At 33.7% G+C, this 67,240-nt stretch overlaps 3 protein-coding genes across 10 annotated transcripts; 2 read left to right on the top strand and 1 right to left on the bottom strand.

Moving 5' to 3' along the window:
- Positions 1-22,431: 22,431 nt before the first annotated feature.
- On the top strand, positions 22,432-25,005 carry LOC18426709 (protein JINGUBANG). Its single transcript, XM_020662632.2, has 2 exons — positions 22,432-23,413; positions 24,289-25,005. The coding sequence occupies exons 1-2, from the start codon at positions 22,735-22,737 to the stop codon at positions 24,888-24,890; spliced, it is 1,281 nt and encodes a 426-aa protein (XP_020518291.1). The 5' UTR covers positions 22,432-22,734; the 3' UTR covers positions 24,891-25,005.
- Positions 25,006-44,136: 19,131 nt separating this feature from the next.
- On the top strand, positions 44,137-46,097 carry LOC18426708 (protein JINGUBANG). Its single transcript, XM_020662691.2, has 2 exons — positions 44,137-44,935; positions 45,391-46,097. The coding sequence occupies exons 1-2, from the start codon at positions 44,254-44,256 to the stop codon at positions 45,996-45,998; spliced, it is 1,290 nt and encodes a 429-aa protein (XP_020518350.1). The 5' UTR covers positions 44,137-44,253; the 3' UTR covers positions 45,999-46,097.
- A 7,988-nt stretch (positions 46,098-54,085) lies between these two features.
- On the bottom strand, positions 54,086-66,284 carry CKL4 (casein kinase I-like 4). 8 transcript variants are annotated; one of them, XR_016055572.1, is made up of 20 exons: positions 66,170-66,284; positions 66,019-66,059; positions 64,763-64,832; positions 64,123-64,271; positions 63,880-63,975; positions 63,724-63,794; positions 63,544-63,605; positions 63,394-63,457; positions 62,682-62,766; positions 62,450-62,576; positions 61,725-61,807; positions 61,417-61,474; positions 60,831-60,970; positions 60,257-60,457; positions 59,777-59,905; positions 59,362-59,430; positions 59,207-59,235; positions 58,687-58,836; positions 55,288-55,334; positions 54,086-54,514 (listed from the first exon to the last, which is right to left on the bottom strand). XR_016055572.1 is itself a non-coding variant. In XM_006833349.4 (15 exons), exons 1-15 carry the CDS (start codon positions 66,243-66,245, stop codon positions 59,900-59,902), a joined length of 1,329 nt encoding a protein of 442 aa, XP_006833412.1. In that variant the 5' UTR covers positions 66,246-66,284; the 3' UTR covers positions 59,481-59,899. The 8 variants fall into 8 exon arrangements, 2 of the variants coding, with proteins under 2 accessions (XP_006833412.1, XP_088722868.1); XR_016055571.1 differs by having other exon boundaries at positions 55,288-58,836; XR_002279691.2 differs by lacking the exons at positions 54,086-54,514; positions 55,288-55,334 and having other exon boundaries at positions 56,252-58,836; positions 59,362-59,441.
- Between the last annotated feature and the right edge of the window lie 956 nt (positions 66,285-67,240).

The raw sequence follows: 67,240 nt of genomic DNA, 5'->3' as shown, positions 1-67,240 counted from the left end.
AATGGATGGTCGAGATTCATTATTGGATGGGTACTAATTTTGACATTATCTAGGATATAAATTGAATTTTGTTTTTCATAGGATTGATTATGAGGATGAAGAGAATGTGTGTGCATAATTTGGGGTCATACAAATGCCAAAAATATAGTTATTTAAAGGTGTAATTGCATTATATTACTATACAACCGTTGCATTAGATCATTTCCTATATATATATATATATATATATATATATATATATATATATATATATATATATATATATATATATATATATAGTAATGATTCTATGAGACCCTCCCACACCCATGTGTGTAAGACTCCAAAGGATCACCCTTAAAATTTGGCACAGATATCTAGAAAAGTTATCATATGGGTGTGGGACTTGACTTTTCTAAAGATTTGTGCCAAATTTAATGGTGATCCTTTGGGGTCCTATACACATGAGTGTGGGAGGGTCTCATAGGATCACTACTCATATATATATATATATATATATATATATATATATATATATATATATATATATATATATATATATATATATATATAGGAAAATTGTTTCATGCAGGCTAGACCGCATTTCTACATATACAGTCCAAAAAGTGTAAAGCATCCATCTTAAAGATGGAGGCAAATAGGTGTTCCATCTATAAACAATAGAGACTAACAGTCCAAATGTTTTCTTACTTGAATTATTATTTCTAGTTTTTAAAATTTATTTATTTTTTCATATGCATGATCTCCATGTTAGAGATTACATGTTCTTAAAAATTAAGTCTTAAAATCCATCTCAAAAGTACATTTATTAAGAGCCCCTCATTTCTACATATGCGGGCTTGACAGTATAGAAACCTAGTCCATATATATATACACACTGGGTCAGGTTTCGTTGGGTTAATCCCGGTGCAGACTGACCCATGAGGTCATGGAACTGGACGCGACTCTGGCCGGGTTCATCACCGAACTCATTGCACCCTTGTCTATACTCTCAGGTAAAGTCTCATCTAGGAGTATTTTTAAGACCTCAAATTTTGGACATGTAGCTTCTTCAACCTAGTACGGAGAAAAACACGAGTAACAAATCATATTCTCTAAAACACGAGTAACAAATCATATTCTCTATGCACTTGAAAAGATAGTGCTCCAAGATTAAACAGAAATGGTCCAATTGAAAGATGAGATTTATGTGATGAAGAAATCAAAATCCAACTTTTGTTTTTTGAAAATCATCTAGTGATTATTAAGTGGATCCAACAATTTCAGATGGAAAAATTCCCCCAAGTAGCCCTTTTCCCCAAAGGAGTAATTGTCCAATTTGTTCCTGCAAGAGCATTGTATACACCGCTTAAATAGAAACAGAGAGAACAATCAAATTACTTCAAAACAATTTTTTTTTTTTTTTGAAATGGTTGAATCAACCATAAAAATCGACCAAGTGGGTACTAAATACCATACAAGTAACTTCTCAATTACTTTGTCAATAGATATCTTAAACGTCTTTGTTCATTAATTCTAATCTCAAACCAGGAGCGTATTACTAGTTTTGCTCCACTGAAGTACCCAAGAAAAATAGTGTACATATCTTGCTTCTTTTAGATTCCAAACTTACGACACCTTTTTTTATTAAGATCTCTTGTTCATAGTTTCCAAATACAACCAACTAAATGATGTAAATATCCCCACTCATTTTAGGTTTCAAAATTATAATACATTTTTTCATTAAAATATCTTGTTCCATGTTTGGTACGTGGAAAAAGTTATGTCATTTACACCATTTGGCTCTACGTAAATCACCAACTTAAGTGGAAACCGTCCCCGCTTGTTTTGGGATTCAAACTCAAAAACATATTTTTCATTAAGATCCCTTGTTCCATATTTGAAATTGAAATGAGAGGTGGCATTTAATTAAATTGATCCACTTGTTTTATATGGCAAATTAACCAAATTCCCCTAGTTCAAGATCTCAAACCCTGAATACTAGCATTTCAGCCTTTTTCAAGAAAGAAATTTTCAGTTTTTGTGGATAATCATAAAATTAAATAGTATTTATGCATAAAAAACATAGTTAACATCTTAAGGGTTCAAATGGCTTATAGCATATTATCTATACCTTGGCCATCCACTCCCTCACTTCTTGTGTCCCTTTGTTCCATGAACCAGTGACAAAGTATATCTCAACTCTGTTGCATGTACTAAGAACTGCAGCTTCATCAATGTGATCCAAGTTGCATAGTTCCTGAACCACACATGGCCATTTTTCTTCTTTGATTGCAAGTTTCTCTCTCATCTCCACTGGTGAAGTATGCACGCTAAGCCCTATCACTACAATGCTGCTCCTTTCTGTCTTGGTTCCTGGTTCTCAAAATATACCAAAATTTTTAAACCAAAAGATCAAATAACGGTAGACCTTTTTCATGTATCATGCTAAAAAAAAGAAAAAAAAGAGACATCTTTTTTATGTGTCTCCACATAAATTTTTTTTATTTTGAATAGACCTTTACACATAATTTATATGTCCGAAGACCTCTACTTGTCTGATCTTGATTAGAGGGCTGGAAGCGAGTATATAACCATGCTACATGCTGATATCAAACTTTATCTATTAGGTCATGGTTGAGATAACATTGGTGTTGGTACATTTCATAAAGAAAAAAAGCATTGTAATGTTATGGACTCACTTCTAGCTGTCCCATAAAAATTCGATGACTGCACGCCTCTTGACACAAATTATATTTGGAGACACAAAGCTTGGTTGCAAGTAACTATTTTCTATCATCCATGCATAAAAGGGCACGCAAAGACACACATGTGCGCATATTATCTTACAAAATTAATGCTCCTCCAAATATTCGTGAAAATTTAGCTATTGCATATATATATTTTTTGACATTAATTTAGCTGTTGCATTTTGATAGACAAACTGAAATGAGAACAAGTTGGTAAAGGTTGGACATTTTCAAATTAAATCATGAAATTCGAAACAAAACTAGAAATACTCCCATTCCATGATAGTTGTGATTCATTTTCCACCTTAGATCATAATGACAAAATGAAAGAAAAAAAAACAAAAAACATGGAAATAACTCATTCAAAAGGCCAATTGTTTACTATACTTATTTTTCATACAAAAAAGTCAACTACATCTAGCTAACAGATATTAAATTCTACTAGTTTTAAACATTGAAGAAATTTCTTTTTAGATTTCAAGCCTGGTCAATAACACAACTCTATTATTTGATTTCACATCTTTTGGTTAAAAATAATTAAAAAGTAATAGTGACTTGCTTGTACAAAAAATAAATGGGATTGTGTACTATGAGACCATTTATTTTTGGTACAAGAAGAGCACAACTTTTCTTATCCTTTGGATATGAAACCTAACATATTAAAATATATCACAGCTTTCAAAAAAATTTGCTTTAGACTTTGTGCTCAATTAGTGACATATCGCTACCCATCCGATTTCATATCCAATGGTTGACAATAATTGTGACATTCTTGTATAAAAAATAAATGATCCCCTCATATATATTTTCAAAATAAATACCCTCATTTCTTACAAACGATAATTAATTTATTTTAACCTCTCTTGCTAGAAATTAGTGCAGGGTAAAGGTTCAAGGAGGGCAGTATTTTCACACGTGGCTTTGAGATATTTAAAAGTGCATCTCTTGACTCGCTTATGAAGGACGTTGGTGCCCGCCTTGTAATCATAACGTGGCTTATGAGAAGCAAAAACATTTTATGCTCCCCTTGGAGCATATAGTACATTTAGTCTCTCAGCTAAAACCTGATCTGCCAGCATTGAAGATTCATTTTTTAAGGAAATTTTCTAAAATATACTTTTTCTTTTTTGGGTATGTCAGTGGTGGAAAAAAAAAAGTTAATTTTTTTTTTTCACTTTGGATATGAACTATTTACATTTTTATCTATTTTTTAGAATTTGATTCCAAACCCTGATCATGAGTTGGACTAGTTACAAAAATAAAAATAAAATTTAATGGGTGGTGTTTGCAAAGAGCCTAGGTTCTAAACAATCAAATTAGAGCCTACCTTCAAATAGTATCGAGAAATGTGGTTTCAATACTAGAAATATTTGTGGTAGCCTTAGAATATATTTTCGCCTTTATTTATAAAGTTTAAAGCTTCAAAAATAGTATAGATCGACAGATCTAGGAAAACTTGAAAATTTTAAAAATTGACGGTCTAAAAATGCATTACAAACTATATTATTTCCAAAACTTGAAATCTATTTTTTTCTCATGTCCATGTATCTTGATGTTGAGATAATCAATTTGAAGATACTGGGATTTCAAAACAACCTCTTTAAGTGAAATTTTTGTGATAGGCTCCAATTTGATTATTTAGAGCCTTGGCTCTATATAAACTTTTCCCAAATTAAATTATTAAAGTTCTACGAATATTGTGATACGTTTCCTATAATCATTCTACACCTCGTCTCCGAGAGAGGACAAATTTGGGATAACAATTGAGTGTCATAGTTGAAGATTTTTGGGGAGCATATATAAAGGGAAGAAAAAATCAAAGTAAGTAACAAAGCAATTAGGTATGCGTGGTGGGAGTAGGAAAATCCACTTAATTCTCTATCCATTTTATGTAATACTAATTACTGCATGGTGGGAGTAGGAAAATCCAGTTAATTCTCTATCCATTTTATGTAATACTAAGTACTGCAAAGAGGAAATGATCAAATGTAAAATTTGATCTAATAAATTAAAACAAAACGCCTGATCCAATATATGATCATGCATTTTGAAATTTATACAAAAGGTATAATGGTCAAAAAATAATTATAGACAAGTTTTTTTGAACTTCTTGGATTTAAGGTTTTCTAACTGCTTTTGGGTGTAATGAAGATTAAAAAATTGCCCATCTGACTGGGAATCAGCCGAGTCGGACCCAAACCAGGAGGCTAGTGATTCCAGATCGGAGAACATTTGAATGATGTTGGTCCTCCGGTTCTAGTATTTTCCCCTAGGTTTTTGTTAATAGTATTCGTGTCCCACTTGATAATAATCCAAGTCGGATCGGGGAATAGGAATCAGATGCTGAATCAGTGCCTCATTCTGATTTTTGAAACACTAGTTTATATACGTGCTATGCATCATTTTCCCGACTCAATACGAATTAAAATTATAGCCAATTAAAAATTTGGTAAAAATTATAGAAAAAACAAAGAACTTTCTACCTTCAAATTCTCTTGATTTTTTTTGACCATTAGACAAGTTCCTCCTAATGACAACTTGTCATAATTAGATTTTGAACCATATTCTAGTCTACATGAATTTCTTTTGAATTTAAATTCTAAATGGTGGTTTCCATGCTTCTCTTTTTTGGCAAGTGATAGTTTTTCCAAAAAATGCTAATTTAGCCTTCTTTTTTTGAGATTTTGATTTCAAATGGTAGTAACGTTAATGTTGGGCAGGCTTTGCTACCCATGCGAGACAGGAGGCATAAGTTATGGCAGGCTTGAAGATAATCCAACTCGCCATAGAGTGCTCCAGCGGGACTAAGATGTACGCTTACTCCTTTGAGAATAAGATGTACGATTTATTATTATTATTATTATTATTATTATAATTATTATTACTATTACTATTACTATTATTATTATTATTTATTTATTTAAAAAAGGTCACCTCCCAAAAATGGGGGTACTAAAACACTTTGAGATAGGGTTTAACTCGAGGCAGTGAATGGACGATAGGCATATTTATGGCCCAACTAAAATTATGACAAAAATATTGTCCCACGAATAATAAGCAAAAAGCATTCTAAATTTAATGAGCAAAAAACCCACAACCCATAATTCAAAATCACAAAAAGAAACACATGACTTTTAAACTATGAGAAGCTTTTGTGTGGTAACCTAGTGGATCTTCCATGCAACCAAGAGGCCAAATATTCACAAAATCAATAAAGAATAAAGAAGGATATGAAAATTACATCAGCCATAAAACTTGTTTTTTTTTTTTTTAACTTTAACCATGAACCCATAAAACTTGTTTTTTTTTTTCATCTTTAACCATGACCCTATAAAACTTGTTTCCTTACCAATAGCCATAGGTTCCTTCATCGCCAAAATGGTTGGACCCCTAGACCCCTTCATATTGGCCCTCTTGAATTGAGTCACAAATCTAGGGTTTAGTTCCCATTGCTCTTGCCTGCCATGAATAATGGGTTCTCTTTTTAGCCCTAACCCATGATTCTTATAATTTCTCCAACACAAACCAATCTTAGATCTCCCCCCAAAAGCCACGGCCAAACCAGTAAGAAGAGCCATTAATGTGTGAGCCCTGACCAATAATACAACAAAATAATAAGAAAAAATAAGAAAGACTTGAATGAGGCTCCCATTGGGTGTAGAGAGGCCTCTATATCCATATAAGTGTGCCCCACCTAGGGTTATTTTAGTGGAGCAATTGGGCTTAATGGTGGGGGCTGCTTTGATGAACTCCAAGCCAAGATTAATGGCTATGAACAACTGTTGAAATGGAGCATAGACATTTGTTTATTCTCTTCCCTTACTCCAAGCCATTCCATTTGTCTGTCTGCTCCATGCCATTTATGCATTATGAATTGGCTTCCAAGGCATCCAAGGGTGAAACATCACATACATTATTCAACAACTTGATTACTTTATTATTTATATTAATATTGTACGGGGTTCACATTGAAACTTAATGTCTCACCTCACCTGTAAATTTGATAAATGCCTAGTCATAAACCCCCTATCCCAGTAACATGCACACACAGGTTTTGGGCACGTGTCACACTATAAGGATACGACACTAATGTTTGACATTTAGACAATTATAAAAACTATTTATGTTAAAATCAAATATAAAATATTCTAATAATACTTAATATCCCACTTCAATAATGCATATATATAGAATGTCATAAAGATATAATTTGATATTGGTTTTTTAAACACGTAACTCTATCAGATGTTGCCACTCATATCCTAAGTAACATACCCCCCCTCCACACACACACTCCTTTTTAGAGTTCGAGAAATTTTCATTTTCATATTAAATAACTTTCTTTTTGCATTTTCATATTAAATAACTTTCTTACTCTTGCCTGGTCAAATGGGAAAGGTTTCTATACTTCCCGTGCAGCATAGAAGATGTATACTTATCTCATCCAGCCGTTCAATTTAGATCAAGTGAGCCACTCACTGTTTGATCTAGATCAGACGCCTCAGATATTTTATTTTTAGATTTTTCTACAAATTGCATAAATATGAACTTCCATACATGCCATCTTCTCAATGGGGCGCAACTAAAAGAAAAATATTAAAAATAATTTATTGATAAAATATAATGATTAAAATACCCCTTGAAAATTTCAAGGTATTTTTATAATTTTATTTTATTGGAAATATTTGTTTGATATTTTTTACAAGTGCGAGTTTAAGAGAGGAGTGGACATCCAAAATTTGGTATGAAAATGTTTTTAAAATTTAATTAAAAATAACATAGTGTAGAGATGTGACATGGTAATTATGGCCATCACAGTCATCCATTCAAAATGGACGGTTGGATAAAGAGAAATATATAAGTTTTATGGTGTAGGGCAAACATAAAAAGCTTACCCCCGTAAAATTGTTACTATAGTAATATAATGAAACAATGTTGGAGGTTATCTCAATATCGTTGCTATAGAAAGCTTGCCCCAATGAAATTGTTACTATAATGTAGAGACAGGGTATTGTGATTGGGCCATCTTAATAACCAATTCAATGTTGGAGGACAATAACTAGAGAGATGTAGAGAAATCTCTAATTGTATGAGGAGTGATTTCATGAAACAATAATGAAAGAATATTTTAAAACAATCTTCGTACACTCTTTTCATTCTAATGAACAATCACAAAAAAAAAAAAAAAAAAAATTGAAAATCCAACCTATAATGTTTTTTTTAGCCCAATTAACATTGGCCGCCTATTTTGGTGAGATACTTAGATCTAGGCCTTAGAAGGATCTTTTTTAAATCTTTTAAATAACTTTATTGTCATTAGATCAACAACGTTAAAAAAGAAAAAAATGATTTTGAATTCATAAAGGCCTAGATTGTGAAATTAACCAAATGGACAGTCTAGATTCATTGTTGTAAGAGACTCACTTTGACTATATATAGGATGCAATTTATTTTTCTTTTTTTTTGAGATTGAGTATTTAGATGAAGAGAGTGTGTGTGTGTAAAATTTTAAGTCATACAAATACTACAAATGTGGTTTTCTAGAAGTGTGGTTTCATTATATTATAATGACATGATATATATATATATATATATATAGAGTAAATCCTCACCTCGAATCCTCGTTCAGGATGCTTTTTTTTTTCGACAAAATTACTATCTTTTATTTATCAGAGAATGAGTACAATATATTTAGGAAGAAGAAAATTAGAAACCAATGCATAAAAAGACTTGCAGACTCTCATAAAGGTCCAAAATTCTCATCCACTGCCTTCTCAATCGCCAAGAAGGAAGGTCCAAAATTCTCATCCACTGCCTTCTCAATCGCCAAGAAGGCCGCCACACATGGGAACACCAATTAACAACATTTAACGAATTCCCTTCAATTATACAACGGCCTTGCACTCTTCTTTGGACCACCAGCTGCAATCCTCTTTCAAGAGCCTCCATTTTTGCTTCATTGATGGTTAAGACACCGCTTGCTCTTGCATAGAAAAACACTATAGCTCCAGTAGAGTCTCCATGATGACTTTAAATCAATTTTTAATACTGATTATGAAATTTGAAGCTAAAAAATGTTACAGAGCTTATGGATTTATGAACACATATTTTAAGGGCAAAATGGACGGTCTAGATAACGTGTTATAATATACACTATTTTTAGGACTTGAAATCTAAACTTTTATTTTACAAACATAATGTTTAAGGCTGAGATGATAAATTTGAAGGTTTTGTTGATGCTAGAAATGCAATTTTTTAGTGGGTTTTGAGGCGAGGCTTTACTTGTTTTAATAAGACTGCAGTGTCATCAAAACATTTTCACACACACACACACACACACACACACACACACACACACACACACACATATATATATATATATATATATATATATATATTGAAAAATATTTTTTCAGCCACTAGCTATAATGAATGGTATAAGCTACTAACTCCAAGCCGTTAGATCTTCATCGAGTAATTGAAATTTCATATCACTATCTCAATTTTAATTTTTTTTTTCTAAAAAACATATCGTAATGAAATTTTGGATATGTATAATAAAAAATAGGGTGCACAATAAAAATATATATAAAAAATATTTCCTAAATTATAAAATAGCCGAAATACTTCTTAACAATGATGGGAGGCAATTTGGTCATTTTAAATTATTGAAAGTAATTATTTTATATTTTTATATGATGCGCATAGTGTTAGGTATATACACACACAAAATTTCATCTTAATCTGATTTATAAAAAAAAAGTTAAAATTAAAATTAAAATAGTAGCATGAATTTTAAACAACCTTATGAAGATGTGGTAGCTGATGAAGATGTAATAGCTAAGAGAGACATGTCCACGGATGTCAGAGAAAAGGCCTTATAGCTTCACTTGGTACTCAAAATGATGTAAGGTAGCCCATTGTCCTTTCAATCCCATGGACCTCGCACCGTGCATTGAACTCTCTCTTAAAAAAGATCAAAAAACACAAGTTATCACCTCCAATCTACCCTCTTAATTTATTCATTTCTATTTTCACCTAACCAAAAACTTAAATCTATTTATTACTGGTAGGTTGGCTGCATTTTAGCGTCCTGATTTTTAGATCATTAAAAAACACAACCATAACGGACCATAGGACAAAAAGGCTGTTAATTTTACTATCAAGCACAAAAAAAAGGAATACCAATAATTTTGCTAGTACTTCTTGGTAATTATTTTGGATATTCTCGAGTTATTTTCATTAATATCCCATTAAATAAGTAAGAGTGAAAGAATGAATGCTTCTCGGATTGGATGAGTATGAAAGTGTATATAACAAGAGAGGTCAACATTGTAAGAAGAAAGTGTGCAACATAAATTCAAACTCCCTGCAGGGCACATTGAATTTCACATGGAGATGAATGACCTCGTCCGACATTATTTTATTTTATTTTTTTGATAAATATTCAGAAATTTTATTGATGACTACGAAAAAGATATTGCATAATTTTATTAGGTGTGATAAACTGGTGGGTCGACCGACTAGGGCCAGGCTCTAGACTCGACCTGGTGGGTCAGGTCTGGATCTGCTTGTCTTGAATCGGATGGTATTCAAGTTTGGCCTATGTTGAACAATGTCATGCCAGGTCCACCCAATCCACTATATTATATACTGGTTATATATTTTAAAATAGACAAGCTTTCTATGCTTCTCCTACTGCATAAAGTTGTATATTTCACTATATCCAACTGTCCATTTTGAGATGGCCCCAATCACAATGTGACGTTTCTGCACTATTTTATTTTAAATTTTTTCTATAAACTATTTTGGTACTAAATTTTGGGCTCCACTCCTCTCTTAAATTTGCACTTTTAAAAATATCCCCAATAAAATAAAATAACGAAAATACCCCTGAAATTCTCAAGGGGCATTTTAGTTATTATATTTTATCAAAAAAATTAATATTTTTTCTAGGTGCGACCCATGGAGAAGATGACACATACCAAATTTCATTTTCATACAATTTGTAGAAAAAACTAAAAATAAATACTTTGAGGCATCAGATCTAGATCAAACGGTTAATGGCTCACTTGATCTAAATTGGATGGCTGGATAGGGAGAAGTTTATATCTTCTATGTTGTAGGGGAAGTATTGAAACTTTTTTTATTTTATATATATCTAATTATAAGATTTTAAACTCAAAAAATGGTTCAAATCAAGTAGATTTACATACATATAAAAATTCTTAAAAATGGACGGTCCAGAAAATTTGTTGCAAGATGCACTAGTTCTGGGACTCAAAATATTTTTTTCTTCATATTCATACATTTCAATATCGAGATGATCAATTAGAGGGCTTTCCAACTTTAAAACAACTATTTTGGATGGATTTTTGTCGTACACCTTAATTCTACATTTTATGGTTGCAACCTTATATAAATGTTTATGATGATGTCTCTGACTTCATTCTCATCAAAAAGGTCACTGACTTCTCTTTTTTTTTACTTATCAAAAAAGAACTTTATATAAACTTTTCCTCAAAAAAATTCTATAATAAATATTAGGAAGTATAATTTTTTAGTTATAAAATACTAATCATATGGATGTGTTCAGTTGTATTGGCTTTTAAAACTACAGTGTTATATACTTTTGATAAGATTGATGCTTTTGATAGAATTGCATGATTCTCTGATCTAGATTGTCAATGCTTCTGATTTAACTCACTCACTCTCCTACAAGATCGGCTATTCCCTCCAACTCAGGCCGATTGTCAGTTCGGTAAAAGACTAAGTCATGTTCTCAAACCAATCCAATTCAATGATTCCAATCTGGATCAATGTTTTCCAGTAAGGTAAAAATTACATCCGATGATTTCGGGTAGAAAATCACACCCAACTCTAAATCGGATATAGCACGGGTGGCTTGAGTTACTGCCAAATGCAGTTTCCTTAAAAACTCCATGGACTTCAACGTAAAATTTTACAGGTCGATAATCTCAACCACCAATCTAAAAAAATAAGGATTTTGAATCCCCCAAAATATAAAATTTAGCATTGTTTTACAACCGTTAATTTAATGTTTAATAAATTGTCAAACTTGCACTTTTTTGAGCTACAATATCAAGGATTTAAAATGAAAAATACATCTAAAGTTATCAAGAGCGTATATCAAATGGGTGCGATTTGTATAAGGTATCAACCTTAAAAAATTAAAGTAAGGCACAAATATATGCAGTTCATGTGTTGGGAATACTTACAAAAGCTTGAAAATTTATTTTTATCCCTAATTATAAAATTTAAAACTCCAAAATAATGTAGCTCCGAGCAAATATATAAACACTTGAAAATTTTGAAAATGAACGAACTAGATAATGTGTTGCTAGATGCACTACTTCTAGAATTTAAATTTTTTTTTTTTTGTATCCATACATCTTGAGGTTGAGATAATCAATTGTAAGGTTTTTCGACGTCAAAACAACCTTATAGGGTGGATTTTTTCAGTATACCTTATTTCTATAGTATAAGTATAACATGTTAGAATTTGTATAAATTTGGAAATGGTCGATCCCACACAAAGTTCAAGCTTTTGTGTGGCTGACTGTTCATGATAAGATTATTGCTATTGATAATTTGATTAAGAGAGGGAGAATTCTTCCAAATATCTGCCTTATGTGTAAGGAAGATGGTGAATTAAGGGCCCAATTATTTTTTGTATTATTCTTTTGTCATTGGAATTTGGTCTTGGTTCTTCTCGCATGTGGGGTTAAGGCTGTCATTGCCTCAAAATGTGTTGGGGATTATTATCAACATCACTCTTCCACACTTGCCACAGACAAGGGAAAGTTATATGGCAAATTGTTTAAGGAGTGGTGATGTGGGAAGTATGAAAAGCGATGAATAGCGGAGCTTTTGATGGGGATGGTCTATCTTTTTATAAGGTAATTAATAAGATTATACACTTTTTTTTATGTTGGTTGTCAATTACTAAAGTGGGTCGAGGTATTTTGGAAGTGGATTTAAGGATTGATCTTCATGATTGTTCCATTTGGGTATTGTCAAGAGCAAGCCAAGATATATTTCGATTCCACTGTTGGAGGGAGCCTACATAGTAAATTTTGATGGAAGCTCTTTAGAAAACCTTGATATGGTTGGTTTAGGAGGGGTAGTGAGAAATTGGGATTGGGATGTTATGTTTTCATATGCTGGACCTTTAGGTGTGACTACTGAATCACGCCCAATTTCTTGTTCTTCTTCATGGTTTGAAGTTCTTTATTACTAAAAATTTGGGTTCTTGTTGTGTAGTTGAAGGTGGCTCTTTAAATGTCATTAGGTGGTGCAACAAAGAGCAAAAGGTACCGGGAAACTTAGGTCAATTTTGTTGTAAATGTCATTAGGTGGTGCAACAGAGAGCAGAAGGTACCAGGAAACTTAGGTCAATTTTGTTGTAGGTTTTGGATTTGATGAAACCTCTTACTATTTCTTTTTTGCATATCTATAGGGGGAACAATGCGTTGGTTGATTATCTTGCCAAGGGTGGGGCATCTTTACCCTCACTTATTGGGTCTAATGGTGTAATCTCATTAGTATAACTTATCAATAAATGAAGATAATATTCGTCAAAAGAAAAAAAAAAGGATAACATATTATATAGATTTTTCCTATATCAAATTAAAATGAATTTTGTAAAAGGGACCACATTTGAATTTTGACAAATGCAAAATTACAACCAAAAGCAAAACTAGCTATCGAGTATGGCTCCAACGTAATCGACCCCCTAGAGGGTTCATGTTTAGCCGAAACTTCAGTTCAAAATTTTGTATAATTTCAACTAGTGTTTGCAAAATCGAATCAGAACAGTTAATCGGGCATGGGCTCAGAAACTGTTTGACCGACCTGACTGGTAAACCGGTCAATTCAACCATTCTAATTGGACAAGTCCCGGGCGGTAAAAAAAGTATTGAAAAAATAAAAATGATGCAAAGAAAAAAAATCTACTAAAATGTGGAAAGCATATAAATAATGATTAAAACAAAACACATTAAAATGAAGTTGAAAATTAATGAAAAAATAGATTTTAATGAATCGATTTTTGAATTAAAGTGAGTATTAGTGACAAAAACAATTTTTAATCTTTACGATAATGTAAATAATATTTAAAAATACATTATAAATCAATTTTTTTATTTTTGAAAATTTAGATACATTTTTTTGAATTTTTATTAAATTACGGGCTGGTTCCAATCTAATCGGGCTGTTAGCTGTTAGATCACCCGATTTTTCTAAGGTGCATAATCTATGCTTTATGTCTCTTTCTCTCTAAAAGATATTTTGAAATGCTGTTTTTAAACTTGGATTGGTGGGGCGGATTGCTCACCCATATATTTAAATATTAGATTTAAATATTATTTAAAAAAATATTAAATAAATTTAAAAAAATAACAAAAATTATATTAGGTGTTCTAAAGGAATATGGTTGGGCCCCATACCATCACAAAACCAGTTCGGCCCGAACTGATTCTCATTGGGATCGACGATCCATATCGAAAATTACTAGGTTTCAAATTATTTTTTTAACTTGATCTTGCAAGCATGGGAGTTTTAACTGACACGTGCAACTTATTTTCCATTAGAAAGATAGAAAAGGGTTGTTCTGACTGCCACTTGGGAAAAAGAAAATAAATACTTTAAAGTTGAAAAAACTTTAAATCAAAGGAGAAACAGGGGTATTTATGGCGGTTCAGATGACTACTGGCATGTGCGTTGAAAATTTTAAAACTATATAACTAAAATACAGGAAAGGAAAACGTTTATATAATAAGGCGTCAACTTCACAGTATAGATTAAGGCGCCTCTCCAAAATGGACCAAGAAAGTTGCTTGGACGCTGGAAAACCACACCCAAAGATCATTTGAGCTTTGAAATGTACAAATATGATTGATATATAAAAAATAAAAAAAAGGCGAAAAGAATCTCAAAGTCTCGGAAATAATGCATCTATTTTTTGAACAATCTATTATCAAAAATTTCAAGTATAAATAGATATGCTAGATTCACATCATTTTTGGAGATTTGAATTTTATAATTAGTGGTAAGAATATTTTTTTAGTACATTGCATGAATTTTCCATACCGGAACAGCGTCTTTCAGTAGGGTTTAGAGGTGTGCCTTACTTTAAGGTTCGTGCCTATACAAAACCCACCCGTTAAATCATTTTTTAATTTTTTTTGGATGAGGAAGTGGAGAGAAGGCCCGTACCAAGAATTGAGTTTAAGACGTGGCATTGCAATTCGTCAAACGCTATTTTATTTTTTCTTTTGCATATCTTTTGTGATTTTCATTATTATATGAGGAGATAATATGCTCCATGAGGTAAAACCCTCGCATGGATTGTACTTAGGACTTCAAATTTTGGGGATGCAACTTAACCTAGGGAGGAACCTTAAATGGGCGAAATGAATATGCATTAAAGTCATGCACCAGTATTGCATATAGAAGGGCCAATTTTTGGAGTGTGAGACCTATACGTTTAGGGACACAAAATTTAAGACGAAGCTTCCTTCCATGTAACTCCATATAACTTCCTTTGAGCCACAAGATAATCATAGTATATTATATGGTTACTTCTAATGTGAACTAAAATACTAAAATTTTTATTTGTTTTATATAAAAGTTATTTCTTTTTTTTTTTTTTAATGTTGACTTGATGAGAATAAAGCCCTTGATGTCGCATTCTCCCACGCACAATCTAATTTTTTATTGTAAAAAAAAAACCTAGACGTCACCCTGACTATCGAGGTCACACTCGCCATAAAAATTAATGTTTTTAGTACTTGACACGAGATCACACGCACGTGCGTTTCATCAAGCCATGTTTTGAAGCGAAGTTCAAATGCTTTTCCTCAATGATTCTACGAGGCCCATATTTTGTATGACCTATTTGTTAGTCCTTTTTTTAATTTTTCCGAGAGAACGAGTTAAGAATTGTTTTTCTTACTAATATATTAGCATTAGTAGCAATGAACATATCAATTTTGTTTAGATTTGTTTCGAGAGTCTTTTTTGGTTTGTTGAGAAAAATGAAGCAATTCAGTACTTCGGTTTATTAAAAGGAAGATTTTGGACTTTTTTTTTTATTAATTTAGTAAAAATAAATGAATTATTTATATATAAAATATACAAATAATGGAAAAAATTAAAACATAAAAAAATAAAAAATAGAAGAATAAAAAATTACTTTTATATAGTTATTTCTTTTCTGGCCGAAGCATACCCGAATATGACTCGAACCTGACCAAAGCAGCCTGAATCTGACTGAAGTGGCAGCACCATATGCTTCACTTCTCTTCGATTTACGCCTAAAATCCAAAGGCTTCGATCTCTTTGGCAGAAACGAAACGAATTTGATAACACTGGGCCATATACAGTGAGCAATGAATTTACGCATAATTTGGATAGAAAATTGATAGTACTCTAAGCTATCAAAAGTGAAATCGGACGACAATGGTGCTGCTTGCAAAAAGTATCGGTGTTTAGCTGCTCAAGTTCTCCATTGACTTGATTTACTCACCCAAATCATAGGGTCGTATTTTCAATTTTTTTTTGCTGGATCACAAAAAATAAGGTTGGCCAAACTAATCCCCACAAGAACCGAGAGTGATTGAAATGCCTTACTCTAGCTCTGAGTCGCCAGGGGTCGAGTAAAATATTTTCTCCAAAACTATCCTGCTTTAAATGCTATTTTCCATCTTTTTGGTGTTTCTTTTGAAAAAGAAAAGAGTGTGCAGCGTGTGTAATTGCTGACGTGACGTGTGCTTTATGGACGTTTATCAGAAAATAAATTTCTGAAAATTCACAAAAAAGGAAAGGTGGAGTAGTTATGCTTATTCAAACGATCATGGGATCACGTGCCCACGGATCTTTAAAATTTTCAAAAATAATGGTCCAAATATCCGTATAAAAAGGTTTTTAACTATATTTGTTGTTTATTGTTAGTTTTAAAAAACGCGAACTAGATTGGAATTGGCCGATCAATAGTGGAAATCAGTGGTTTAAAAAGCGGATCGGTGATCTGGATCGAGTATATCAAAAACCCATTCGAATCGGCGAATCGACGATCCGGATTGAAAATCTGCTGAATTAATCGGATTAAGCTTTAAAAAAATTCCAAAAAAACTATTAAAATTCGTTTTGAATATTATCTTTTAGGAATCCAATAAGAAATTAGGGTACTACATTATTAACTTTCATTTTTTTCATCAATTTGTGAATATTGAGATGCTTTTTCCCTATATAAACTTATGTTAACCATTAAATTTGCATCACATAAAAGAAATATCATAGAATTATCATGGATAAAATATATAATTATACATGGACTATTATAAAGAGTAGACTAAATCAATGAAAGAATGGTCATGAAAATCACGTTTTGGCGAAAGACCCTAATCCGCTAAAAAAACCAAAATTATTACAACCTAATTAACTATAACCTAAAATTATTACATCCTAACTAATTAAAATGATATATACTGAAATTATAATTATTAGTTTATATTTTATAATTATTTTATTTGACAAACAATAACAAATTAAAAATATTTTATAATATTATCTAATTTAAAATGTATTATTGACAATTGTAAGAAAAATAGTACATTACATGATTTATAATGTAAAAAATAATAAATAAAATAAAAGATTTGGTTATCAATGTAAAAATTAATAAAATGCGTACATTACATGATTTTATTTTTTATTTTTTATGCCTTTCATATTATTTACAAAATTAATTATACCACTATATACAACAAAAATTAACTGCTATACAAAAAATTAACTTTTTTATTTTTCATTTTTTATGCCTTTTATATTATTTACAAAAATATTTATATCACTATATACAACAAAAGTATAGCGCCCAAGGGGATTCGACCTTGGGAGGTCAAAGGACATAGCAGAGGTCATAACCATCACACCACCTCGCCGCATGTGATTATAAATTGCTGAATAATAGAATATATTTACATTTCGTTTTCATTTAATGATGTTTGGGAATTATTCTATATCGAATGATAGGTATTCAACTTTGCTATATAAACACCTATGTAATATGAAATAAAGCATGCACGCGAAAATATTGGAGCAACCTCACACGTGATATGTGGCGCGTGATTTTGTCGTACGTGTCGGAGTGGTGATGTTTGGTGACGTCAGAATCGCCGGTTGATGATGTCATCGGGCAGTTTACGATTTAAAATCGTTTAAAACCGCCCGGTTCTCTCTAGACACGGGCGGTTCCTGTTTTATGTGTGGAACCGGCTCGTTATGTGGCGATTCCCGAGTTGAACCAAATGAGTTCGGCTCGACTCGACTTTTTTTTAAACCCTGGTGGAAATTGTAGGGGCCGGCTGTCCAGTTTTACCTAAATATTAGAACCTGGCAGGTCCGCTGATCCCCCTTGGAGGTAGCCGGTTGTTTCATGTGTGGAACTGGCTTGTTATGTGACGATTCCCGAGTCGAACCGAGCGAGTTCGGCTCGACTCGGCGTTTTTTTAAACCCTGGTGGAAATTGTAGGGACCGGCGGTCCAATTTTACCTGAATATTAGAACCTGGCCGGTCCGCTGATCCCCCTTGGAGTTAGCCGGTTGTCTTACAAAACCAATGAACCAATCCCACTCTATTTTTCGTAATTTGCACTAATGTCTTAACAAAAAAAAAAAGGCGGAAATGAGGAAAAAGAGAGAGAGAGAGAGAGGAAATGAGGAGAATGAGAGAGAGGGGATGACAGAAAGGGAAAAGAGGAAAAGGAGATTAAAAAAGAGATCATGTGCCATTTTGAAAGTTGTTTGGTACGGGAACATATAACAAAATGGGTTCAATGGGTTAAAGGGGGTTAGTGGAAAGGGTTTTGAGAAAATTGATGCTGCTAGATATATTTCACATTTTTGTGTCTATTTGGAATTTATACACCAAATTAAGGTATACCCAAAAAATGTTTTATTTTTTATACTTTTCCTTCTTTCTTTTTTTTCCAAAATTCCCCTTGGGCTGAGGTTTATTTTTTTTTATCTATAGTTAGATCCCCAAATTTGCAGTTCAAAATTCCAAGTTCCAAGCTAGAGTACTTTTTGCAAATCAAGCATTTCAAAATTTGAGGTTCCGAACTGCTTATTCGCTTAAAAATTGGAAAAATATCGTTGGTTCAATCTGTCATTAGCATGTTGGATGCAAATCACTACAATTACTTTTTCTCTTGAAAAAAAAAAGGTAATTGTATTGCTCTTTATTGCGTGCACTTGAAAGGAACGGCGTCAGAGCTTCAGTTCTCAAAAAAGTGATTATTCGTCCAAAAAAACAAATATCTTTCTCCCTCAATCTTTCGACAAATGAGTTTTATATTAACTGCCACGACAATAAGATTATCCCAAGAGACAGTTTAGTAACACAATATAAGCTCCTGGTTATATACATACATAAAGAGATGGAAGAGAATATGTGAAATAACTAAGCGGAAAATAACTAGGTGCTGAAATTTTAAAAATAAAAAAATTTACTTATTAGGGTTAAATTAGTTAAAGAAAAAAAAAATGAAACTCGTAACATGAGGTCAATGTTATGCAGAATGAGATAAATGGTTATATTAAGAGAGTGACAAAAGATCTTTTAGGAGAAATAAGAGAGAAAAGAAATTTTGAGAAAACTTGGTGGTAGAGTGATGACGTCAGAATGCTATTAACGAAAAACAATAGTGTTATGAGCCCTAGCAATGTAATAAATATGATCAAAACTTTGAAGGATATGGAAATATTCAAAAAAAAGCTAAACAAAACAGTACGTAAAGCTAAACTTAAGGTATATGATAATCTATACAGTAAACTGGATACAAGAAAAATTGAATAAGATGCCTTCAAATTAACAAAAATGAGAAAGAAAAAGTGTAAAAATCTAAACTATATTCAATACACTAAGAGCGCGGATCAAAGGGTCTTGGTGAATGATGATGACGTCAACAAAATCTAGAGTTTATTTTTAAAAATTATTAAATAACGAACACACTGTGAACAAAGCGATAGAAGGAACTGTTAGCATAAATAAGGGCGAATGTCATAGATACATTCATAGGATTAGGATATCAAAAGTAAAAGAAATCTTGAAAGTGATGCAAATAGGAAAGGTTTTAAGATCAGATGGTATCCCAATAGAGCTTTGAAAGTGCACGGGGGAGATCGGCAATGACTTGCTAACCGAGTTGTTCAACAAAGTGTTGAGAACAAAGAAAATATCAGATGAATAGAGGAAAATCACTATGTTACCTATTTACAAATAAAAAAGAGACATACAGAGTTGTGCGAACTACCAATAGATCAACCTTATATGCCACACTATGAAGCTACAGGAGAGAATGATTGAACAACTAGCGATTGAGCAACACCTAAATCATAAAACAAATGTATCAGAAAACTAATTCAAGTTTATGCTAGGGAGGTCAACAGTTGGGGTTAATTTTCTACTTAGGTAACTTATTGAGAAGTTTAAGATGAAGTTAAAAGACCTCTACATAGTCTTTATTGATTTAAAAAAAGTCAATACCTCTTTGTCTTAGTTATGGATGACTTAACTAGGCACCTACAAGATGATGTGCCATGATGTATGTTATTCACAGACAACACAATTTTATTCCATGTGACTCGAATCCGTGTCAATATAAAGTTAGAACTTTGGAGGGATGCTCTAGATTATAAAGGTTTTAAAATTAGTCGGATTATAACAATGTCTATGAAATACAAGTTTAGTTATAAATGTGAGGAAGTAGTTAAGATTGACAGCCAATAATTACCAAAAAAAACTTACTTTTGATATCTTTAGTCTGTAATCCATGATAATGGAGAGATTGAGGAAGATGTCGCGTATAGAATTAGAGCTGTGTGAGCAAAGTCGAGATATGCAACTAAAGTTTTATGTGATTGCCTTATCCAATGAAGCTAAAGGGAAAATTCGATAGGATAGATGTGAGACCAGCTTTGCTTTATGGGGTAGAATGTTGGGTGGTCAAGAAATAACATACTCATATGATGAGTGTAGCTGAGATGAAGATGTTGAGATGGATGAGTGGCAAGAAAAGAAAGGATATAATTCGAAATAAATACATTAGTGAGAACGTAGGTGTGGCTTCAATATGTGATAAGATGAGAGAAACAAAACTTGGGTGGGCTGGCCATATGCACTGCAGACCCAGTACAACACCTATTTGGAGGTGCGGGTTGGTTCTAATAGAAGGCTAAAAAGTATAAGGGGAAAGTAAAAAAGACATAGTTAGAAGTATTGAGAAAAATATGGGGACTTATGGACTCGCTGAATGTATGGTTCTTGATAGAGTATAATAGCAAATCCGCATTCTTATAGCCAACCCAAATAGTTGGGATAAATGTAAGGGGAAATTATTTATGCCACCTAGACCACAATTTTTAGGCATAATTCCCCTTCCATTAATCTTTAAATCAAACTACTAACACAACTACTGTTTATTTTTTGTAGCGGTCTCTAAGGAGGAAAATAGGTTTATTTTTTTTATAAAAATACCCCCATGAAAAAGAACCCCGATTATTTTTCTATAAATATGAAATTTGACACTTTAGATCGAGGAACTATGTCAAATTTGTGAGAGATAAATTATCTCAAATTTCAAGTTTTAAGAGAGACAAACTATCTATATTTTTTAGAGGCAAACTATCGAAAACATTTTAGAGAAAGAAATTATTTTAAAAATTTTAGAGAGAGAAACTCTATTAAATTTAAAGTTTTACCAAAAGAAACATTCCTAAAATTTCAAGATAGAGAAACTCTCTCAAATTTTTAGAGAGGGAGTCATGGGTTTATACAAAAGGGGTATTTTTATCCGAAATAAAGCTGTTTTCTTCCTTGGGAGTGGCTGAAAAAAACTAGTAATTATGTTAGCTATGTGATTGAAAAATATTGGGAAAGAATCATGATTCAGGGGCAATAAATAGATAGGGAAAAGTTTATAGTAAGCCAAGGCTTTAAACAATCAAATTAGAGCCTACCTCAGAAATTTCACTAGAGTAGATTGTTTTGATGCTTAAATATTCTCAAATTAATTATCTCGACATCAAGATGCATGAACATGAGAAAAAAAAAAATAGACTTCAAGTTTTGGAAATAGTGTATTTTGCAACACATTTTTGGGCCGTCAATTCTCAAGATTTTCAAGTTTTCACAGATATCTATACTATTTTTATAGCTTTAAACATTATAAATAAGGATGAAAATATATTTTAAGGCTATACAAAGGATTTTTAATATTTAAACCACATTTCTGAACATCAGTTAAAGGTAGGCTCTAATTTGATTGTTTAGAGCCTAGGCTCTGTACAAACCGCACCCATAAATATAACTTTCCCTAAACATAATATAGAGTTAGGGCATATACTGAATTAGGCATTTAGGGGTCAGGCCTCAAAAGGCGCAATGAGGAAACACAAAAAAACAGTGGCACAGTACTAGGTTGGGAATCTATACAGAGAGAGAGAGAGAGAGAGAGAGAGAGAGAGAGAGAGGATGTTCATGAGAGAGAGTGTCATATAGTTCGATCAACTGTGGAACGTGTAGAGAGAGAGAGCGTGTGTGTATTCATGAGAGAGAGAGCGAGAGAGATCATTCAATTGTGGCAGAGGCTAGAGATACTCCATTCAATTGTGGCATAGGTGTTAGATGGGAGAGAGAAGAGGGGAAGTGGGAGACTTCATGAGAAAGAAAGCCATGTAGAGAGAGAGAGAGAAAGAGAGAAGCAAACAGCTCAATCGTTTGTGGCAGAGATGTTAGATCCTTTTTTAAAATGCTTGTTTGCTCTGGTACGTTAAGACAAGCAGGCGGGAAACTCGTTGCAAATAATAACTTCCTTTCTGTCACTTACCCTATTTCTCTCCTATAAAACCCACCTATATTTCACGGTTTCATCATTTTAAGAACACCCCAAAACCCACTTTCTCTCTCTAGACTCTCTTCATGGAGGACCCATCACAAACTCACACTCTCTCTCTAAGCACCCATGGAGACCACTTCTACCGAAGCCTCTCATCCAAAGAGCCCTCTTTCTCAGAACTTGCTCTATCTCGTCCCCGTTTCAGCACAGCTTCCCCCTCTAAGACACAGCACCATGACCCACTACCCTTTCTCTTCAAAAAACAAGGAGCAAGAGCTTACACGATGTGCATCTCCTCTCTCCTGCAAAAAGATGGCCAAATTCTCTCTCTAGCCGTGTCTAATGGCTTTGTTTGCACAGGCACTGAAACCAAGTCCATCAGAGTATGGAAGCTACCTGATTTCACTATACATGGGTGCTTCAAAGCTGGTTGCTCAGGTGTTAGAGCACTTTCTCTCTCTAGAGGCCATGTGTTTGCAGCCTATAGAGACTTGAAGATACGGATGTGGCATGAGTCGCTGGAAAATTTCACGGCCGGGAGCCGCAAAGGCGGTCCGAAGTTCAGTAGTTATTTTCATAAAGATCATAGGACATCTTCAGCTAAACATTTAGGGGCGATCACTTCGTTGGTGGCAAACCCTTCCGAGGATCTTCTTTATTCGGCTTCAATCGATAAGACGGTTAGGGTTTGGAGGATATCGGATTTGAGGTGCATTGAGACCATTGAGGCACATAAAGAGGCTGTGAATGCCATTGCATTAGGTTCGTTTTTTTTCTTTTTTCTTTTTTTTGAAAGAGATATATAGATAAGACAGAGATATATAGACAAATGTGAGATGTGTGTGTGGGTGTATGTGAGTTTTGGTGAAAAGTTTTCATATCAGCTTAGTATTATCAGTTAAAAAAAGAAAAATTCATCAGTTTTTTTAATTTCACGAAATGGATCATACAAAGGTTCAGAACCAGGACACCTATCTCACTACAAAGTGGGTGTGTTTGGGAAAGGGGTTGGCACATACCCCATACTTCAGTTGCACATACCCCATATTTCAGTTGCACATGGTGACGTCTATTCCTACTGATAGTTTAAAAAAACCAGTAATTAATTAAAAACCTGGTAAGGCCTTTCTTTTCCCATTAAATTACCTTAAAAAAAAAAAAAAAAAAAAGAAAAGGACATAGTGGGTGTCACAAGCTATGCCAAAAAGCTTGGTTGATGCCTCTAAATTCTGTTAAAACCCTATTTCATGCCACAAAAAATGTCAATTAGAACTTTATATATCTCAATTATCGTATCCGAAGTGGAGAGACGTCTCCCCGAAAGTACGCTGGGCTGCAGTACATCGGGCTCAGATTGTCGCTCCTCTTTAGCAACGCTTTTTAATTAAAACCTATGTTTCATCATATTCAATGAGCTTTGGGGAAACAAGCAGCACGTGCATGTGTTTGTTCTTTTGTCATAATAAGTTGTGTATGGTTGTGAGTTTTATTTTGTGGTAAAAGTGTGCTGTGTGTGTGGTGCGTATTTTTGTCATAGTAAGTTATTGTGTGTGTGATTTTGCGGTAAACAGTGTGTATGTGCGTGTTTTTGTTTCAGTTTGAGTATTTGGCTTAATAATTCTTTATATTCACTTTAGGTGGAGATGGCACAGTGTTCACTGGCTCAGACGACACAACCGTAAAAGTATGGCGACGAAGCTATAGTGAGAAGCGGCGCCACTGCCTTGCAGTGAGCCTTTTCGTCAAATACTCGCCAGTGAAAGTCCTGGCCTTGGGCAACAGAGGCACTCACCTATATGCCGGTTGCTCAGATGGCTATGTCCATTTTTGGCTAAGGGCCTTTTTTTCAGGCCAAATGCAATATGGTGGTGTTCTAAGAGGGCACAAACATGTAGTCATGTGTTTAGCTTGTGTGGGTCATTTTGTAGTTAGTGGCTCAGCAGATTCAACAATTAGGGTTTGGTATAGGGATAGAGAGAACTTTCATATTTGTTTGGGTGTATTAGAAGGCCATAGAGGCCCAATTAAGTGCCTCGTAGCAGTTTTAGATCGCAATGACGATGGTGATGGTGATGATGATGATGACTATGACAATAATAATGATCGTGCCAGCCGAGGTTGTAAAGTATGCAGTGGAAGTGTTGATGGGATTCTAAAGGTTTGGCAGGTAAGAAGAATTAGCCACGCTTGTGAGGAACAAGTGCAAGAACAAGCTACTCAAAACTATTTTGAGATTTAAGAATTGTACTTTTATGTTCTAATCAATGTCTTCTACAAAACTATTTTGGAAATTTAATGGCTGGGGTGACATTTTTGCCAGGTTTCTCAAGTCACAAGATGATAATTCAGCTAAATTTCAAATCCATGCTTTTGATATTGATTTATGTTTAGATTTTATGTATATTTCTTAAGGTAGGACAAGAAAAATTAGGATTTTCTGCAAAGCCACATTGTGTTAATTCGCATAGTAGCTCTTAGATTTCTCCGTCAAATGGATGGTTCGAAGTTGACGGGAAATAATTTGGACCATTTCATTTTTCTCTTTCCTTTATTTATTTATTTATTTATTTATTTTGGGTAGTTCAGCAGTAAGAATCCGACTTGAGATATAGTATAACAATCTTCAAAATCTGATCATTCATGCCCAAGCCTGATTCCTAATTTGGGGATCTTCTTTTAAGTTCAAGGCTTTGCATTTTTTCATGGATTTTTTTATTTTTATTGTTGGGTAATTCAATAGGAATGATAGCTCCTACTCGTTTTTTAATTAGTTAATGGTTTTTGAAGCTGTCAGTGAAAATTTAAACCACAATATATAACCAAAATATGGGGTATGCTACCACCGCGACCTCATCCCCTTTTCCATATGGAATTGAATTTGGTGAAGAGTAAATATTAGTCGTAAAATTTTGGGATCATAGTGTCGGATCAATTATAATCTAACGAAAGCTACGGTAAACAATTCGGGCTTGGGCTTGATTGATTTGCAATACTACATCCCAATTTTGATCCTACCTGAACTATCCAAAGATTGAAATCCATGGTCACAAATGCAATCACTACATAGAAGCATCCAATTATTTGGCCATTATTTCTAACCCTAACTGAACTACCCAAAGAAGGAATCTATGATCACCAATGTAATCACTAAACAGGAACATCCATTTGTATTGCCATTATTTTTAACCATAGGCTTTTTAAAATCATATGGATCATGTTGGCAAAATAACTAGATTTTGTGAGAATAGTACATGTCCATTCCCAATTTAGAATGAACAGGAAAATAATGCATTCCAAAGACCCAAGTGCAATTATTGACCAGAAAAAATTTACGTTTGGTGCATTTTTTTTCTCTCTCTAGAATGAAGCAATATAAATGTAGAGTATTTTCTATTGGATAAATTGAATCTGCTCCTTCATTCTCTCTGTAGAATTAAATATTTTATAAATGTATTTGTACTTCGAGCTGTCCAGTAACATCGATGTTGGTTGTGTTTTAATCGCAAGAGTTTATTGTCCATGCCACGCTAGGCTGTGCAGCCCTCAGGCAGTTTTTAGAGTGAGAAATTTTTTTTTTATTTTATAAATTTACGTACGAACCATATTGAATTGTCAATTATAAAATGGGATTACTTTTGTTTCAAATTATGCGCAGCACGTCCATTTGTGACTTTTTTTTTTCCAAATTACTTCCAGTCGGTAATACAAACACCGGATATATAAGTTTATATTGTGCAAAGTAAAACAGTTATCTATTGTTTGACATATCAAATAATTACCTGTTATCCCTAAAATCAGCAAGCCCTCTCTCTCCAATCATGGTGACTCTGTAATCTCTGTCATCCCTTTTCCCTCACTCTCCCCCCAAACCATCTCTCTCGAGCCTTCTCTCTCACGCTCTCTCTCCCAACAGTCGAGGAGAAGACCTAAAACAAAATTCCCATTTTCTCTGAGCAAGATAATGCGAGCCATGAAAAGCCATGCAAGAATACTTGGGTGGCTTACATGAAAGAGAATTAGAGTTACATGGCCAATAATGGCTTGATTCAACTGGGGTGTGAAGTGGTAGTTAAAGAGTATGGCAGACATTGAGATTATTCCTTTCGTCAATCTTACTGGCTTTGCTAATCAAGAATAAAAAAACTCCTACTCCATGGATAGACCACTAGAGGATGCGAATACCACAACGAAACAGAGACTTAATCATCAATATAACAAAAGAAATGCCCAACCATGGAATTACAGAAGGTTCGCTGTAATAGATGCCACCAGGGAGAGTATTTCGATGTTTGAGAAATTTTATATTAAATTTTGGCTCTAACCATGATGCACTTACCACAACCCGATTCAATGGATGGTATGTAGTTGTGAGTGCAAAAACCCAATCCGAGAGAGAAAAGAGTTCAAAATCCACTTCAAAGAATAACAGGAAGCAAGAGAGATTCCAAAACCCAAGAGCATGAGAGAGAGTCCAATCCTTCCTACCCATTCTCTCTCTCGACCAGAAGTTCCCCAATCTCTTGACCCGAGCCGCATTTGCAAATTTCTCAAGAATTAATTGAAACTCATTTTCTTGGTTCTTCAGCTCCCGATCTTTCTCTCTCTAACTTTATCATAGACACAGAGAGTTTTAACACCGGATAGCAAATACTAAAAAACTTAAAAAACAGGAAGCTATCTGGTATTTCAAACACTGGACAATTGTTTTACTTTGTACGATATAAACTCCACATGTCTAGTGTTCGCCTTATCGGACAGGGGGTAACTTAGAAAAAAAAAAAACCCATAAAAAATGATGGGTTGCCACCAGTAATTTGAGAAAAATATGATCCCATTTTATAATTGAATCTCCCAATATGATTCGTACGTGAATTTCTCTACTTGTTTTTTTTTTTTTGCCCTTAGATAAGTTTCCAAGGAATCTCTCTCGACTTCTAGACACCTCCAGGAAGAGAGACTTGAAAGAAGATCATTACAGCTTCACAGTTCCAATCAAATAGTCTCTCTCTCTCTCTCCAACTTCACAGTTCCAGTTAGATTGTCTCTCTCTCGCACACACTTCGACTTCGTACCCTATAAATGGGTTTTTAGGGGGAAACATGGTTGAAGCTTGTTTTACTAACGATCCCAAGTTACCTTATGAATTAGGGTGGCAGCGGGTTGGGTACGGGTCGGGTCTAGCTGAACTTAGACTCAGACCCGAATTGATTCACTCCAGGTTTTGAACTCGGACCCAACCTGTCGAGTCCAAAATTTGGACCTATACCTATACCCATCAGGTCTTGGGTCTCGGGTCTGCCCCATCGGATCTCAAGTCCATTGTCACCCTCATTATTAATCTCTATTTTTCTTTTGTTTTGCCTGCCATCAATACCTGTATTGGCAACAAGGTCACAATCACCTGCTATTAGATTTCAAGCCCTGTGATTTGTTGTTTAATAGCTAAAGGTGATTACTAGTTCTAATTATATATGATCTTTAATACAGCCAAATGAATAGGGCTTAAAGTAAAGTATTTTATCTCTTAAAATTTACGGGCAAGGATTGGGTACGGGTCAGGTCCTGTTGGACCCGGACCCGACCCACCGGGTGCAAGTGCTAGACCCATAGTCAACCCGTGTCGAGTATACCTGGCGAGTCCCAAGTCTAGTCCGGGCACCCCTACTTAAGCCTTATTAAAGAGGGTGTTAAGCTTGTGCATTTAGCAAAGGAAAAAGTTTTTATAGAGCCGAGGATCTAAACAATCAAAAATTTTACTAGAAGAGGTTGTTTTAATGTTCAAATATCTTCAAACTGATCATCTCGACATCACGATGCATGGACATGAGAAAAAAATAGATTTCAAGTTTTGAAAATAGTTTATTTTGTAATGCATTTTTGGACCGTCAATTTTTAAGATTTTCAAGTTTTCATGGATCTGTTGATCGACACTATATTTGAAGCTTTAAATTTATAAATAAATATGGAAATATATTTTTAAAAGCATCACAAAGATTTCTAGTATAGAAACCACATTTCTTGACACCATCTGAAGGTAGGCTCTGATTTGATTGTTTAAAGCCTAGGCTCACCCTTTAACAAAACATTAAGTGGAATTAAGCCGGGCCTGGCTACTACCGGAGGGCTGCTACTCGATTGCTGACCCTAGGCAAGCGACTAGGTGGCCTGCTGAGGCTTTATAGAATTTAACAAAAGAGCGCTCGGGCGGCAACGTCGCACGGCCCGAGTCCACCTCGCCCAGCCCTAGGGCCAAGTTTTGTGACCCAAGCATGAGTTTTTCTGGTTCAGACCGACCAGGTGGCTGACCTATTGCCATCTCTAAATCTAAGATGTAGCCATAAAACTAGAGCACGAGACTCTACCCAGCGGGGAAGCAAAGTATTATAGGTCGATGGGGTTTTATGAGTCAGCCATTGTGCATATGCGGGCCCACTTAAAACTATTTTAAAAATGGACTTTTATTCTAAACTTAGGGATGGGCAATGATTTCATACAAATAGTAGTATAATGCAACTACATTAAAAAATCATGTTAGAAACATTTGTTTGACGCGAATCTTTACATGTACACTATTTTCATTCTAAAAAACAGTTCTAAAAAAAGACGAAAAATCGCCTTAGAAAGCCCTCCATTTTAGTGAGATGATTAGATATAGACCACAGAAATATTTTTTTATTCACAAAATTTTATATAGCATTATCATCATTAGATTAACAATGTTAAAAAAGAAAAAGGCGATTTTGAATTTGTCAAGGCCTAAATGTTGAAATTCACCAAACGGACGGTCGACATTCATTGTCGGATGATACTAAGTTTGACCATATCTAGGGTGCAAATGAAGAGAATGTGTGAGCAAAATTTGGGATCATATAAATGCCAAAAACATAGTTTTCTAGAAGTATGGTTGCAATATACTATGATAAAACCATGTAAAATTTGGGATCATACAAATGCCCTCTAGGGATTTATGATCTAGGTTAAGATGATCATGAATACCAGAAAAAAAAAAAATTTCATTGTCCAAAATCTGATTTTTTTAGTGATTTACATACATACCCTAAAATTTGAGGTAAAATACAAAATGGTCTACTTATATGTGAAAATTACAAAGAAAGTCTGTCAACCCGCTTTTTTTTATTTTTTTCAAAACTGTCCTTGGTCAACCCAAATTTCCTTTTTTTTTTTTTTTTTTTTCGTTTTTTCGTGAACCCCCAAGCTTTAAGGCACTGTCGTACTAACGAAAAAACTAATAAAATTTTAAAAAAACAAAAATCAAAATTTGGTTTTGCTGAGATATATTTTTTTAAAAAAAGAAAGTGGGTTGACCAACCTTTGTAATTTATGCATATAATGGAGCATTTCGTATTCTATTTACATCGTCGAAATCTATTTTAGCCTTGGGTTTTTTGCAGTGATCTCTAAGAGATGGATAGTAGTGAGTCAGCGGGCTCTTGCACCATTCACGAATAAATTTTCCTTATAGTTTTAAGATACAGCGAGTGTTGGTACGTGTGTGAGGCCATGAGGCTTTTAAACCTGTCATTTCTCTCTCTTATAATTTAATGCTTATCACTAAAAGAAAGAGGTTTTCTTAGAGAGAGAAAGTCAGTTAGATGACTATCCTAAAAGAGGGAGGTTTTTTAGAGAGAGAAAGTTTCGTTATCTAACAGATAGAAAATAACACCACATCCCAATATTACAGGCCACGTTTCTCATAGTTTTAAGGAGAAAACCAAACATTGGAGAACGGTCTCCTCCATCCTCTTTAACTAGGTCATTTATCATCATGTAGAGGCACACAAAACACAGAGAGTTCTCAATTGTTTTGGAAACCTTCACTTTGCGATTGCCAGTACTGATGCTGCCAGTACTCTTATAATTTAATGTTTATCACTAAAAGAGGGAGGTTTTTTTAGAGAGAGAAAGTCAGTTAGATGACTATCCTAAAAGATGGAGGTTTTTTTAGAGAGAGAAAGTCTCAGGTAGAAAATAACCACTATATCCTAGTATTACTAACCACCACATCCCAATATTACAGGCCACGTTTCTCAGAGTTTCAAGGAGAAAGCCAAACATTGGAGAACGGCCTCCTCCATCCTCTATAACTAGGTCTTTCATCACCATGGAGAGGTACACACAACACTTCTCAATTGTTCTGGGAAACCCTTCACTCTGCCCTTGCCAGTACTGATGCTGCCAGTACTGACGCTGTCAGTAATCCTGGGAGAGGGTTCATCTCTTCCCTAATAATTCAACATTAGTATCAGAGCTTCAATAGCAGAAGTGTGGTAGGCTCATAAGCCACACGTCTCAATTGTTCAGGGAGACCCTTCACTCTGTGATCGTTAGTCTCACGATGCTACCAGTACTGATGCTACCAGTAATCCTGGGAGAGGGTTCCATCTCTTCCCTAATAACTCAACATTGGTATCAAAGCTTCAGTAGCAGAAGTTTGGTGGTAGGCTCATAACCCACACGTCCCTGTTTCCTGTGAGTTTATATTTTATTGAACAACATCTCTCTTTGATTTGTTTTTCTTCGATACGAATTCTCTATTTACTCTGTTGAAATTTCTCATATCTGAAATTGTTGATTTCATAAGCCAATTCCATTCGGTTGAAATTTTCTCATCTTATATATATATATATATATATATATATATATATATATATATATATATATATATATATATATATATATATATATACACGTTGTTAGCTTAAGAGTAGGAGGATCGTACCATCATTCAATTTTCATCTCATTGGTATCTCCATATACCATTTTACGCTTAAAAGATTGCAGGTTGTTATTCACGATTAAATCTATTAATTTATGTTTATCCATTATACTATGTCAACATGTAACCCTCTTAGTAAATTTAAAGCTTCTCAAAGAAACACTATTCTAGCTCTAAGATATTTTGTAGTTTCTTTATTATGCATTGGATACATGTATAATTCCCTTTAAACGTAATCATCAAAAAAAAAGAAATTTTGAACCGATCCAAAATTCTATTATCTTCTCTCTAAATAAAAATAAATAAATAAATAATTTATAATCCCCTATTTTTTTGGGTTCGGTTGTTGAAACTATCTTTTGTAATGCTTTTAGTACTGCTCTAATTTTAGATAGAAAGAAAGAGCTATTGTTGGAATTTTAGACCGTCAAAACTCTTGATATTTTTTAGAGAGAGACATAATTGTTGCTGGAATTTTAGAGAAAGAGACAAAGAGACATATAACTGCAACTGATAATTTATTTACTTATTTAATTTTGCTGTAATATTTTTTTATATGCTTGGAATATAATTTAGAGATACTTCTACATATTCTCTTTTGCATAATAATTATAATTCTATTCCATAATGATCTTATGCTTTGGTCTCTTTAGGTTAGAAAATTTCATGATCTTGATTTTGTGAATTCAATTTTTTTTTTTTTTTTTTTATGATTGTGCAATGCCATATTTTTGTTGAAAAATATCAAATATCATTGTAGACTCTCTCTTGTGCTAAGACATATTCACATATTTATTAAAATTATTCTTACTTAAGATTTGACATAAAGTAGTTGTTGCCTTACTTTATTAATTTTTTGTTGCATCACAGCAGTGAGAACATAAACTGTTCGAGAAAAATTTTCGTTGAGGTTGTAGCTCATTTAGAATCGGCAAACTTATTGATGCAGCTAGCAGACAACCTTTTATTAAACACAATTATTTTTTTTGAACTTCTAGGTATTATCTAATAATTTAAAATAGCATCTAGGCTAGCCATGTCAGAATTATCCAAACTTGAAAAACTCAATGGGACCAATTTTTCTATGTGGAAAAGAAAAATTGGGTATATTCTTTTCCAACATAGTGTAGATTATGTCCTAAAAACAAAATCACCTGTCTTAAAGCCTAATGCCAATGGTCAAGCCAGAAGGCGACTTGAAAAATGGTTAGAAGATGACAAAGTAGCTAGGACTACTGCCCCAGATCGGGCATCTTATTCACGATTAAATCTATTAATTTATGTTTATCCATTATACTAGGTCAACATGTAACCCTCTTAGCAAATTTAAAGCTTCTCAAAGAAACACTATTCTAGCTCTAAGATATTTTGTAGTTTCTTTATTATGCATTGGATACATGCATAATTCCCTTTAAACGTAATCATCAAAAAAAAAAGAAATTTTGAACCGATCCAAAATTCTATTATCTTCTCTCTAAATAAAAATAAATAAATAAATAATTTATAATCCCCTATTTTTTTGGGTTCGGTTGTTGAAACTATCTTTTGTAATGCTTTTAGTACCGCTCTAATTTTAGATAGAAAGAAAGAGTTATTGCTGGAGTTTTAGAGAGTCAAAACTCTTGATATTTTTTATAGAGAGACACATAATTGTTGCTGGAATTTTAGAAAAAGAGACAAAGAGACATATAACTGCGGCTGATTATTTATTTATTTATTTATTTAATTTTGCTGCAATATTTTTTTTATATGCTTGGAATATAATTTAGAGATACTTCTACATATTCTCTTTTGCATAATAATTATAATTCTATTCCATAATGATCTTATTCTTTGGTCTCTTTAGGTTAGAAAATTTCATGATCTTGATTTTGTGAATTCAATTTTTTTTTTTTTTTTTTTATGATTGTGCAATGCCATATTTTTGTTGAAAAATATCAAATATCATTGTAGACTCTCTCTCTTGTGCTAAGACATATTCACATATTTATTAAAATTATTCTTACTTAAGATTTGACATAAAGTAGTTGTTGCCTTACTTTATTAATTTTTTGTTGCATCACAGCAGTGAGAACATAAACTGTTCGAGAAAAATTTTCTAAGGTTGTAACTCACTTAGAATCGGCAAATTTATTGATGTAGCTAGCAGACAACCTTTTATTAAACACAATTATTTTTTTTGAACTTCTAGGTATTATCTAATAATTTAAAATAGCATCTAGGCTAGCCATATCAGAATTATCCAAACTTGAAAAACTCAAAGGGACCAATTTTTCTATGTGGAAAAGAAAAATTGGGTATATTCTTTTCCAAGATAGTGCAGATTATGTCCTAAAAACAAAATCACCTATCTTAAATCCTAATGTCAATGGTCAAGCCAGAAGGCGACTTGAAAAATGGTTAGAAGATGACAAAGTAGCTAGGACTACTGCTCTGGATCAGGCATCTCAAAAACCCATCTGAATTGGAAATAGGCTAAATCGGTCACATTAAGGTTTTAAAAAAATTATCAAAATTCATTATAAATATTGTTTTTTAGGAATCTAATAAAAAATGGGGGTACTACATTATTAGCTTTCATTTTTTTCATCAATATGCGAATATTGAGATGTTCTTTCCCTGTATGAACTTAGGTTAACTATTAAATTTACATCACACAAAAGAAAAATAATAAAATTATCATGGATAAAGTATATAATTATACTAGACTATAATACATTATGGATTAAATCGATGAAAAAATAGCCACCAAAATCTGGAATTGGCTGAAAACCCAACTCCGCTAAAAAAAACCCAAATTATTACAACCTAACTATAGTATTATATACTGAAATTGAAATTGTTGGTTTATATTTTATAGTTTATTTTATTGTACAAATAATAATAAATCCAAAATATCTTATAATATCATTTAATTTAAAATGTATTATTGACAACTGGAAAAAAAAATAGTATATCACATAATTTATAATGCAAATAACTTTAAAAAATAAAAAATAAAAGATTTGGTTATCAATGTAGAAATAAATTCTTAAGTGGTATGAGTTACTGTTATTTTCTCTCTTAAAATATCCTCTAAACTAATATTTTTTAATATTCAATAAACTAAAATTAGAATTATTTTTATTTTTTAATATCCTATGAGCTAGTACTAACTTTTAATCTCAGTTAACTACTTAATTACTTACTAATTATATAATGAAATAATCTTTTGATATAATAGCCTAATAGAATTTTTATGTTTTATTTGGGTAGGTAAATTTAGATATTTTTGGTTGAAGATAGGGGTGATGAGCACCCAATTATTATTATTTTTATTTTTATTTTTTTTATTATATAATGTAATTACCACCACCGAGTTGACTCTTTGTTTTTTAAATCCCTAATTATAACTATTAATTATAATTTAGTATTACAATATTAAATCAAAATAATTTAAAAATATTAGTAAAAAACTTCCATATAATTTAAAATAATTTAGTGTATACAAAAAATAATTATATGTGCCCATGTATCTATGCCGGACTCGTCTACTCGTCGTCTAGTTTTCCTGTATTAATGATGTCACGAGTCGGATCATGATGTGTCACGAATCGGATCATGATGTGAAAGTTATTTGACGATTGTTCTATTTTGCCTGTATTAATGACGTCACGACCAGACCGATTTGTTCTAGTTTGCTCGTATTAATGACGTCACGAACCAGATCATGACGTGAAAGTCATTCGACGCTGCTGCATGCGTGTTCACCTGTGTACATGTGCATGCGCATGCATCTGCCCACGTGTCTATGCCCTAATCGTCTAGTTTGCCCGTATTAATGACATCACGAACCGGACCATGACGTGAAAGTCGCTCAACACGTCACGAACCGGACCATGACGTGAAAGTCCGATTTGGTCTGGTTTGCCAGTATTAATGACGTACAACACAAAACATATAATAGATTTATTGCGAGCATAAAATAAAACAACAACAACAATACTAAACAAGCAACAAAATGATTAAGCAAATTCAAATCCCCCCTGAACCCTAAATCTTTAGTACTATTGAGTCTCTCTTTCCTACTCTTCATAAGGATACTTTGGGTCTCTCTTTCCTACTCTTTATAAGGATACTTTGGGTTCAAATAAAAAAAGGTTTTTTATTAGGTTACTTTTCCTTTAACTCTACTTATTATTTTGAGATATATAATTTTTTTGATACCTTATTTTTTAAGGAATATATTGCTTGTATTTCTTTTCACTTTTTTTTTAAGGGAACTTATTGGGAAAAAAAATTTATGAGTTTATTTGTTAAATCAAGATTTTTAAGTTACTATCGTTGTTAATGTTCTTATTTTTAAAACAAAAATCAATAATATTAGGTCATTGAAAAAATAAAGTTATATGGAAGAAGTCTTTTTGAAAAAAGTTTTTAAAAAAAGATGAAATATAAATTTGTATCAGTTCCATTAAAAAAATGGAATTTTGTAAAAAAAATTTGAAAAATCAGAGTTTTGAAGGGATTGCATAAGATCAAAGTTTTTTTTTTTTTTTTTTAAAAAAAATGTGTTTTATGAACTAAGGACACATTTGGTTCATTTGTAAATATTTTTTGGAAAACATTTTCATGTGAAAATTGTGTTTCATACGTTTGTTTAGTGTGTAATGCATATGTAAATAAATCCCATGGTATAAAAATTTACTATGAAATGGTCTAATTAATGGTAAAACAAAACCCACCTCTTGAGTTGGGGAAACATTCCCTGTGCTTTTATTTTCACACGCGAACCCACTGCTCACTATTTACTATTTACAATACAACCTATTGTATTTTATTTTATTTATATATTAAATACAATATTATATTATATTATATTATTTATAATGTATAATTCATATAATATATATTATTAATACATATTGATACTATAATATATTCATTTATAATGTATAATAATATTTATTTATATTAATTTATATAATACACATATACATTAATAAAATTATTATTAAATATATTATATTAAATATTATGTTTTATTTGTATTATGATATATGTATTTATTATATATTATAAATATATAATATTTATAATATAATATATATTTATGTAATATAAATATTTATAATATATTTCTATAATGTATATTTTACTTTATAATATATAATATATTTTATTTATGTAATAGATATTTGCAATACAATAGATATTTTATATTATGTTAATAAAAGTAATATGTAAGTAATATTTAATCTATAATATTTTAATAATATTCAAATATTATTTAAATAATTATAGCTATATATTTTAGTTTTTAATATTTTAATCTTGCATGTATAGATGTAATATTTTTATAAAACATATTTAAATACAAATGAAGTTACCAAACACGTGGAATTCATTACACAATACTTTTTAAAAGTGTTAACAAACATGGTGAAAATAAAAAGGTGCAGTTGGCATACAGATGCATCTGTAGCTATAGAGGTAAGATGCACCTTCAAATTTTATCATAGTATATAATTTTGATGTAATATGTTCTTGGGATTATCTCAAATTTAATTTTTATATCTAATTATAAAATTTTAAATTTTAAAAATAGTTAAAATCAAGTAGATCTATAAATACATGAAAATCTTGAAAATGGACGGTGTAGATAATATGTCGTAAAATGCACTATTTCTGAGGCTTGAAATATTTTTATTTTTCATGGTCATATATCTCGATGTCGAGATGATCAATCAAAGGGCTTTTCAACATTAAAACTACCGTTTCCGATGGATTTTTGAGGTACATCCATAGTTCTACATTATAAGGTTGCATCCTTAATATAATTTTTTTCCAAAATGGGTGTGGTTTCCATACGGTTGCAACAGTAAACAATCCCACTATGGTGCACCTTCAAATTTTATCATAATAAATAATTTTGCTGTAAAATGTTCTTGAGTTTATCTCAAAATCTATTTTTATATCTAATTATAAAATTTTAAATTTCAAAAATAGTTAAAGTCAAGTAAATCTATAAACATATGAAAATCTTGAAAATGGACGGTGTAGATAATATGTTGTAAGATGCAATCAAAATCTTTTTAATTTTCATAGTCATACATTTCGAAGCCGAGATGATCAATCACAGGGTTTTTCAACATTAAAATAACCTTTTTCGATGGATAAAGTTGCAACCTTATATAAACGTTTTCCTTATATAACGCGTTTTTTTTATCAATAAGAGCAAATGTTATTTTTCCTAAAATAATAGAGTGATTACATGCGACACAAAAAAAAAAAAAAACTAAATGAGTCAATTTTAAGATAAAACTACAAGGAAAGTCGGTCAACGTAAGTTTTTTTATTTTTTCAAAATTGCTCCTCACTATGAGGAACCCATCCTCGATCCACTTTTCTTTTTCTTTTTTTGTGGTAAGGTTGTGCCCTAATGTTTTGGGCAATGTCTAGTCGGTCCGATATTAACACCATTGGACCACCTTTTATGGCTCTCTTCAAAGTGGTTTGAGGTTGGCATCCTCATACTGTAAGGATTGATTGTGTTAAGCATTCAAAGGCGATCCGAGCTGCCCATTCATCGACCGCCTTCTCTCGTGCTCTTCGAGGCAGTTTGAGGATGCATCTTCGAATTGAGAAGTAATTTTGAAAAAAAATAAAATAAAATAAAATACGAGCTGATCAACCTGCCGTGCGATTTTCACCCAAAAATAACCTATTTCATAGTTTCCATTTTTTTTTTTTTTTTTTTCCTGCGTCCCTACATAAATTACTGTTTTATTAAAAACGAATCTAACACCTCTACCACAATTCATTCCACTGTTACCCCCGCGTCTGCCACAAGTGATGATCTCGTGGATTCCCAACCAACGTAATAACGTGCCACCTTCTTGTGTTTTCCTCATGGCGCCTTTTTAGCCCTGATCCCCATACGCCTAATTTAGTGAGTCCGAACTCTATGTTACGTTCGGGGGATATTGTATGTACCGATCCAGGATTGCCCGACTCAGGCCGGGTCCGGGTAAATCGGAACCAGTCCAGAATGAGCCTTATACTAATGTAGGATTGCCCGACTCGGGCCGGGTCCGCGTAAACCAAAACGAGTCTTATACCAGTGCAGGATTGCCCGACTCTGGCCGGGTCCGTGTAAACCAGAACAACTCGTCTAGGCAAGAAAGTATTAAAAAATATAAAAATAAGTATTTATGACCAAAATACTTTCCAATCTTTATCAAAATGGATAGAAACATGTAAAAACACATTACAAATAAATTTTTGGTTTCTTTGGATTTTTTAAAAGAAATTGTGAATTTTTTCTAACTTGAGAACACCACCAAAACCAGGTTGACGGGACACACCCATGTGTTGGTTATATGTAACCGACCAGGTACACTTTGAACTAGCTGGTTTGTCTAACACTGATATATATTCCCCGAGACCATACTTTCTAGGCATGTCCCTCAAGTATATTTTAAATCACATAGCTAACCTAAATAAATACTTAGAAGATTTATTTTGGATGAAATAGCATCTATATATAAACCCACAAATCTGTCTCTAAAAATAGAGAGAGAGATTCTCTCTCTAAAAATTTTGAGATAGTTTCTCTCGTTAAAAGCTTAAAATCTGATATAATTTCTATCTAAAACATTTGAGATAGTTTCTTTAAAATTTGAATATAGTTTTGGTCTTTAGAAATTTAGATAATTTCTCACTCTCAAAACTTAAAAGTTGAGATAATTTCTTTCAAAAAAAATTCAGACAGTTTCTCTCTCTAAAAATTTATATTCTAAATTTTTCATAGAGAATTGTAGGTTTAGACATGAGGGTTATTTTAATCTAAAACAGAACTATTTTCTTCCATGGTGGTAGCTGAAAGAGTAATTTGTAATTGTTTTAACCAGTGTTTAAAAAAACGCCTAGTCGAACCGGACTCGCCCGGTTCGACTCGGGAATAACCATGGACGGATCGAATCGACGAAAAAAACGGGAATCGTCCGGTTCTAGAGAGAACCGGACGATTCTGTAAAGTGACTCGCAGATTCACTGTACGGAATCGATGAGTCCGAACAGCGAATCGGCGAGTCCCGTACGGAATTTTTTTTTTTTTTTTTTTTTTTTTTTTTTGGTTGTAATCCATGATAGATTTTTTTGTAATACTTGATCGATTTTTTTGTAATCCATGATCGAATTTTTTGTTTTTTTTTTTGTTTGTAACCGATGATAGAATTTTTTGTAATCCATGATCGAATTTTTTGTAATCCATGATCGAAATGTTTGTTTTTTTTTCTTGTAATCCATGATCGAATTTTTTGTTTTTTTTTTTTTTTTTTGTAACCCATGATAGAATTTTTTGTAATCCATGATTGAATGTTTTGTAATACATGATCGAAATGTTTTTTTTTTTTTTGTAATCCATGATCGAAATGTTTGTTTTTTTTTTTGTAATTCATGATCGAATTTTTTGTTTTTTGCTTTTTTTGTAACTCATAATAGATTTTTTTGTAATCCATGATTGAATTTTTTGTAACCCATGAACGAATTGTTTTTTTCTTTTTTTGTAATCCACGATTGAATTTTTTGTTTTTTTTTGTTTGTTTTTTTTTGTTTGTTTTTTTTTGTAATCCATGATCGAATTTTTTTTTGTAATCCATGGTAGAATTTTTTGAAAATTTGTGATTTTCTTTTTTTAATCCATGATCAAATTTTTTTTTGTAATCCATGATAGAATTTTTTGAAAATTTGTGATTTTTTTTTTTAATCTATGATCGATTTTGTTGAAAATTTGTTTTTTTTTTTTTTTAATCCATATTATTCAAAGAGAAAATGAGAGAGATGATGATTCTGAGGCCACCCTATCCCAGCCATATTATTTAGCAACAATGTAAGGATGAGCACGACAATGCAGGTGAGCATAAAGGATGGACAATCTTCAGGGATTTTAGATTGGGAATACAACAAAACACTAACACTCAGGGATTTGGGAATAGTCAGACGCCTGCTAATATCGATGATTCGTTTTTAGATTGAATCAATGAATTGTTAAACGAATTCAATCAATGGCATCAGCGTGATCAAGAAAAACAATAACGTCGTCTATCATTTTATTTTTAGATCATATGTTACTAATTTTATGCTTTATTGTAGTCCATGTATGTTGATATACTTATTCCATGATAATTATCTGTTTATCCTTTTGTGTGATGTAAATTAAATGCTGAATGGCGGTTCATGCAGGGAAAGAACATATCAATATTCGCATATTCATTAAAAAACATAAAAATTCTTAACGGAGTACCCTCATTTCTTATTGAATTCCTAAAAAACAATATTTATAATGAATTTTAATAATTTTTTCGGATTTTTTTTAAGCTTTAATATGACCGATTCTTGATCCGGATCGCCGATTCACCGATCCCAATTGCTTTTTTGGAAACCCGATCTGGGTCACCGATCCGTTTTTTAAACCATTGGTTTTAACATTATTATTGAAAGAGTATCAAGGGACTAGGCCGAAAATGTGTGGTCTAGGAGATGTGTGAAAGGGAGCAGTTAATATAAAAACTAATTTCTATAACATTTCTAATTTTTAACAATAATATTATCTTTATGATATGATTTGGGTTCATAAAAACCCAAATCGAACTAGAATTTATCACTAAAAATTTGGGTTTTTAGGGTTCTTCGTTCATCAATACAAAATCCACCAATCTTTTCCGTTCTCTCTTATTTCTCCATGAAATTGATTGATTCCAGGTTCTTTTTCAATATATTGAAGTTATCTACAAAGCCCTCTGCTGATTTGCATATTTATAACCTTTAATTACTGAAATTTTTCGGTTTTGGGGTTATATTTGTGAAATTTTTTATTTCTACCAAAACTCGTTGTTGTTGCTAATTTATTCACCAAATCAGAAGATGTTTGGCTTGCTTTGAAGATTTTGAAATCAGCTTCAAAATCCCTTTACATAGTTTTTCGCCATTGTCGACTGATTTCTTGCATTGAAGAGGTTTCATTGATAATTTGTGAAAAAATCGCCAACTCTATTATTTCTCTCCAATTACTCAATGATTTCTTGTGATTTTTAGTTCGTTTTGAAGCTTTTGAAATCATCTTCAAAAGCCTTATATAGATCCGTGGTTTTTTGCTAAAATAAAAATTGATTTCGTGCATCATAGAACTAGCAAAAAAATTGGAAACCCCTATATTTCTCTCTAATTTCTCAACAATAATGTTCTGATTATTTTTTTAAAAAAAGGATATTGAAATAAATTGCTTTGCTTTTTTTGCTTCAATGTCGATTGAACAAGAGAAATTATTAAAATTAATAATATTTAATTAAATCTTTAGTGAACAAGATAAAATATTAAAATTAATCATATTTAATTAATTCCAAAAGTAAATGTTGCAGATTTAAAAACAAAAAAAAAAAAAAGAGTTAAGATAAGGGAGTTCAAAAAAAATTAGCAGAAAAAAAATGAGCTCCAAAAAAAGTACCAATTATGAAAAAACGAGGTGTCTTATTTTAGAATTCACGAGATGTAAGAAAAAAAAATTAAAGAGTTAAGATAAAAAGAGTTCCAAAAAATATATATATACCCCCAATCGAACTCAAGACCTCCTATAGATTCACGAGAAGTAAGACTTTTTTTAAAGAGAGTTATGGAATTGTTTGTTTTTTAAAGAGAGTTATGAAAAAAAGAGTTCCAAAGAAAATCCAAGCCATTAATAAATATAAAGTTAAAAAATATATTTGTTAAGGGAGTTATCAAAAAAACAACTCCAAAATAAAACCAAGCTATTAAGAAAAATAGAGTTAAAAAAATAAATCCAAGCCAGTAAGAAATATAGAGTTAAAATATATTTTTTAAGAGAGGTATAGAAAAAAGAACTACAAAATAAATCCATGAAAAAATAGAGTTAAAAAAATATACCACCCATAGGTAAAAATCATATATACAAACAATTTGCCACATATTAATTGCAATATGCAATAGTGGCCTCCATTTTATATAGATGGTAACTTTTATTTGCTCTAAAGAAAAAAGAAAAAAAAAACAAAAAGGGTTAATATAGACGGTAACTTTTATTTGCTCTAAAGAAATTATTTACACTAAAGAAAAAAAAATGGAACTCACAAACTCTTTGGAGGTAAAAATCATGGGTACAAATCAATTTGTCACAAATTAGTTGCAATATGCAATGGTGGCGTCCAATTTTATATAGATGGTAACTTTTATTTGCTCCAAAGAAAAAAAAAAAAAGGGTTAATATAGACAGTGACTTTTATTTGCTCTAAAGAAATTATAAAAAAAAGGGTTAGGAGCAGAGTGGATCCCGCGGGTGATGACTAGCGAGCGCTGTATATATTCAATTATATTACGTGATTTTCTTTAAAAAAAAAAAAGCATGACTCGGCCGAGTAAATCCTCTCGGCCAGGCCCGAGTATCTTGGTTGAGTCCAGTGTTCACAAAATCGAAACGGAACGGTTAACCGAATATGGGTTTGAAAGCGGTTTAACTGGCCTAACCGGTAAATCGGCCTATTCAACCTCTCTAATCGGGCAAGTCCCAGGCAGTAAAAAAAGGGTTGAAAAAACAAAAAAAAGTTACAAAAAAAAATCTACTACAATATGAAAAGCATAGAAAGAATGATTAAAACAAAACACATTCAAATGAAGTTGAAAATTAATTTTAAAAAATAAATTTTAACCCATTTTATATTTCCCAATGGCTATTTTTAGAATTTTCTAAAAAAGATTGGACAATATAAAAGTGAGTATTACTGACAAAAACAATTTTAATCTTTACTGTAATATAAGAATATTTAAAAATGCATTACAAATCAAATTCTTTATTTTTGAGAATTTATATATATATATTTCATTTTCTATTTTTAATTACCAATTTATCACCCTAACCGCCCAAAACCGGAACCGGGCAATGACTAGTTCCGATTTAACCGGACTGTTAGCGATTAGATCGGGCGTTTTTGCTAACAATGACTGAGTCAATGTTTTGAATCTTGGCTACCACTAACACCACCCTACGAACACCTTCAAAAAAATTAACTTCTAATCTACTTGCAAAACCGGATAGGGCCTGTCTTCCCTACTGAATTAACCCAAAAAAAAAGGGTGTGGTTGCATAAGGTTGTAACCTTAAATAATCCAATTAAAGTGTACCTCTAAATTTTACCATAAATGTAATTTTGACATAACAAAATTTTAGGATAGCGTAAGAATCTATTTTTATTTTTAATTATAAATTTTTAAACTCTAAAAATAGTTCAAATCAAATTTACCTAAAAATACATTAAAATCTTGAGAATGGACGATCCAGATAGATAACATGTAGCAAGATACACTATTTCATAGACTTGAAATCTCTTTTTCTTTTCATATTCATGTATCGGAGATGATCAATTAGAAGGTTTTCTAATATCTAAACAACTTTTTATGATGGATTTTTTAGGTGAATCTTTGATTCCACGTATTAAGATCCCAACCTTATATAAACTTTTTCTAACAAAAAAAAAAAGAAAAACGTTAAGGTACCCTATTTCTCCATGAATTCAAATTACTTCCTTTCTCTCACTTACGCTATTTCACCATGAATGCCCTAGAAAGGGATCGGGGAAGGGGGAGGGGGAGGGGGAGTTCAATGAATTGTGACAGAGACTTTAAGTGCATTTTTAATAAAACTTAAGGTACCCTATTTCTCCATGAATGTGGGCGGGTAACTTGTTTCAAATTACTTTCTTTCTCTCACTTACCCCATTTCTCCATGAATGCCCTATAAAACCCACCTATGTTTCATGGTTTCACCATTTTAGGAACACCCACAAAACCCACTTTCTCTCTCTAGACTCTCTTCATGGAAGACCCATCATTGCAAACCCACTTTCTCTCTCTAACCACCCATAGAGACCACTTGTACCGAAGTCTCTCCTCCAACGAGCCCTCTTTCTCAAAACTCGCTCTCTCTCCTCCCCGTTTCAGCACAGCTTCCCCCTCTCAGTCACTGCACCAAAGCCCACCTCCCGTTCGCTTCAAAGAACAAGGGACAAGAGCCTACACGAGGTGTATCTCCTCTCTCCTACAAAAAGATGGCCAAATTCTCTCTCTAGATGTGTCTAATGGTTATGTTTGCACAGGCACTGAAACCAAGTCCATCAGAATATGGAAGCTACCTGATTTCACTATACATGGGTGTTTAAAAGCTGGTTGTTCAGGTGTTAGAGCACTTTCTCTCTCTAGAGACCATGTGTTTGCAGCCTATACAGACTTGAAGATAAGGATATGGCATAGGTCGCTGGAAAATTTCCCGGTTGGGCGCCGCAAAGTTGGTCTGAAGCTCAGTAGTTATTTTCATAAAGATCATCAGACATCTTCAGCTAAACATTTGGGGGCGATCACTTCATTGGCGGTGAACACATTCGACAATCTTCTTTATTCGGCTTCAGTCGATAAGACGGTTAGGGTTTGGAGGATATCAGATTTGAGGTGCATTGAGACCATTGAGGCACATAAAGCCGCTGTGAATGCCATTGCATTAGGTTCATTTTTTTTCTCTTTTTCCAGAGAGAGATAATATATTGATAGAGAGAGTGTGCGTGCGTGTGTGTGTGTGTGTGTGAAGGAATTTTGGTGAATTTTTTTCATATCAGCTCAATATTATCAGTAAAAAAAAAAAAAAAAAGTACATCAGTTTTTTAATTTCTCAAAATGGGCCATAGAAAAGGTTCAGAACCAAGACAACTCTCTCACTGCAGAGTGGGTGTCTCCAGCTATGGCAATGTGTGTCTTCTTTGTCATAACAAGTTGTGTGTGTTTGTGGGTTTTATTTTGTTGTAAAACTAAAAATTGAGGGGGGTGTTTGTGTATGTGGTGTATGTATTTTGTTCATAATAAGTTTTTGTGTGCGTATGTGTGTGTTATTTTGTGGTATATAGTGTGTGTTTTTGTTTCAGTTTTGAGTATTCGGGTTAATAATTCTTTACATTCACTTTAGGTGGAGATGGCATAGTATTCACCGGCTCAGACGATGCAACGGTGAAGGTATGGAGACGAAGCTATAGCGAGAAGCGGCGCCACTGCCTTGCTGTGAGCCTTCTCGTCAAAGTCTCACCGGTAAAAGCCCTAGCCTTAGGCAAAAGAGGCACTCAGCTATACGCTGGTTGCTCAGATGGTTATGTTCACTTTTGGGTAAGGGCTTGTTTCTCGGGCCAAATGCAATTTGGTGGTGTTCTAAGAGGGCACAAACATGTAGTCATGTGTTTAGCTTGTGTGGGTCAATTTGTGGTTAGTGGCTCAGCAGATTCAACAATTAGGGTTTGGTACAGGGATAGAGAGAACTTTCATATTTGTTTGGGTGTATTAGAAGGCCACATAGGCCCAGTTAAGTGCCTCGTAGCCGTTTTAGATGGTGATGGTGATGGTGATGGTGATGATGGTGATGAAGGCAACAATGACAATAACGACGACAGTGGTGGCCGAGGTTGTAAAGTATACAGTGGAAGTGTTGATGGGGTTCTAAAGGTTTGGCAGGTAAGAAGAATCAGCCATGCTAGTGAGGAACAAGTGCAAGAACAAGACACTCAAAACTATTTTGAGATTTAAGAATTGTAGTTTTGCGTTTCAATCAATTTCTTCGACCTAATATGTACTAGGAAAATTGTAATTTAATGGTTAGGGTGACATTTTTGCGAGGTTTCCCAATTCACCAGATGGTAATCGAGCAAAATTTCAAATTCATTGCTTTGGAGATCGATTTATGTTTAGATTTTTTGCATATTTCTTTAGGTAGGAAAAGGAAATGAGGATATTCTACAAAGCTACACTATGTTAATTCCCATAGTAGCACTTCGAACCCTAGATCTGATCATCCCTCAAATAGATGGTTCGAAATCGGTCATTGAAGGGAAGTAACTAGGAGCATTTCGTGAGTTCTTTTTTCTTTTCTTTTTTTCTTTTTCTTTTTTTTTTTTGTGTGTGTTGGGGGTTTGGGGGAAGGAGGGAGTTCAGCAGCAGGAATCATACTTGAGATATAATATTGCAATCTTCAAAATCTGATCCTTCATGCCCAAGCCCAATTTGCACTTCTTTTAACTTCAAAGCTTTCCATTTTTCCACGGAATTGAATTTGGTGAAGAGTGTAATTTTGGGATCATACGAAATCTATGGTAAACCATTCGGGCTTGGGCTTGGGCTTGGGCTCGATTGTATAGGTGTGGATTCCGATCCTACCACTGAACTACACAAAGAAAGAAATCTATGATTACAAATATAATCATTGCACAGGAGCATCCATTTATTTGGGCACAATTTTCAACCATAGCTTCTGTTAAGGTCATATGGCACTTCCCCTATATATGTTAGCTCAGTGCATGCCATCATTAATTTTGCAAGAACACGAAAATAACTCTATATTTTCGAGCTCAGTACATGCCATCATTAATTTTTCAAGCACATGGAAATAACGCGTTCGAAGAAACCAAGTGCCAATTATGGTCGACCAAAAAAAATTTACGTTTAGTACGTTTATTTGCTACGACAAAATGTATAGGGTCTCCATTGCATATGTGAAATCTGAGTATCCATAAATGCTGGGTTTTCTATTATGTACCACGCCATGCAGGCCCTAAAGGTTTAATCTTTGCTTTTTTGACAAAATTTTAGAGAGTAAGTTTACGACAACAACCTCTATTTACTTCTCCCAGACCTCGAGAAACACTCTCTCTTTTTTAGGTAAATATCAAGGAAACAGACTTGACAAACGATCTTTACACCTACAGTACGATACCCTCATGGCAAGTTGCGGGCCAAGCCCGGGCATTTCTGGGGTCGGCCGGCAAGGCGGCTGGACCCATTGCCAACCCTAAATCCAATGGTGCAGTCAAAAAAAATGGGGCGCAAGACTCTACCCAGCTTAGTTTTGGCTAAGGGAGAGATTTCAAAAGGGTTTCAACTTTGAACCATGGCCTCCCTCAATGAAACAGGGTTGTTCACCACTAGGGCGAGGCGAAAAGCCTAAGAGTGGGGATATGGAGATAGAGGGAGTGAGATATAGAGAGATATAGAGTGGGGATATGGAGATAGAGGGAGTGAGATACAGAGAGATAGGAGGATAACGGAGAGAGGGAGAGAGATATTGAGATAGAGAGAGAGAGGGGGAGGAAGGAGAGTGGTAAGTTTTGAATAGAGAGGGATTTTAGGAAAGAGAATGGAAGAGTTAAGAAGCGGTTAGATTGAATAAAAATTGATGTAAAAACTTAGGAAAATTAATTTTATAGACATCCCACCCCCCAATATTTTTAGCATCACTCTCTCAAACTCAATATTATTTTGTCTTGCTTTTAGCCCCTAGTCAAAAGTCAATATATTTGAGACCAAACTACCTTTTCTCTCTCTCTACCCAGTCTAGCTCTCTACTCGCCTTCTTTTTTTCTCTCTCTACCCACCTTCTCTTTCTTTCTCTCGCTACCTGCCCTCTTTCTCTCTCTACCCATGGGTAGAGAGAGAAAGAGGGCAGGTAGCGAGAGAAAGAAAGAGAAGGCGGGCAAAGAGGTAAAGAGAGAGAGGGGAAGTGTAGTTTATTATCAAATATGTTGACTTTTTAACTGGGAGGTAAAAACAAGAAAAAACAGTGTTAGTGTTAGGGATGAAAGTATGATTCTAAAAGTATTGGGAGGTAGGATGTCTACAAAGTTTATTTTAAGATGCATCTATAATTTTCCTTATAAACTTTAGGAAGTTAGGATATGTCTTCTATCACAACTATGGACTCCATTTAGCGCCCAAGGTTCCCATAAATAACCAAACCTAATACCTGAGTTTCCAAATAGGGATTGTATACAATGAGATCATTTACTTTTGATACAATGATGTCATAATTATTTGCAACCATCCGATGTAATAACTGATAGTTTGCGTGTGTCATAAAGTTCGATAAACTTTCTTTTTGAATGCAACTATCTCATTTCACATTCAATATATAAGATTACTTATGACCACCTTGTACCAAAGATTAATAGACTGACTGTATACTTTTCCTTCCAAATATATTTGAGATTTCACATATAAACCAAATTTGATTTATAACGTCTTTGGACAAACAAGTGTGCAGCAATGGCAATCAGGTCAACCATTCGACCCAAGGGGTTGACCCTGTAGAAACGAAAAGCAATGAACGAAAACTAGAAAGAAGAAACAAAACACAAAAGAAAGAGACAACCAACCACAACGCAATGATATACGTGGTTCGGCAGCGTGCCAACATCCACGGGATATGAGAACTTCTTTACTGACAATGGAGAATAGGGTTACGAAAGCTCTCTTCCTCACGTCTCTCTGATTACAAAGCAATCAGCGTTTTGCCCTTAACCCTAGATGAACCCCCAATCGCAACAATATATATCGAGTCTCAGATAAATGGTACAAATTACCGAAATATCTTTATATGGATATATATTAAGTCCCAGATATATCGAATACATATTACCGAAATACCCTTGTATGGATATATATTAAGTTCCAGATATATCGAATCTTATGTACAGATATATCCAAATTCTCAAGCCCTTCGGGCTTTTAATGGCCCTCCAGAGTCGTCTTTTTTACTCCACCTTTGAAGATCTATTTCCTCATAATACAAGACATTAATCCTCAACAAACCCAACTTGGGATTGTTGTGCCTTGGTCTAGGTCTATCTAAGACTTTATGGGATCAGATCGGGTTGGACCCAACTGGTTCCTATAAATCCACATACACACAAAGAATGTTGAGGTTGTTTGTTTCTAAGGTTTGCAGCTTTTGTGCTGCTTGGTCAAGCAATCTGAGCATGGCAACTACTGCTTCTGCTTGGTCAAGCAATCTGAGCATGGCAACTACTGCTTCTCTTGACCACGCTATGCATTTGGAGATCACTACTCATTTTTACAACTTAGTATTGTTCAAACTCCAGTTGCTTTGTGTCAAAGCATATTGAATTTGAAAGAAGTGCAACGTATGGATATGTATCATGTTCGTATTGATATACATCATTACAGATACATATCAGTATGGATATGTATATGTATAGGTATATATTTTTTGATAAAATTAGGTGTTTAGACATCTTTTGATTATAATAAGATTAGTTAGTAATTATCAATAACTGTTGGTATTTATCGAGAACTGTTATTAGCTATATATTTATACGGGGTCTTGTATATTCTTTATCAATCAATATACAAAGAGTTCTCTACAGTATTTTGAGATTCTAATAGAAAAGATTGAGAGCACCTTCTTGTAGGTTTTTCTTCTCTTTGTACCTATAGTGTGTGGTGAGGCTAAGATCCCTACGTGAGTGCTTTCTTATGGTAGATTACTTCTCAAATTTTGTCTCTCTAAAATTTAGCTGTATTTGTTGAATATTGGTTGCCGGTAAACTTTCAATTACGTCAGTTAGGGTGTGCCATTTTGCACTCATTTTATATAATTTCCTTTTAAAAATATAGGAATTTGCTTGAAGCTTTGGGTAGAGATTCTCTCCCACCCATTTTTTCTCTCTACATTCATGGTTTTCTCTTACTAAGTTGCTATACCTCCATAGTTTAGCGGAATCAATACGTGTACATAAAGTTTCACGTGTTTTTGTTATTTCATTGGTGGTTTTAGTTATTTCATTGGTGACCACAAACATGGATACTCACAATTTGATATTTTCCAGTTTTTGAATTTTTATAAAATTGAATTTTATAATTTTTCTCCTTTTTTTTTAAATAGTAGTCCTATAACTCAATGTTATTTTCTCTCTAGAGAATCACCCTAGCCTGTCCCCAACCGGGCTACAATGAATCGTCATATTCAATGTAGATACTTGGGCCATTCTTAACACGTAATTTTTTTATTTATTTATTTTTTTTTGATATTGTAGGCTCAAGATTCATGATAAGTTTTAACGCATACCCGGTACAACATCTGTTAGGAGTTGTGAGTTAGTTTAAATTGAAAGCTCAAAAATGGTAAAAAGTGAGCTCAAAAAGACATAGTTGGAAGTAGTGATAAAAGATATTGGAACTTATAGCCTCCCTGAAGGTATGCCCTTAATAAAACATAATAACATATCAAGATTCATGTAGCCGATCTAAATTAATTAAAAAAAAAGGCTATGATGATCTATGATGATGATGATTTTCTTTTTTATGAAAATCTCTAAATTCAATATTTTCCATGATTTTGGTCTAAGGAAAAAGCATTAGGGAGCTTAAAGAATGTCATTCTTTCAATTCCTAGAAAGCTAACACAAAAATTAATGCATTTCCAATCTATGTCTTTTTTTTTTTTTTTTTGGGTAATTCAGTGGGGACGACAAGCCCCTTCCCTGTTTTTCGTATAGATTAGGGAGTTAGCTTTTTTAAAGGTGTTGGTAGGTTTTTTTTTTTTTCCTTTTTGAAGTGTTAGTAGATGATGTCAATAAGATTAAAAACCATAACATGATGACTAGGTATGGAGGTGCTACCACCACTACCCAGTCCGCACAAATAAGACAGAGCCAAACAAGCAAAATAATTTATGTTGAATTTATGTCGGGTAACTTTATTTTCTCTCTAGGACTGTGTTTCTACATAATACTTGATCCTCTCTCTTGCACTATTCTTCTACTTACTACCTATTTTTTCTCTATAATGAATTATACATGGTTACAGTGTTCCACCAGTTTGTACCACTCTATCCAGTAATAAAACTGGTATGTTTTCTAACCGCAACAGTAAAATGTCCTCCATTGTAAGGACAGATCCTAGCAAATTTAACCAAGAAAAAGTTTTTCAGGTCAGATGATTCTCTGTTTAAGATCCTCAGGGTACAAGGGAGAGAGGCAATGTTAAAAGCTTCGGGTCCGTATTACGTACTTGTTATAACAAAAAATCTACTGTTTAATCAAATAAATTTTGATAACAAAGTATCTGTTGTTTAGTAGCGTCTATTATAAATTTATACAAGATAAACTTATAAGAGTTTTTAAACAGTTATATTCTTACTTTGTTCATTTGCTGAAAATCATATTTTTGCCAAATAGCTCGAAGTAGTTGAAAATCACTAAAAATATATTAAATAATTAAATATTATTTAAGATACATATCGAACAACTAACGAAATAAAATTATCTATATCATGTTAATTTAGACAAGATGGTATATTCTGGATAACATTAATTGTCTTCCAAACATACCCCTAAAATATGCAATGGTTACCGTCAAAATAAAGATTAAGAATTTGAAAAGAAAACAATTGAATAGTATTAAACAATCACTTGTACTAGAAGCACGATCATATCACTCTGTTTGAGACAGTGTTTTACATACCACCGATCTAAGATGGAAATCGGTATTATGGACGGAGAATCGACGGGGACCGACTTATTTATATAGGGTTTCTGCGGCCATTAAAGGCCTTATGAGAGCATGCAATTAATATCTAATGTAGCAGAACCAAGAACTCCACTAGGAGTATAAACCTGAAGGACCAAGAGATTATGGTCCAGAGCGACCAAGAGATTATGGTCCAGAAAGACCGAGATAGGCAAATGCTATTTGCCAATACTACTAAGTTTTATGAGTTAGACCAATCAAGTTGGAAAGCCCCTATTTACCTGGGCATGAAAATAAAATCGAGGAGGATTTACAGGTTATCCCTTGATGAGGTCAAAGTTGTGCAGAGGAATGAACCTAGGGACAATGTGACCCTTGTGTGTGATGGTTGACCTCTAAAGACGAGGGTCAAAGCCTCATCACTAGACCATCACACAGCATATGCATATGATAGTCGTGGTAGGAAAGCAATACATTATTGAGGGTGCAACATGCAAATATGCGAGAGACTACCCTTATGCACCATAAAGATGTGGTTACATCTAGTCTTTGTAACAAATGGATTCATCTATAAAGAAGAACCTGAAATCCATAGATTGAGATAATATCTCCTTGCCTATTGGCTGACTTTAAAAGCCCAATCATGACTACGTTGGTCTGTGGGTCATGGGAACTGCTGGGCCAGTTTGTGAATCCATCTATAGATCATGAGAACTACTAGGTCAATTTGAAAAAGCAAATGTGGATTATAATCCACAATAGAAGATGAAGTGCTTCAAAATAAATTAAAATCTTAAACTTAGAAGAATCTTATTCCCATTTAAATTATTTGATTATATTTTTTTTATAATAATTTATTTTTAGAATGATTATTTAAATTTTTAGATATTTTTGGATATTTTATTTTGACAAAATGAATTTATAAAATTAAAAAAAAAAATCGATTTTCAATATTTAATATTCAGATAAAAATAAAATTCTATTTCACAAATTCCAAAAACCAAAATTGTATTTTGAAAATTAAATATGTGTGGGGAGGACCATTGCCTCTTTGGGATTAGCGTGTGTGCACAACCCACTTAAGAGGTAGTCCTCTTTTTATGGACATGTTGCATGTTTTAAAATATTGACATCTTGTTTGACCAAGTCAAATTGAAAACCAGATATGCTATGTGAGTATTAAGATATTAGGAACTCTAAAAGAGATGAATAAGAAGAGAGTTTTTTACAACATAAATTGTATCTTGTATTTTTTTTATCTTTTTTTTTTATGGGATAAAGGTTTAGGAAACTGGATAAAGTTATGCACCATCCTTTAAATTATAATGGCTAATCTTAATAATAAAATGTTCAGATCTCTCACCCCACAAAACTCCTAAGATCAATTGGACTCACACAAATTAAAAGTGGCTATCCCCAAGCAAATATGCATGAGATCTTCTTAATCCTGCTCGTATACTGAGTGCCAAACTTATTTCAACACCATTGGCACTAAACATAGGAAACTAGAAACAAAATTCAGAAATTGTAACAAGATAACAAAGATAAGAAAGTAACAATCTAGGTAAGTGTATATTGCATTCCATTAGATACATCCAATTGATAAATTTTAAGTTCATTTGGCTCACATGGCCTATCAAATAAAATGGGAGTACATGGCTGGTTAAGAATAATTGCCCTAAGCTATCATGTTTGTTTTAAGCGTACCGTTTGTATGGAGCCAAAGCTTTAAACAATCAAAATGAAACCCACCTTCAAATAGTGTTGTGGTTAAGGGTAGCCTTAAAATACATTTTCATCTTTATTTATAAAATTTAAAACTTTAAAAATAATATCGATCAAACAGATCTATGAAAACTTGAAAATCTTCAAGATTGGCACGATACGCTATTTCCAAAACTTGAAATCTATGTTTTCCTCATGTCCATGCGTCTTGACGTCTAAATGATCAATTTGTAGATGTTTGAGCATCAAAACATCTTCTAGTAAAATTTTTTAGATGGGCTCTAATTTGATAGTTTAGAACCTCGGCTCTATATAAACTTTTTCCTGGTTTTAATGTGTACTTATTAAATCATAATGTAACACCCAAAACCACCTTTAAACCATTTTTACCCATGCTTGCGTGCGTGCCCCTCTCTCTCTCTCATACACACATAACTGCCCCTAAACCATCATTTATTAATGTGTACTTATTAAATCATAATCTAACGCCCAAAACCACCTTAAAACCATTTTAACCAATGCCTCTCTCTCTCTCTCTCTCTCTCTCTCTCTCTCTCAGCACATTAAAACCATTTTTTACCCATGCCCTGCCCCCCCCTTCTCTCTCTCCTCCCATCTCTCGTACATGGTTTGTTAAGAATCACTGCCCCTTAAAATCATCATGTTCGTTTTGATGGCTACCTATTAAACCATAATGTAACACCCAAAAGAAACTGAAAACGACTTTACCTTTGCCCCTTTCTCTCTCACTACTCAAACCATATTTACCTCTCTCTCTCTCTCTCTCTCTCTCTCTCTCTCTCTCCAAAACAACCTTGAAACCACTTTCACCCGCCCATCTTTCTCACCACTCAAACCACTTTTACCAATGCCTCTTCTCTCTCTCTCTCTCACACACACACACAATGTATCATCGAGAACAACCTTAACACCCCTTTCCCTCCCTCTGTGACATCCACACAGGTTGGACTGAGTTTTACTGCCATCAAGGGGTTCAGATATAAATGACAGTTTCCAGCTCTCTCCGTGATATCCCCAGAGGTTCTACTAAGTTTTTACTGCCATCAAGACGTTCAGATATAAATGACAACGTGTCCAGAAAAACTTAAAAAGAATGCATACAACATGAGCACACATTAAAAAAAATATAAACGCACAATTCCCAGTACAAATAATAGCTTTTCATACAATATGAGCAGACACATTAAAAGAAATATAAACGCTCAACTCCCAGTACAAATAATAGCTTTTAAACAATTACTCCCTCCAAAAAACCAGTTAGGAATACTTTTAGGACCCAAAATTATAGGGATGTAATTCAATATACTATGAAAGTGCGTGAACAAATCACATCTTACGATTGACCTCAAAACCATCCAAAACTCAGATCTAGGTGTTCTATTTTTTAGAAATCAAGGAACTCAATAAATTTCTTCTTTTTCCTTCGTTTTTTTTTCTTTTTTTTTGTTAGAGGGGGGTGGTTTAGAAAATACTCTAGAGTGTGTTTGACGTATGGAGTTTTTGGAAGTGGAAAGGACTCTCCCACAAATTATGAAAGACTGCTTTTTCATTATTTTTTATGGAAGATAGGTCTTCCAAAAATGAACCCATTTTAACACTGAAAAAACAGATGCATGGAAAGTCACCTTTCCACTTTACAGCTTTCCGTAACATCAAACATGAAATGGGACATTTAATATCCACTTCCAGAAACTTCTACTTATCAAACACGCCCTTAGTGACCTAAAGTAGATCCCAAACTTTCACATGACCCTTAGTGACACTAAAGCAGATCCCAGACTTTCACATGAAGAGAAGGAGCAAGAATTACCTTCTGCTCCAGCAGAAGCACTGCACACGCGCTCATTCAAAATTTTCCTTGCAGATTTTGTGGGAGTTCCAGTACAGTTATATCAAAGCATATATGCACAATAAATACAGTCCATGAGTCGACAATTCCCAAAAGAAAATGGTAAACCTCGCTTCTATTTCATTATAGTCAACAGGCATAGGAAGAAATTGACAGCTACAGTAACCAATGCATTTTCAGAGACATGAGTGCCGTTAGATATAAAGAAGAGAAAATATCTCCATACCTTCTTTTTTTAAGTTTTATATCTCAATAAACCTAAAGTTTCAAAACATATCTTGGATCATAACAATTCTAAGTTTTGCATCTTTTAACCCTCTAAGCTAACTTTATCTCCTTTAAACCTATTTATTTACCCCAAACAAATGTAAAAAAAAACCTATCATTTCTCTCTCGTCAAGTGATTTCTCCTAAATCTCTCTCTATTTTCCCCTTCTCTCTCCTCCGCGTCTCTCAATTTCTCTCCTCCTCGTAACTACTCTCCCTATTTTTGCATTCTCTCCCCCGTGTCTCTCTCTCTTCCCCATAACTAAATCTCTCTCTCCCTATTTTCGCATTCTCTCTCTCCCCTGTGTCTCTCACCCTCTCTCTTCCCCATAAGAATTGATTGCACGCTCGGACATAGCATGGGCTCCCATTAAAGAGACAGAAAGCAACTGAAAGGAGAAAAAGAAGTGAAGCATGAACTGCGGCTTGTTTGAATCAGAGGCCTTTCTACTTCCCCTGCCACATTTTTGTGGAGGAGAGAGAAATCACTCTCCCTCTTTCTCTCTCTAACTAGCTTGGAAAGCTGGACACCAGATTTGGATCAGATAGTTGGTTATGAGAAACCAATGAGGATTATTTCTGGTTTTTAGGTATATAATTTATTACTTTATTCTATGTCCCCGTGATCTAACAAAACCACCCTCTCTCTTTCTCTGTATTTTCCCTACTCTCTCTCTCTATTTTGCTTTTATTTCTCTCTATGTCCTTGCATGGAGCTCGATTACGGGGGTGGAGCTCTGCTGCGAAAGTTTGAAGTACTTGCCAGACACTGAGTCCAGGAATCAGTCATTGAGGGGTAGGGATGGAGGAGGACCAACGGCTAAGATTCTTCTTCGTGGATGAGGGGTCAACAGAGCTGTTGGATATGGTCAGAGGCAGCTCCACCATGGCCAAGGGTTCTTTCTGGTTCTCTATGGAAGAGCCTCTCTCTCTATTTTGACAAGAGCCTCTTTCTCTTTCTACCGTTCTCTCCAAATTGTCTTCTTTTCATTTCCAAAATCCCTCTCTCCCATTTTTAGAACAGCCTCTTTCTCTTTCTATCTTTCTCCCAAATTGTCGGCTTTCCCCAACTTTCAAAATGAGAGGACCATAATAGTTGTGCTCCAAATTTTCTGAAGAGCTTCTTTTCCCTTTCTATCTTTCTCCCAAATTGTCTTCTTTCCTCAATTTTCAGAATCATAGGACTGTAATAGTTATAGGATTTCTAAGGCAAATGCAATGAATTTACTGTATTATTTTGAGAGGTCGAATATTCAAAATTATGTTTTATTGGGTGAGGGTTGGGGGCTCTCGTATAATTTTGCAATGAGGGGGTATCCAGTCGTTGATTCTGAATTGTTATAACAACATATTAGAGCTTTTGATCCAATGAAGATAGAGGGTGTTAACTCTAAGTTTACAAAAGATATTTTAATTAAGAACCATGTGATAAAGAAGTGTTAGAATCTGGTTTGGGAGCTTGGTTGACAACTGTAAACATGGTTCCAATAGAAAATATGTGTTCAAACGTAACAGATCAGAGGGAGGATATGGTGTTTTTTTATTCTTCAAAAACTCGGAGACCATGGTGAACGCTGGGTCCCAGTGAGAGAAACGTATATAGAGAGAGAAGAGAAACATGTAGAGAGAGACGGGAGTTTAGAAGAGGATGTCATTTACAAATTTGTTTAGGTTAAAAAATTGGATAAAATTGGTATCAGGGGCTGGAAGATATAATTAATAAGAATCTTTATTAAAAAAGATAGGTTTTCAAACTTTAGATTCATGGAGAAATGAAACTTAAAGTAGGTTCCATGAAGATATTTTCATCAAGTGCAAAGAACACAATCAAGGTACAAATGCATCCACAACACCATTAACTCTCTGAATCAAGGCATAACAAGTTCAAAATTGGACTCAAGAAAAAAAACTTGAGTCAATAAGTCGAGTTGGTGGCATTGCTCCTTTTTTTAGTTATTTTGGTGGAAAACTATCCAAAAGATGCTAGTCTACAATGATTTCCTAGATATCTTTATAAACAATTTATTGTGCTTCATATCATCAACACAATATTTGACCACCCTATCAATTATGCATATTGTGTGACTGATATTAAATAAAGGGATTGTATACTAAGAGACCATTTACTTTTATTACAAAGAGGTTGCAATTACTCGTAACCATTAGATGTGAAATTGAATGGCTTGAAGTGCTTTATAAAATTCGATAAATTTTTCTTTTGACCTTTGAACCTAAGTAATTTGCACTCTTACAACCACCCGATTTGAAATCTGACGGACAAGAGTACTTGTAACTTCTTTTTACCAAAAATAAATGGTCTCTTTATATACTTTTCCTTAAATAAATTGGACTCCCAAAAGGACAAACTGACTTGAACCAGCCACTCAAGTCAACTTGGACTAACTTCTTAAACCACACCCTAAAAACATTAAGGGGGGGAAATACAGCTCAAATTACAAATATCAAAAATTTTAAAGAAAGGGGAGCCAACCAGCAGAGCCATGGTGAGCTTCAGCATGTGCAAGCCACGCTTCCATTGGGTGAAGGACCAGCTTGATCTTGACTGGAGCCTCAATCACCAAGACTAAGCTCAGCTAGATCAAGGGAAGGTTTGACCTTGGCCTTGGGTTGGCTTGTTAAGAAACAAGCTCAGAACAAACTCGGCTACATGGAATACATATCTATATGGTAAATAGGATAGCTTGAGATGATTTTCCCTTTTGAGGTGAGGTCCATATACCATAATATGTATTGTTTCCTTTATATATACTATGCATATAATAAAATAGACAAGTATATTATATGTATAATATAGTAGACAAGCTTAAGCCAAACTTTTTTATGCTTGATCTTGGCATGTCTAATTATCAAGCTAGTGGGTGCAGCTTGGCTAGGAATGCCACACCAGAACATATTACTCAAGCTTGATTCTCTTTACAAGTCAAGCACCTCGGCTCGCGACCTAGGTTGGCAGGTTGAAAGGGCTACTCAAAGATCATTGAAAGCTGCTAAATAAGAAAAACAAAGACTCCATGCAAGTTTTATACCTATGAATGAAGTCAGCTATCGAAAAAAAATTAGCATATTCAATACCTGTGAAGTTAGAAACGATTGAACTCCATGGACTGCAAGTGGGGAAACCAAGTGGTTATACCAATTGGAGAGACCTTGTTAAGAGTTCCTTCTTTTTCTCACTTTCTTGGGCTGGTCATAAAGAATGCAGGCCTTATGCTTCTCTTTTTCCTGGAAAATGTTGTGATACTATTTTACATTAGAAAGCATTGTTCACCATCTTCCATTAAGGAGTAATTTCTGCATATGGTTTAATCATCAAGCACAATGGCACATCAAAATCCCCAGATTCCTTTCAGGAGTAATTTCTGCGTATTTCATTTCGGAGAAGCCCATAGTTCTTTTCTTTTATGGGGTAGGTAGAGAAGCCCATAGTTCATCAAACCACTATCATTATATCCAAGGAAGCATAATGTGCATTTGTGCTGAAATAAATCAACCAATTGCAAAATCTACACCTAAATGGCAACAAGTGATCCAATAGTTTCTATATACAAATTGGAATCACAACTTGACCTGTACTCCTCAATGAAACGTTTACCTTCTGTGGTTCTCACGCAACATCATGTTCTGGAGAGTAGAAAACACGTGTACAGAAGATGAGATAAAAAGGAAATGGGATCCATAAGCATTTTGCACAATAGAATCAACTTAATAAAAAAACTGATCAGAATTTCCTTAAGAAGGTTGAACTACCTCATAAAGAGAAGCACAGATAAACCTGAAGGATGTCCAATACATAGAAAAGCATGCAAGGCCCGGTACCTGAAACACTACTGTATTGAGTTCTTTTCAGAGACTAAACGACTTAAAGATTGAAGGTGTAAAACTGTTCCATCCATTGTTTTTCATTAAAAATACAGCATAATAGCGAAAATAGACATTTAAATTTGGTTTTCCTAATCAATTAGGTTAGACACAAGTGGCCGTCCCAAAGGAAGCCAGATTACAACAAAACCATGATAATCTATTAACAGAAGAATGTAAATACTACAGGGACGACAAAACCGGCGACTGGAGTGAGTTAACAGCAGCAACTTAAGTGGGGAACAGCAACTGAACTTTGAGTGGGCCCAACTTTAGTAGCCGGCCAAATTGTATCTGTAGTCACCTTAAGAGAAAGAGAGTATGCTCGTTGATATCCACAAAGTGGGGCCCTTTGAAGTGACAAATTTGCAGGTACTTCACAGCAAGAGAATTTGAAACCCTTTATATTCTTCTTTTCTTCATATATTCACTCCTGAAAGAATACGTCCCACCTTGTAAATTAAATGTGACATTCTTGAATCTGAATTATAATACACTTGTTGCATCCCGAAAAAAAGACCGAAAATTAGAAGTATTCAATAATCCAATGGATTATCGAAAACCATAATCATTCGTATCATCAAGATCGTATGAAATGATAGAAAGTGATGACCCAATGGATACCAGTTCATAATTTCCCTTCCAACATCGCATGCAAAAAAAAAAAAAAAAATTGACGGAATTTTTGTTGAGGGAAAACATCGCATTTAAAAATTAATTGGGGCACTAGAGCAGAAGCATAGGCTTTGCAAAAAATAGTAGCTGAGAGGGCATATTAATGTACCATTCTTTTTGAAGAGGAAGTGCGTTGCAATGAAGGAAGCCAGCTGCTTGAAGGACCACTATTGCCACCTATTGCACGAACCGAATTGGAAATTTCAGTTGGCTTCACAGGTTTTATACTCATAAAATTTCTCTTTGACGTACTTGGTGGAGCAAATGATGTAGAAGGCATGGGTCCTTTGTCAACCAGAGCTCCCACTCTCTAGAACAAGAAAAGATGTGAAGTTAGCCAAAAACCGATCAGGAAAAACAGAAAAGAATTCAATTGGATAATACAGATTCAAATATAAAACTATGAAACGTTACCAAGCAAAGCATAGTTATCCCCATGCTACATCATATCCATAAAACAACCACCCTTGGTATCCTCATTACCATTGAATACAATTGAGTACAAAAAAATCACAGTTGTCAATCTTAATGCATTTTCCCAGGGATTAGAGAAAGCACAAAGCAATGTCTATTTGGCAAATATAAATGCAAAGTATCACAAGGTAACCAGAAAAAAAAAATTGTATTGGGGAAAGATGAATTTGGATTTCTAATTTAGTAATGTAGCTTGTTGTGTAACTTACAGTCTTCTCTAGATGAGCATTCTCAATGCCGAAAGTTCTATCATTCGATGGTTTAAATTGCATCCGAATCGCAGGACGAGCACCATTACTTGTACCAAATCGATCAGCCACCTCAGCAAGATTAGAAACATTATTATCCCCTGGATATAAGATCAAAATAATCAACCAACAAGAACAAAATCACTCTAACCGTTAATCCTCAGGCTAAACAGATAACAAATCGAACAAATTACATTGCAGTTGCATGAGCATGAGTCAAGGCCATAATGTCTTCTCTGGAAATAAATGAAGACAGCATTGATACTAGGAATAACAATAGCAATGAACATAAGGACAAAACAAAAAATTAAAAATTAATTAATTTATTGCACATGAAATTAAGACAAAGATTATGTCGACGAAGAAAAACATAATATTGGAAAAAAATTTGTTGGAAACTGGAAAATGGACAGTGTAAATTTTAGGTCTAACTTATATACATTCTAGCTTTCCAGAAATGTACTACTTATCAGTTAGGATGGTCAGATCTAAAAAGCAAAAAATTCTTCCACATTGGATGTATCACTTTACTGAGGATATTTCTTACCTATATGATTGCCGGCATCCAGCGGCACAGCTCGGCTGCTATTCCCTCCAGATATTGGCTGAATACGCAAACACCATTTCTTATTTAAGAACTAATAGAACTTAAAGATTCAACAAACAAATAGGTGTCGTACCAATGTGCGAGAGGAAGTCAAATGATATGTAAAAAGAAGTAAAACCAAGATACCAGAAGACTTTATAAATATTCACTCTTGAAACAAAATTCCAGGCAAACAAAATCACCAATCAACAATACATATGGGATTTGCATATTTCACTTCTAAAATGCACAGAATCAAAAGTACTAACAGATGATCGCTGATGAGTCTTCGTTCTCTGGGCTTGTTGGTATTTGAGGATGGTCCAATCGAATATATAATCAAACTGATATCCTGTCAGTAATCAAGAAAGAAACATGATGTGAGCAGCAAGTGAATAAAAGCAGAAAGTAAATGGCATATACATTCATTTCACTTGAATTAATAACAAAAGAAATCAAAATAGTGCGCTGTTTAAGAGACTTGAATTCTAGTAATCTTCTATGAAAACTCCCAAAAGTCAACAGTAACAAATGCCACTTGAAATAAGCTCCAAAAAGGTTTAAAAGACATATCAACTATGATCATGCATCATTCACCTTCTGCATCAGTGCAAAGTAAGTATGTTCAGGAACTCAGAGCAAAGAAGGTAATGTGAAAAGACACATTCGAGATATCCATCTAAGAAAAGAATACGAACCCAACTAAACAAAATGCATGGTAAGTAAACATTAGCATCTATACTCGTGAAAAGAAACACAATGAAACAGATAGGGAAAAAATCAACAAAACATTAGATTTTTTTCAAGACATTTTCACAAGTAACAAAGGAATCTCAAAGTGATAACAAGTTGTATAGGTTAGACTACCCAAAGCCAAATCTAAAAAACAATAGGAAGAAAACACACAGATATTATAATGTACTTTTTCCATGATTGGCATATAAGTAATGTCTAACTGGACAGCCACGAGTCAAAATTTTATTCATTGTCTTACCTTCACGTGAAAATAAGTCACGAAATAGCCGCTTCAAGAAGCCATAATCAGGCCGTTGATCGAATGTCAAAGAATGGCAGTAATGTAGGTAGGATGCAAATTCCACGGGATGAGACTTGCATAAGACCTTGGAAATAGATGATATCCTCAGTCAGTATGATCAAATGAACAAGTCAGCACAAACGTGGAAGAACAACTCATGAGAAACGTAGAAAGTAGTGAAAGGCAATACCTCAATTGGGGTGGACAACTTCTTCTCACATATTTTTTCATATTTTTGTTTCTTTGTTGCAGCCTTCAAACCCTGCCATGGAAGGCTGCATGTGTGGCATCGGTGATTAGCACATGCAAGTTATAAATGTATTTCACAGAAGGAAAGCAAATAAAAAATTTTGCTTTTAAAATCAATCGAGGGAAAATAAGGAAAGCTAATTACAACTTTTCATCCTTAGTAGCATTCCATTGTTTGATGATTTGATCAACTTGGAGGATTTGTTATAATTTCATTATATTGCACACACAAAAATATATTCAATAAATAACTTCACAGTGCAATATCATTACATTTACTGAAACCACTAATAAAGGATTTCTCCAATAATATAAAAAAGAAAAGAGAAGAAAGAGTGAGAGAGAGAGAGGGAGAGAGGGCAGGAGGGAGGCACCAACCAGAACTGCACCAAAATCCACACATGCAGTTGCATTGGCAAATAATTTGAACCAAGTAATTTTTTACCAGAAAGGTGATCGACTGATGTTGACAAATTTTTAACAAAAACATAACTAATACGATTAGATATCCAAGTGTCAAATCGTGCAATTTGTACGAAACGTTGACACCCAAACGGAATAAGTGCAGAGCTAATATTTGGAACAAGCATATGTTGCATATAACTGCATAGCCAATTCTGGATGATTTGACAACGACAAGCTAAGGGGGATACCTTCCTCTTAGGAAATATAGAAGAACATATCCAAGAGACTCCAAGTCATCCCTGCGGCTTTGTTCTGAAAACAACAAAGCAAAACACAATAAATCACAGAGAACTTTTACTAACTTGAAAGAATTGAAGTTAGAATGCTTGGCTGCTTACCAATGCCCAAATGAGTGTTGCAACTTGCATAACGTGCAGTACCAGTCAGATTTTTGTCCTCCCTGAAAGAGATGATGACAATTAAAAATAAATACTTATTGCCTGCCCATAGTTACCAGGTGTAAAGTGAATCAATGGAGGACGCCATTAAATTTAATGCTGAAAAGAAAGGCATAATACCTGTAAGGAATATGGCGATTGGTTGTGGAGTCCCGGTATCGTTTTGCAAGTCCAAAGTCAATGACGTAGACCTATAGAGCAGAGTTCCAGTCATTCTATGGATTCATATTCTTGTGAGTACTACATAGGAAGAGAGAATATTTAAACAGCTATTACCTGGTTTGCTTTCTTACCAAGACCCATTAGGAAATTATCTGGCTTGATGTCCCTATGCAAAAATCCTTTGGAGTGAACGTACTCTATTCTAGTTATCTGGACTCAATTGGGTCAAATACAGAGATGAAGAGGTTCAGAAATTGAAGAGATAAACCAGCAGTCTGCTAATTGAAACTATGAGAAACTGAAGAATTAGATTCTCGATATGGAAATCATCCACTTCATACATAAGAATTACATTACCATCTGATCGGCGAGCATTAAGACCGTCTTCAACGAGAATTTCCTACCACAGTAGACAAACAAGTCTTCAAGACTTGGTCCAAGCAAATCAAGCACTAAGACATTGTACTCTCCATCAAGCCCACTCCATCGTATATTTGCAATACCACCTGGAAAAGAGAACAAATTTCAAGGATAATTAGCAGGCAAACAAAAGTCAAAGGATAATTTCTTTCTGTGCCACTGAAAGTACTTCAAAAAGAATCAACCAAGTAAGCCCTATCCCAACCCAAATCCAAACACAACAATACACATCCAATTCAGGAATGAAATTTCCCTTCCACACACTGTTCATATCAATTTGCCCCTGAAGCATGAATTCCAGAGCATTCACATGTGTTAAAGACTAAAAATATTAAATGTTACATTTTAAGTTATAGCACGTCTTTACATAAAATCTTATGATAAAAGGAGACTTCTAATAAATAAATACCCTTTGCATCTGTAAATGACAAGTTAACAACAAATTACTACCTAAAAAGAACCATCTACAAAATCCTGTTAAAATAACCCATTGATAGCATTTGTGATAACAATAGTGGTTATAAAGGCAGAACAAAATAAGGTTAATAGAAGCGCAGGTATGATGAGTAGTGCATACTTCCTCCTTGTAGAATTTTATATAGCTTGGCCTCATAAAGCAGTTGTGGATGCTTTGTCTTCCCACTCTCCTGAAGATGATAAAACAGGCACACGGTAAACGATCTTTATGTCACCAACAAAAAAAGTTCTGGAGAAACCCAACAAAAAAGATGAATAGAAATTAATGTTTGGGACCCAAAAATGAATATATACACGCTCTATAACTAAGTCTTAGAAAAATATACTACACTAAACAAATAAACTTCCAAAATAAATTTTCGAGTATACCTAAAAGAAATACCCAAAAATCTGAATTCCTTTTCAAAACACAATAAGGTATAAAAGGATTGAGTAAAAGAATTAATTTCTAGCAGCGAGGCTTGAAAACCCTTAAGGCCATCCATTGAAGATGCTTTCTTACTTCAATATTTCATAAAAAATCCATTCACAACATTAAACAAATTACAGGAGCAGAAAGGGAGGCCAATTCAGGGGAACAAAAGAAAAGGTAAAATACAAGCAATTAACCACTACTTTGTGACATGAAAGACTAACTTTCCCTAAGTTCCAGCACTTGACATAGATTTCCCAATATAACAAACCCAATCATAAGCAATGAAAAATTAGAACTTCCCCACAGCCCAATGTTGTAAAACTTATGCGAAGTTCAAAATATGTAATTAACTGAGATTCGCTTTATTTATATCAACTACCTAATGTTCTCCACTTTTTTAAAAAAAAAATGATAGGTTTTCCACTAGCAGCGGGCCCCAAATGGTTGGATAAGGCTTGGATGATGATGATGATCTGTTTCCCATTGATATTTATTTTGCTTGTCAAAATGAAAAAGAAAAGTCACTTCTTTATTGGGATTTCAACCATAAGACCTCCACCACCATGTATATCCAATAAATAAAACCATCACAACAATTAAAATAATAACATAACTCCCAATAATCAAAATACCAATGATTTTCAAAAAAAATTACAATACTACATAAAAACCAGGGATCCAATTTCAGCGTATCAAATCCTTGAGGATACCTGTGATGGATCTTTCAAATAAATATATTCAAAATTTTCAGTACCATCACATACACCAAGCAAACAAAATTGCAAACAGAAATAATCAAAGCATTAAAAAGATCACATCTGTCAAAATTATGAACATTTACAAGCTTCACGGCCATGACCTCATTCGTATCAACATGAACAGAAAAAAGTAACAATCAAAGCATTAAAATGATCACATCTTTCAAAATTAGAAACACTTACAAGCTTCACGGCCACGACCTCATTTGTATCAACATGAGTAGCTGACAAAAAAAGGGGCAATAAGAATGAATCATAAAAAGAAATTATTTTAGATCATATGTCTTCACGCAAACTAAATTAAAAAAAATGAAAACAAAAAATCAATGCTCACCAAGATATATTTCTCCAAAAGATCCACTCCCAATTTTCCGACCTAACCTGAACTTCTCACCCACCGTCCTCTCCATGACCTAATCTCAAATCAGAGCATCCAAATTCAGGGTCCTCTTGTATGACTCTTGCTGCAGAGATTAGAGTTGCTTGCTGAACAATATCGGGGGCCAAAAACCTTAGAACAGAGGAAAAATAAGGGGATTTTTTAAGCTCAGATGCCGAGAACTGGAGCTTCACTGAGTTGCAGAGAAACTAGGGTTTTTAGTGATGAAAACAAGGGCAAAAAATTTAGCGAGATAAGATTAAGGAGCCATTTATAGAAGTGGTGACGATGAGGTAGATCATAGACAAAAGGAGAGAGAGAGAGACTGCTTTTTAGGAGAGAGCGAGATACGCTGCCGGTTTTGAAGGGGAGAGAGAGAAGGGGGCGGAGAGAGCTTCTTTCCCGGCAACTTGTAGTTGGTGGCTTTGGCTAAGGCTCGAAGGGGTGTTTTGTTAACGTGAAGGGACCGAAACGCCCTTATATGTGATTTTTAAAAGACGGAAATACCCTTTGTACCTATCCCTAACCGAAAAGATATACATGTAATACATGTGAGTACGTACTTAACGTACTCTAATATTTCATTATATTTAAGACCCTTTCTCATTAGGGGTATTTTAGATACATAGATAATAAATAATATTTATTACTATAATAAATAACGACATTATAGTCACATGACCTACGTAGATCAGTTTTTAACGGCTCATAAATGTCATTATTTTATTATGAAAATATTTATCATTTATTTTCTAATTAAGAAAAGTGTCTTTATTAAAAAAAAAATCATTATAAAACAAAGACATATGCGTATCCAAAAAAAGTTGAGTATAATGAAAAACTACTCGTATGTATGCGTACCTTAACATAAGTTTATAATAAAACTATGGGATTGTCTACAAAGAGATCATTTATCAAAGGGTGGTCATAGATGTGATTAGACTCGGGGACCCAACGAGTGGATCCTATCTCAAGTTTGGGTATAGTTTAATTTTTTTATCCGACGGGTCAGGTTTGGGTTCAAAA

Source organism: Amborella trichopoda, chromosome 5 (genome assembly GCF_054954075.1).
Source record: "Amborella trichopoda isolate Santa Cruz 75 chromosome 5, AtrichopodaSantaCruz75HAP2 v2.0, whole genome shotgun sequence".
Classification (NCBI taxonomy): domain Eukaryota; kingdom Viridiplantae; phylum Streptophyta; class Magnoliopsida; order Amborellales; family Amborellaceae; genus Amborella; species Amborella trichopoda.
The sequence above is the reverse complement of the archived record's forward strand: the minus strand, read 5'-3'. Positions and strand labels throughout refer to the sequence as shown.

Coding starts and splice junctions, on each gene's coding strand:
- LOC18426709 (XM_020662632.2), top strand. CDS start 22,735: ATGGAGGACCCATCACAAACTCACACTCTCTCTCTAAGCACCCATGGA. Junction 23,414..24,288: donor TGTGAATGCCATTGCATTAG/GTTCGTTTTTTT, acceptor TATTCACTTTAG/GTGGAGATGGCACAGTGTTC.
- LOC18426708 (XM_020662691.2), top strand. CDS start 44,254: ATGGAAGACCCATCATTGCAAACCCACTTTCTCTCTCTAACCACCCAT. Junction 44,936..45,390: donor TGTGAATGCCATTGCATTAG/GTTCATTTTTTT, acceptor CATTCACTTTAG/GTGGAGATGGCATAGTATTC.
- CKL4 (XM_006833349.4), bottom strand. CDS start 66,245: ATGGAGAGGACGGTGGGTGAGAAGTTCAGGTTAGGTCGGAAAATTGGG. Junction 63,606..63,723: donor AATCGCCATATTCCTTACAG/GTATTATGCCTT, acceptor CATCTCTTTCAG/GGAGGACAAAAATCTGACTG. Junction 63,458..63,543: donor CAACACTCATTTGGGCATTG/GTAAGCAGCCAA, acceptor TGTTGTTTTCAG/AACAAAGCCGCAGGGATGAC.